Here is a 72,089-nt window from a genome sequence, read left to right as displayed (position 1 = left end):
ATTATGATTTATGTTTCGTGGTTTCTTGGTTATATTCTAATCATACTGTTTAATACTAATTATTAAAAATATTTAATGATTATTTAAAAGAAGAAACAATCAAGAATTGTAAAATAAATATTAGAAAATTATTGCATTCCTCTAATAGAATTAAAATAATAAATATCCTAGAAGTATTATGTTTTATAAGAAAAAATGCATGCCATATCTATTTAAGACAAGAAAATAGCTTATGCAATATAACGACATTTCTTACGAGTTCTAAAAGCATATTCTGTTATATTTTGTAATGACGTCTATGTTACGCTAATGTCAACGAGAGAGCTACAAATCCTTTCCTGCTAGTGACCCTGGAGCAGTGGCCATGTTCCTTGAGTCTTATTCCTTGAGATCAACGCTGGACATGTTGTTGAATGTCGTCTTCGGGATTACGCATCGAGGGCAGTGTCGTTGAACTTCAATACTCAGTAATGAAAGGGGGATCCTCGCAGTCAGGATTCGCCGCACTCTTTCAGACCGATGAATGCCGCGAGTCTTTGAACTTCATCGCCGACTGGCACAACGATTCGCCTCGGCGCATGCACGCGTCTCGATTTCCGCCGCGATCGGATGCAACAGCTTCAATACTTTTTCGCATCCTGAATGTTCACGACGAATGACGCGATTGAATGACGATTAGTTGACAACAAGGATCGTAAAACAGGATCGCAGAAAGATAATTTTTCAACGATTTTCATTACAAAGAATATTTCTCATATATTTGTTAGATATAATAGTGTACATTTTTTAATATTTTATTAGATTTTCATTTCAATGGAAATATTATATTATATTTTTAGTTACTAATTAGTAAATGTTAAATTTTTGAAATAGGAAATAACATGTGAGAGATATTCTTTCAATAATATCAAACTCCTGATATAAATCAAATATAATCTAATCATGAAACGATGGCTGTTGGGAATTGAATCCTTTTAATGATTGATTGTCGATAGCAAAATTCATTAAGAACAAGAATTTGTAGGATGTCTCGTGTTTTGTAGGCACGTAGACGAAGCACGAAAAAGAACACGATAGATTAATCTTGGATCCAGTTTCACACATACCTAAGTACAGTCGCACTTGTGTGTAGGCTCCAGTCGAGTTATAATATATATATGCGTATAGGAAAAACTTCCTGCATAAAGGATATTTCTTTTCTCTCTCTCTCTCTCTCTCTCTCTCTCTCTCTCTCTCACACATACGCGTGCGCGCGCACATAAAACTAATAAAGTTACTAGATAAACAAATCAACAAATGTAAGGTAAATGTCTCAGTAACCGGATATATCCGGACATTTAAAAAATATAATCATATAAATACACAGTTCTCCATTTTCCTGTGTGCTAAATTCTTATAAATATGTAAAAATAAAAAAATGCAGAAAAATCTGAATATCATTTTAAATGAACAAACTGTACTAATGATAATAAAGATAATATTATAAAATTCGTTGTAATTATTTTATCATTTTGTACTTTTTGCTTTAACTGTAAAATAAAGTTTCTTTACATTTTTTTCATGTGCATCATGAACAGTCTTTAAATTCAAGTAAATAAGCTGATTCAATCATATCGTAGTCAGGTCGAAATTTCTGGAAACTGAAAGAGAGAAAGAGAGAGAGAGAGAGAGAATTGAATAGAATACTGGATCATCCCTGTTTAACCCTCGCAGCTGGATATCCATTTTCCTTCTAAGCAAACTGGATTCCATTCGAAATTCTTCGACAACTCGTCTCGACAAACGTCCTTCCTTATTTCTTAGTATTCGCATAAATTACGAAACATAATATATTGTGAATATTGTAATAATTATATTATACAGAGTGAAATAAATATTACATAATTAAAAAGTTATACTAAAAATCATAAGAATCTTTAGTTTTATCAATGTTGTGTGATAACTGATACGTAAAGAGCATGATGTAAGTAAAGAGAAGTATATAATTTAATTAGTCTTTTAAAACTAATACTAAACTAATTGTAAGAAGAATATCTCTCTTATAATTTGATATCCTTAATTTGATATTTTCTCATATCTTGATTTATATAACTGTAATAATTAAACAAATAATATAGAAAATATATTGTAATAATATTGTAATGTATAGAATATATATATTGTAATTATACCTCAAACACAAAGCATTGATAGGTACATAAAATGCTTTTGCACAAACAATAATATTGATAAACAAGCTTTTTTTATTTGTTGATTTAATTATATTGTACTGCCACAACGTTTTCATCGATAACACATGTGTGCGGGAAGGAAAAATGTTCATTCTCAGAGAAAAATACTTCTCATGCGCATAATTTTGCGCGCGACGTACTAGGAATTATGCGCGTGTGAAGCGTCTCTTCGTGCACCCGTCGTGTCGCGAAGACGGCATGGCACTAACAAGTCGTGCTATAATCGTGGAATGCCGGTGGTGCACAATTGGCTTTTTGTGCGCGCTTAGATTCGGCGGGTGTATCATTTCATTAACCCATTAAACAATTACGCGCGCTTAGACTCGCGTCCATACGCGGTCGTGAATGCGTTCCTCTGTGTGTGTAATTGGATGTGAGTTACTTCGAGCTTCTTTTTCGTACATCATAAACACGTGATTCCGGAAGTCCGAGTCTATCTCACTCAGCAATTGTAATCGCGATTTGCATGTAATTGTTTCATTCAATGCATATTGATAAATAATCAATAATAATGAAATAGAGTTCAGATTTGTATCTATCGACTATAGATAATTTTTGCTCGACAGATTTTTCTGAATCTCAAAAATTGATTTTAAATTAAACTATAAGATTGACGAGGATGATACAAATCGCGTTAAACGTAATGTCTAACTAGTCTGAGTACTCTATCTTTCTAATTGTTATTTTGCATTAAAATAGAACTCTTGCGAAATAAAAGAAAATGATAGAGTAGGTAGTGACAACGCGAGACAATGTACGAAGTAAAATGTACTCAAAGCACGAGGTGAATGCATTGTCGCTCGACCCTGATTGCTTCTACTATTGCCGCTGCACCGGCAGAGATAGTTCAATTGCTGAACATTCAATGCATACTAAAGTTCCTTCACGATAAATCGCATTCACGATTATCTTCTACGATGTAATGCCTCATCAAATACATGCATATCTCATTGTCAGTGCAAATTTTAAGAAGAGAAATCATTTGTTGTCAGTATAGTTATATTGAACGACATCGCTTTTTTACCCATAAAATATGACTTTATACGTGTATAATTTACGAACATCTTTATATTTTACTCTAATTATTTTACTAAATCAATCACATACGCACAAATTTTCATAAAGCATTTTCATATCAAATTAGATGTCTAATATAAATCTAAAAACTAGACATTGTTTATTCGTGTAATCTATTAGTTTGAAACTTCAATTTCATAAGTATAAATTACTTTTTAAGCTAAAAGAGCTTTTGTATTAAACAAATGTCACGACACTTGACAGCTTTTAGACGCCATATCGAACTAAAAATCGTTTAATCGGTAAATAACAAACCACCTATAAGAATAAGAGCAAGGTAAAAAAAAAATATTCAGCATAAAATTAGATATTAGATAAAGCAATGTTTAAATCTTTTTCTATAATGTCATCGCGCAAGATCATTCGCGGACTGATGCGTCATCCGTCGCGATCGTCATCATCGACATCGGTTCAAGTGGTGTTGACCCGAGCTCGTTCCCTTGCATCCTTGCGACTCGTTATCGATTCGTGGGAAAATCATTACGATCTCATACCGATTTTTATCACAATTAATATAACAATGTCAAAAACAAAATTGTGATAGCTCACATAAATTTTTGTTCTAAATTAATGAATATGATAAATCGTACACACACTTCAAAATCTTACTATTGATTTTCACAGAATAAAGCTGCTATCTTATATATATCAAGTTCTGAATGTCAAATTGCTTCATTGAAAGCTAGTTAATCACACCCAATTATATAACAAATTATTAACGTGCAACTAATATACCTAACTCTTCCATATTATCTAGATACAACATTGTTTTGGTTAATTGAATAATAAATTATTAATTTTATTTGACTTATATAACGGCATTTTGCGCTCAATTTATTTTTTTAAAAATAATTTAATATCAAATATAAATATTCGCGTATTTAAAAACAAATGTGAGAGAAAAGAAATACCGTATATTATAAAAAAAATTACAATGAAATAAAAATGTCTTAAAACTCTTTCATTTCAATGTAATGTAATACTTTCATAATAACGTTCGAATTCTACACAACAGAGATTGGATAAAACTTCTGTTTACTTCATTTTTTAACTCTTAATAAGTATAATTTTTAAAAATTCATACAGTTCATTTTTGCTTTCAAGCTTTATGTATTCTGTATAAGATAACTGACAGGATAATCACACCTGTATATTTCTAAGACATGTTTGGGTTGTCCTGCGCTACGCAAGGCTGCGGAGTTCGATTCGAGCCACTGCTTTACGCTTGGCTGGTTACCGCTCCTCTATGTCTTTCCTCCGTGCAGTAAAGGCAGAGGAAAGGACAGACGTCACCTCAAGAACTCGGGGGAATGCGTTCTTGCTACCATCGCGGTCTGCTTTTTCAGTCAAGCGATACTTCGCCAAAGAATTCAATGAAGAATTACCGCATAATTTTCAACTCCGGTCGTCCAGCTTCCCTATTTGGCGATGCATTTTTATGAACTTTTATCATCTCGCCCTTACATCGAGACTCGACGTCGTAAGTATGAAGTTGTTGGAACGCTACACGCGTACCTACTTGAAAGAGCGGTAACGATGTTAGTTGAAGAAACTGAAGAGTTTGCCAATAATGGTTTTGTTCAAGGAACATTGAAAAATTCAATCGAAGCAAAATGTACGTGGAAAAATTTTGCCAATACGTTAATAAGCGTTCTTGTTCGACCTCGAAATTCATTATCATCTATTATGCTCAATACGTTAAGTACGGATTTCTGCTTTTATGATGATTCTCTCTTGAGAATAACAAATAATGAAAATAATGTATCTGTCAATGTTTAGTGTTCATAATGCTGTATACAGTATTTCAGCTTTATACCTATATACGACCATACATTGATTTGTAAATATAGAGGACAATAAAGATAAAATTAAATATTTCTTCTTTGTTATTTCAATAAAGTGCTATACGAAAAATAGATCCGAATCGCGCATATACACATACCGTTTAAGAAATACCATTTAAGAAAACTAGTAATAAAGTGAAACCAGAAGTAAGGCATTACTTGTGCAAGTGGAGCAACAATGCTATGTCATGCAAAGACGTGGGTTTTATTTCCACACTAGTCGCGTGCAAATAAGATTAGACAGCATTTTAGAATTTACTATACTAATCCATTATTTTCAACATATTTTTCTGTAATTTTAGTTATTTATGTTATTATACCTAATCAAAAAAGTTATATCTCTTATTTTATAAATAAAAAATTAAAAAATACCCAAATTTATTATATATAATACTTCCATAAGAGAGATTTATAAAATCAGTTTTTAACATATAATTACTTTTAATATACACGTATCTACAACGTTTGAATTGAATCACGTTTTTGTATCATTTTTGTGATTTTTAAATTATCAATAAAATTATTATTTTAATATACAACAAAATCAAAATTCAATTTTATCTAAAATAATTTATTAATATACTTGTAAAATTAGAGAAAAATACATCTTGTGAAAAAGATACAAATCTAAATATTACTTAAAACGTTGCAACTTTAAAACAACAAAAATGTTTTCCAATAAATAAATTCCTTGAAACTAGATTTCGAAGAAATATATATTATATATTTGTAAAGACTTGTGTCTCCATATCCCTTCCGCAACGATACTGCCGCTTTAACGAAAGTTCCAACTAACAGTGTCATACCATTGGCCTCATTCTTGTGGTGGCGCTTTGGATGAACCGAATTGATTAAGGCCTAATTAACCATTTAACAAGATATATTTACCTCATGGCAACTTGCTGTATGTGAGAGAAAGAAAGAGAGAGGAAAAGAGAAAGAAATCACAATCAGTAACGTCTTCATATTTTTGACACGAAAATAACTATACCATGTTCCTTTAGCTTTCTCTCTCTTTCTTTATGTCTCTTTCTTTAACAAAGAGGATTTACGGATTTATTATCTCGATTATTTATCAATAGTGGCTAGACATAAAAATAGCGTTTTCTATTACGACAATAAAGCACGTTACTGATCCCTTTATTTAATAGCTTCCTCATTATCAAGTATCGCTTTATTTTTTTATTCGTAGAAACAAAGGTGGAGGGGAATTTTATCCGAGCTTCGTTGGCGGTTCCTTCTGATTTGCTTATCGTAAGGACAGTTCACTTTCCTTATCACAGTGTTGAGATACGCAATTTCTTATCTACAGAACGATAATTCTACTAGTGGAAAATGCACAGGTGAAACGCACTGTGTTCCCTTTATTTTGCGTAATACATACATACGTAATAAAAAAAATTTCACAGTTGTTACAACATTAAATTTAAATTTAACAACATTTGTTAAAATAAATGTCTGTATTCGTGTATTAATAATTTTACTCGATTTTAAGAATTTTGAAGAAAGAGCAAAAATGAAATAATTTAATTTGTTATATATTATCGGCTCTTTGCCCCTTATTATTTGAATTGCATTTTATGTTAGGACGATTCTTTCTTTGCCACATTACGGTGTTCTCTTGTAAAAATCGCGAGCTTGGGAGCGCGACGGGCATTCAGTTAGTAGAATTAAGAATGAGTTGAGAAAGTATGATTAAAAGCAAAGTTTGCGTAATTAAAATGTTCGTATAGTTTATTGTGAGCAACGAGTGGATTTGCTAGGATAAATACATCCATTAATTGTAAGATCAAAGTAATATTAAGTTATTTAATTTAAATAAAATGTGTTTTTCTCTCGAATGTAATCCTAAGCTTATTGAACTCGTTTACTAAATACTAGATATCAGTAAATATTAAAATATTTAAAGTAAAATTCCGTAATCAATGAAAATTTATTCCGTAAACTTTATTATTAAGTATTTATAATATGAAGTTGCAGTTTTGTTCACAAATAAAATGTAAATATATTAATACATAAAAGATACCGAAGAGTATTCATTTATATCTTTCTGAAGATATCAGATCCTTTTCATATCTTCAACATATGAATAGATACTTTTCATATTTTTAAGTAATTAAATTAAATAAGATTGAATTATTTTCAATAAAATTTCTTTATGAAATTGTGTGAAAACTTTCTTCCGTGAGTATCGAGACAAAGGACGCAATTATACGTAGCGCGGTAATTATTACAGAAAATTTAAATTTCACACGTGGATCATTTTCATTACTGCTACGAAAACTTTCAATGATTCGAATTAAATATAATTTATAATTCGTTTATACAGTGGCGTTTCTAAACAAATCGCATTTTAATTCAAGATATCAATTTTCCTCAGAATATTGTCTATTCGCTTAAGTAATAAGATTTAACGTAACTTGAGAATACATCCTGATGTTTTACTTTTGAGAGATCAAGTCTGTTTTTTTATAGTTAAACGAGTGTACACTTTCTGTTCTTAAAGCGAACAAGTTGTATGTTTAAAATTTGTCGAGAGCGAGAAGGAGGACAGTTGTAATGCGATCTATAGGGTAGAAATAAAGAGAAAACTGTATCTCTTCTACGATAGCGACATTTTTAAAAGCGCACGTACCTCTTTCTTCTTGAGTGACATTCGCGGCGTCGACGTACACCACGAAGAGCACGTAAATCCAAAAGCAGTTGGCCAACTCCATCCTGCGTCCTCGCAATCCAAGGAGGTGGAGGAGACTCCGGACACCCTTACGACAACGAGCGACGCATATCCACTGCACCACCGTACACACGCCACTGTCAACCGCGCGGATTTTTCAAACTCGCATATTCTCGAACGTTGATCTCACATCTGCGACGCGGCGCGGCGATAGTTCCTCGCACTTCAGGACGTTACGAAGGACGACCGGCGTGCTTTGGTTCTCTCCTTTTCGCGGATGGAATAGACGCGATTCACGATCGAAACATTGCGATGATAAATCCTCGAATACTCCGGATACTCTGTAATTCCTCGCTGAGATACTCTTTTAATTACTCCGCAGCACGTGAGGCAACGTAACGATGACGCGCGCGGTTTGTTTTGAATGCGATTCAAATCGTTCTGGAGTACGATGGCAATCACTGAGCTCGAGGAAAAAAAAAACGTATACACTCGCGTTACCGATGAAAAATGACGGGGTGCACGTGAACGCGCGCCGAATACGACGCGTTAAATTTACGATAACACAAAAAGGTGCGAAGGTGCTACGCGGTCGGCCACCTTCGCGAGCGGTTTGCAGGGCGCGCGCGGACTTGCTACCAGCTCCCACGCCGGTCGCGCTAAGAATAAGTAAGATCAAACGAAGACCCGTGCGCCACTGTTGACTGCTCGGCGCAACGTTCCCGAAGATTCACGGAGCCGGCCGAAGATCGTCGAGTCGCGCCACGCCGCCGCCGCCGGTCGACACCGAGTTTCGTAAACGACGCATTATTGATACGGTACGCAATGAAATATCATTTATCTCGCAGTCATGAGTCGATAGGGAGATTCTTTCGCCACGGAGAAACGAAATCGAGTTTATGGCTATAGTAAGTACTTATGTAGATTTTAGAACGTGAGCGAAATTTTTTAGATGCATGCCGATTGAATGCAGGTGGATGATACATGTCTTGGAAGAATATATTTTTATTATACAAAAATTAAAATAGTGTAACGGCAAACGAGCCAAAATGAAAACAATAAAATTCAAGAGGAACTAAGACAATATATTAAATGAATAATAAACAAGTAAAACAAACACGTTTCGACACCGATCGGATCTCATTCTCAATGTTAATATAATTTAGATTTTAATAACGGAATTTTCTACAAAAGATTCTTATATGTTATATTATAAATTCGGATGCTTGAACAATAGAAGTCAATCATAATCGTAAAAATAGATTGTGTTGCGGTACTTGATATTATAAACATCTTATTGTTCAATTTGCAATTTGCTCCAGTTGAGACTCACAAATATTTCTTCTATTGACAAGATAATATTGTTTGCTACCCTCGACTGACAAATACATTTTACATAATGGACAACCTTAATTTTTACCTAACGATTATAATTGACTTCTATTGTTCAAGCATCCGAATTGATAATATAACATATAAGAATCTTTTGTAAAAAAATCCGTTGTTAAAATCTAAATTTTGTTAACATTATTGAGAATGATCCGATCGATGTCGAAACGTTTGTTTTACTTGTTTATTGTTCATTTAATATATTGTCTTTGTTTCTCTTGAATTTTATTGTTTTTATTTTGGCTCGTTTTTTATCTGTTACACTATTTTAATTTTTATATATTATTGTGGAGCCTTCTTTCAATATTATTAATATTTTTATTATTCTTAAATAAAAAACATCTGAAATCTATTTAGAATAAAATAATCAAGCATATCGATTTCGCGCCAAATATCATAGCGCCAGTATTATGCATTATAAAAGGTCGAGTAAAGATTTATTTTAAACGTAAGAATATACAAACTTAAATTTATATATTACTTTTGTGTCTCAATAAGTCAATCTTATTTAATTGGAGAGGGAAAAATAAGAAATAATCTAATTTTAATATTGTTTGGTTTTTATAGTGCATAAAATTGCGATAAATACATCAAGAATATTTTTGTTAGTATTATTATTATAGGTCGAGCAATTAATATTTAATTGTGGAATTATTATTTTAGCTTGTGATTGTGTGTTTCAAATCTGATAAACCGAATTGGCACGTCTATAGAACTGACAATTGTGTCTATATTGTATATTTGCATATGAATTTGACAAAAAATGGTATTCTTCTCTCTTATTTGTGTTTTCTCGACTTATTTCACTTAATATTATTTAAGATGTGTATTTGATATTAATATAAAAAGTCATAAAATTCTTGATACATTTTATTGTGCTATTAACTAAAATTTTTTAGTTTTATAATTAAAATATTAATTTTAATTAGAAATATTAATTTTATGTTCAGATTAAATTAGTGTTGTATTGTACGGCTTTAATACGTAGATATCAGTGCCCACTGCGGGATGTCTAACTGAATTTCCTATTAGACGTATACACGACGTAAATTCAAATTTAGAGGAAAATACTAAATTATTTACATATGGTAGATTTGAGACAAACACAGAAACCGTTCTATACGACTTGTCATCGAAATGTAAGTATAACAATCATAACCTGATAGTTATAGGCAACAATAACTTATAGATTATGCTTACGATATTCTGCATTTGGCTCAACTCACAACGAAAGAATGCATAAACTTCAAGCAATTAACTGATACAAACAGGTTATATGAACAGTTGATACGACATACTAGTGCTATTTGTTAAATTATGTTAAACTATACGAGTACCTACAAACAATCGTATATTAATAGATATATGTACACATCATAGGTACAGTCACTTTATAGAATAATTAAAAAATAATTAGAGAATTAAATAAAGAAGTAAATATGCAAGAAATTTTGATAAATGACACTAAAAGTCGATATTTAATAAAATATTATTTTGTAGCAAAAGATAATTTGTACTAAACGTTTTATCAGTATTTATTAAATAATTTTAATTCGGACAAATTTATTATTCAATTATATTGATTTTTTACATTTAACTTATATTAAATATATTAATTCTTTATTGATTATGTAAATATGACAAGCATTATTATTATTTTTATTGTTAAAATACACTACTCAACAAAATTAAAGGATCACTTGTTCCACCCTGCAAAAATAAGCAAACTTTGAGATAGAATAACTTCGTCAAAAATCATCGTATCGAGATGTTTAAAAAAGCATTTTAAAGCTTGAAATCTCTACTTTTCAAACCTGTACTTCAAAAAACGGTCTTACTGACATTTCGTGATGTTGCACAATCATAAATAAAAGTGTATCAAACCTAAAAATTTTTTACAAAATTTGCCAAGTTCCACGGAACCAAGTAAAAATTGTGCACAAATTTTACTTGGCTCCGTGGAACTTGACAAATTTTGTAAAAAATTTTTAGGTTTGATACACTTTTATTTATGATTGTGCAACATCACGAAATGTCAGTAAGACCGTTTTTTGAAGTACAGGTTTGAAAAGTAGAGATTTCAAGGTTTAAAATACTTTTTTAAACATCTCGATACGATGATTTTTGATGAAGTTATTCTATCTCAAAGTTTACCTATTTTTGTAGGGTGGAACAAGTGATCCTTTAATTTTGTTGAGTAGTGTATAATATTACGCTTATATTAATAACCTGTTATAAAGATATAAAAAGGTAAGAAGAAAAATTAGTATTTTAATTAAATGTTTTTCATCAATTAATAATGAAATTAAGTGACATAACAAAATAAACGACATCTTATATTGACATTTTATACAAGATTATATATAAGTTATTTTTAAATTGATGCGATATATAATACGTATACGCGACTGAAAGTTAAAAAGAATACACGGAAGATATTTTTCTACCAAAGAAGAGCGGATGTGCGTGTACGGTCCTGTCAATTCCACGAAGACGTTAGTCGTTTTATCGTTGCAAAAATTGTCGGGAAGACTGGTTTCTTGTCGCCAATGCATGCATGTACGCGGTGTGCACGTGTGATGCATACGTGTGATCGCTTACCTGAGAAGAAATCTGTGAAAGAGAGAGAAGAATAACAAACTGAGAACGAATTACATCGCGCTATATATACTACTATTCTTTCAAACTACGCGAAAGCGTACGTCTCATACAATTCTTCCCATTTTTTGAAACTTTTCTCTTTTACATATTTAAATGTCCCACAATCATCATACAATTCTGTAATACAATAGCATAGTTGAAGATTGAATTTGAATTGAATAACGAAATAAATTTGCGAGGTAACGAGATCACAAGTAATTTTAGAATCATGAAATTTAATTTTATTTTGAAATTTATATTACTATATTTTTTTAATATATACAATAGAATGTAATTTATTTTTAAAATAAACATGTTTTGATTCTAAAAATATACATAAGTTTGATTATTAGTTTAAATACATATATACGTATATACATTTACTTTACAACATACTGAATTTTGATCTGTGAAGGCAATTAATTACAATTTTTTGAAATGGCGATACTTACATTGCAGAATACGCGCATGCGTAAATTGTTGTCATATATATCATACAGTTATCTTGCTACAGTTGACGCGCCGAAAACGAGTAGGTCACGACACAATCCATTTCGTATGTTGTCGTGTCATTTTCTTTTCAATTACAATTAATATAAGAGAAGATTAAACGTTTTTGAATCACTTATTATAATTATTAATTATTATATACATCATATATATATATATACATAATTTAATTAGAAAATATTGTAGTATTAATTTTATACTTTAAATGTTTGTTGATTGCTTATCATAAATTCACTATTTCATCATAGTGATCTGCATGACCTATTTACTCTCAAAGCTTAGTAACAAAGCTAACAATTAGATTTATTGTATTGCATTATCACAGTATAATTGAAACCTAAGCCACATATGTTTCCAATAAATGTATCGCACTTTCTGTATCTACACTAAAGCATGCAATCAGGCAGCTGAATAAAGTCTTTCACACGTGTCTTATATCATCTTCCAGCATTATAACAATAAGATAACTGACAAACTGTCTTTGTTCAGAATTGCGCATTAACGATTAAAACAATATTGCTTTTGCATCGCTAATGCGTGTGCAATTTGATAAAAATGGTATATCCTGAGCGGTGTTGATGTATAGGCAAATTAAAACGTCATATTCTGAGAAGTTAGTGCCTTCTTCGCGGTAGAGCGAAAATGTTTTAATTAAGCCGGTTCCTTGATTCTTAATGAAGCGCCATCACATGCTCTGAGAATTAATAACAGTCTTCATAAAAATGCAGATGTCTTCATGTTGTTAATTTTTTTTATCCCTTTTCGAATCATCATTAATCTCCCTGTAGCAATGATTTCCAAGTAGAATCTCGGTGCCATGCCAAAATTAATATTTTGTCTTCAATATTTTTCTGCACATGGAACGCTAAATATGAGACTTATGATGGAAATTTTTACATATTAATATCATAGAAAATTCAAATAATTTGCTATAAATTTCCGCAGTATCTTGCATTTGAAAACTGAAAATTAAAATTTTTATAACAGATTATATTTTACGTTAAAAAATAAAATCTATAAAAGAAGAGAGGACGAAAAGTATTTGAAATCTTATAGTTTTATTTAATTTAGTTGACAATATTAATTATGTATCGTTTTTATGTATTAAAATACATAAGCAACTTTTTTCTGTGTTAATTTTCTTTAATATTAATATAAAATTATTTTAAAATATTTGTTTTAATATAATAATTAAAAAAAAAAAATCTAAAGTGAAAGATCAAAAGAAATATCGCACGAATAAAGTAAACATTGTTAAACACGTTATTTATATAATATGATCATATATGTAAGAAAATCTGTGAGTGTTCGAACACAATTTTAAAATTTAAAAAATTTATAATTTTTTAATTTTTTTTTTATACATTTTGTTATTAATATAAAATATTATGTTCAAAGAGATTGATTACAAGGAAAGAATTAAACGATTATTTATTGTTTTGTTTGTATTTATTTATTATAAATAACAAGATGCATATATATATTTGGTGCGCATGTGTCATTTAACTTGTATAATATATTTATATATATATATATATATGTATATATATCTATACATGTAATCAAGCTCCGGCTAAGTTTATTTCGCTTATTTCCTGTACTATATCTCATTTATATTAAGTGATTATAATATACCTCGCTACAATCTGTTCGTGATACCCTTTGGAAAATTTGAGAACGAACTTTGCACGTCGTACGGCAAAGGAAAATCGTGTTATCTTCTCACGAGGTAGAAGTGGATACTGAAAATCGATTTGCTTTCGATCACGCATACTGAATTCTTTTAAACCCTTCGAAACCAGCGGCCTTTACCGCATCTTCTTTCCAGTAACATTGATGCACCAATTAAAATGTAGATACAAATTTGACAGAATTTTTCATTGTTGAAAAATGTTCAAAAATTTACCATACTGATATGCGTCTCACAAATAACATGAGCGAATATTTTGATTAAAATTTATCAGTCGACGAATAATTTTATGATATATCTCGTGTTGCTTGACCGATATGTCTAATTACAAATTCAGCAATTCGTCGATGTATTAGTTCAATATATTCGTTGTCTTGAGCGTCCAAATAATTTATGCCAATATTGTCATGTCCATAAAGAAACTCGTATCTGGAAACGAAGGGATTAATGGCGGAGCATTGGTCTTAAAAACTATATTATATGTATATTCATATAACATTCGCGTTAGCAATGTTTAATGTGTGTGTTCCTCCAATTGTCTCATAACGTATTCCCACAATTCTAATTCTCTCCTATGCTCTCGACTATTGTTGCTTTAATTTGCGATAATCTAAACGCATGTGTAACTTATTTTACATATTTTTATAAACTTTCTTTTACACATAAAAAGGTTAAACCTTCTGTCCCACGAGATGTCCGCTATTTCGACTTTCTTCATTATTCTCATATATCTTTTCATCATTCCTACCTGCCGTGAAATCAGAGAAATCTATGAACCATTTAAATTAAATTCTTTTTAAAAGAGATTAAAATAACTGTACATGTGAAAACTGATTTTGTTAGACAGTATTCGAAAATGTGACCTGAGTGTTCTAGTATATCATTTCATTCATATTTTACGTCTAACAATTGATAAAGATACAATGGCATATTCGGGCGTTCGAGTGAAGTTTCTGAAAATTCGAACGCCGAGAATCGAGATCCGGAGGAAGAATAGGTTGCATATATTTGATTAATTTAGTTGCATTATGTGTATGTATGCCCGTACATATTGAACAATTAAGATTGATTTAAAGAAGATATACTTTTATATTATATATATATATATATATCTATATATCTATATATTTATTGTATAAACGTATCTCTTTTTTAAATCAATCAAATAAGTTATAAGGGCAACGCTTTGAGAGAAGATGGGCGAAAAAAGGGGAATTTCGAGGGACTTATTTGTGTGAATTAAATATGTAAAAAATTAAAGACGATTAAACTTTGAAAATCTATACATCTTATAGCAGGCACATCTTATCATATCACGCTAGAGCTTAGTAAAACCACACAGAAATATCGAAACTGACATTTGTTGTATTCCTTATTTCTCGTAACAACTAATTACGTATTTTTCTCTCGTTCTATATTCGTACGTATATGCATTCGTTCGCATGCGATTTTTTCTTCCTCATACAGGCAGTCTCTTTTGTTGTTAATTAAAGAAAGAATGCGAACGGTGCGTCAGCGCAATGAATTAATTCCTATCTTGTTTAAAGAGATAAAAATTGTAAATTATCAGACATCTTTCTTCAAGGACATAGGATAATTTATTCTGAAAATATCATAATTGTGGTATACAATACAATATTTTAAAGATTTTTACCATGCATTCAATAAAAAATTAATAAAACTAATTTTATATTTTATTATTATTAATGAATGACAGAGAATTTCACACACATAAAATTCTTTAAAATACAATGTTGTACCACGACTACCGTATTTTCAGAGTCAACTCTAAGAAAAAATTCTTTCCTTGTATAAAATAATATTATCTTCCACAAATAGACTATCACATATATAAAAAGAAGATATGTTTCTATCAGTAAAGTATTTAATGATTTTAAAATATTTTAATATGTTTTATATATGTATACTCGTATACTATGGCGATTATAGAATTTATATGGAATATGAAATCGGAGTTTATTTAAAATTATTTCATAAAAAGTTTTTACAATTTGTTAAAGATTCTTATTAGTTCTTTACAAAATTATTTAATTTTAATTTGGAAAAAACATTTCTTTCACTACGATGTACTTATCATATAGTTTTAAACTCTTACGCATGATGAGAACATCGTAACAAAGACATCCTTCTGTGCCATTTTACATTTTGTTATTATATTTTTAAAGTCTTATGCGTGATTTATTGTAATTTTCCGATATATATATATTACCTATTACAGCAATAACGTTTTTTTTTTAAATTAGTTTCTGTATGTGATCTCATATACATATGTTCCTTCATATATTACACGATGTCGAAGGAAATCTTTTTTATTTTTAATAAACGTATTATTATTGTATGTCATTTATTTATGAAGTCATAATTATAACTGTTGATATATTAACATATACTTACGTATATATAAAGTTGTATATCAAACTGTTGGACATTTAAATTTAAGTGATAATCTTAAAATATCTACAAGATATTTGTAAAATTAAAAAAATACCACTTTTTCATTAAAATAAATGTTAAATAATAATTACAAACATATTTTAGTACAAAAGAAATTAAAGAAATTTAAAAAAATTTGTTTTCGCGATAAAAAATGAACGATTCTTAAAAGACGCTTTGCACCATTCATTGAACCGTTTAAAAAGAGAAAATTAAAATTTATTATTTATATATGTATATCCAATAACGCAGCCATATAACATATTGTTCTCTCATTTATCCTTAATACTGTTCCTAACAACATTGCATGTCGAGCAAGTAGAATATCGTTAAAAGATCTGATATCTGTTAGTAGTAAATTCTATTTTTAAAGCTCTTAACTTTATAGTCATTTAGAATTAAACATTTATTACGAACGCGTGTGGTCGATTCAGCGCAAATCGCGATTAAAGTAAATGTGGTGCCGATGAAAAAGCTTTGGAAAGAAATCAACGATTAGTGCCGCGAAGGATCGTTGCCCGACGAAACCTTTCTAAATTATTGAATCGCGTCAATATTCGATTACGTAACGAAAAAATTGAGACTGGTAGAATTCGGCAGTTAACATTTAACAGACGACTGCCTCTGATATCGGATTCTCCGTGATGTGTATGGTCGCGGTAGGCCAGTCGATCTTCTTGCTGCAAACGTGATTCAGTCCTTCCAACGAAGCCAGTCTGTAATCGGCCATTTTTAACGGCGACAGCGGGGCCACTGTAAACGAAAATACCGGAAGGTAGTACCTTCGACTTCGCTTCGTTAATGTTACCTCGCCTGAAGAGGCTGTAACGCGCATGTTATTATGTTCGTTCGTTTGAATTTTGTTACGCAAACGCAAAAAATCACTGAACGAAGGATAAAATAAAAGAAAGCGCACATGCAAAGTAAAATTCAAAGGTGTTTTGTTAGTGGAATGTTGTGTGCGCATAGCGAGACGTTGTGGATTGGCAAGGACTGTTTACTATTCTATATTGCCCAAGTGCGAGATTTTGTTTTGTCTTTCAGTTGTTTTTTTAAACAATTTTACAAAAAAATGTTCAGGGTACGTATTATGAAATAAGTCGGAATAGATTTCGACTGGAATTATTCAACTATTCGAAATGCCATTCCGACTTGTTTCACGATAGATATCCAAACATGAATGTGTGTTGTTGCAAAATGAGTCAATTTTTTTTATTTATGTAAAATGTATACTTCAATTTGGATCACCTGTATCACAGTGTAGCGCAACAGGTCGGTTTCTGTTAATATCGCAAGATAGTACCTTGCTATTGATTACACAGAACTATAGAACAGAAGAACTCAATCGGTAAAACCAATTTATCACAAAATATTTCACCGGGCATGATATAATTGATAATATTCATTGTCTGTCATAACATTTTGTTCTTCTAAAATTCTTTATACAATACATATAGTCGCACTTTTGTCATTATAAAATTTATGAATGTTCGTAAAATAAAATAAGTATAGAAGGAATGTTATAGATGTCAAATAAGTATAGGAATAAAATAACGTCTACACTGATATATGTGGAAACGTTTGATACGAGATCAATTAGAAATGTTCGTCGTTTCTTGTTATCATCAACGTAGACAAGATCAATACGGTATTAGGACAATTATTAAGATAATTAGTTAAAGCAAATTTATTTCGAGAATCTTTGGAGTCCAGGATGGTCCAAGATATATAATTTTTTGTTAGTACCTTTCATACCTCCGAAAAAATTTGAATTCCGACTTACATAATATATAGACGTGGCCTAATTGACCAACTGCGCGCTCGACTCTCCTTGCGGCCTTCAATTCCTAATTACAATTACCTTCGGGTGTTGTCGGCTTCACGGGCTTCCGCGGGGATCTCACCACTAAAACGTATAAAAAACGAACATTTCTTAAAAATCATGAACGGGACATTGTTATATGGCGCACTGAATTCGCAACTGCTATCTTTAAAGCATTTTTCGTGCGAAACATTGATAGGCCAATTGTTTTTAATAATTACGAGTGGAATATAGCAAAATAATAGTGCAATAATTGATTTATTCAAAGTATTGCTGCAATACTATGGTTGTAATATGCAAAGGTTAATTTAGGCTGCTTTACTTATGGGAGACATAGTTGACACAAACGTTATTGTATCTTTCTTATAATTCAACAAATAAGAAAGACAATAAAAAATAATAAAACGAAGCTTGTGTCAACTGTCACTAAAAGAAAAGCAATCTTAATATATCTATTGCCTTTTGACTCAGGTTTAATGAATCGATATATATATCAAATGAAGTTGATAATTTTAGTTACCAACTCGTAAATAATTCAACTGAATAATAATGTAATATTATACATTATTTTAAAATAAGAATAACTATGAAGTTTGAGTTTAAATTTAAATCGTTTTTAGACAATAGGCACACAAATAGAATGCTTAGTAGTTTTAATTCTATAATACACTACATATATATATATATATATATCTTATATTACAAGCATATTGTCTCCAACGCAGATTGTAGCATTTGGAATTATCGGAAAAAAAAAAACAGCAAATAAGCCGAAACTAATTACGCTACTGTTCAGCTGAAACTTGTAATATATACGTACCACTCGATCAATCCGAGACGCGTGGGAAATAAAGGCGCAAGTCGATGAACATGTATATTACTTTTTTTCTTATTTTGTCTCATTTTTCTTTCTCTCTAATATAGCTCAAAATATTAGTATGTTGGCAAAATTCATAGACGAATTCAATGCAATCTGTTTTAAAGTCACTTTTTATTTATCAGTCGAGCCAGTGGCTTTTTAACGATCATAGAGGTACATGTTCGAATATACGTATTTGAACCTCGGTGTAATCAGGTAGCTTTCACTATTAATTAACACAGAGGTAAAGCAGTTTATTTGTCTGGTTTATCCTAGTACATTTAATTAGCATTGTCATGATAATTGAAGACACACATTATTACAATAACCTATCCCTGTTACACCCGAATTCAATTACGTTTAAGTATTTTGCGCCACTTGTACAACATGGAAATATGTATTTGTATAATAACGACAATTGCAACAACAGTTAACGACTATGATAGAAATAACAGATTCTTGATTCTTAGCAATTTGACTGTCATTCGCAGTTATTTGTTATATAAATTATTATAATTCCATAGTAATTAGTAAATAAATAGGATCAAACTAAAGAAATTCCTGCTACAGAAGTCATTATGAAATTATATTGTACATATAATTAAGTCTTAAAATACATATTCTATTTTGTATCGATTTGTGAGAAAGCATAGTGTTTTGTGATTAGTTTCTGTAAATAGGAAGCTAAACATAAATAAAATAATAAATCAGGTTTAATTAAAAGGAGGTTTAATTAAAATTAATTTAATTATTAAATTATATGTAAATATATGTTTCTATTATATTTTCATAAATATATGTAAGCACAATGGATTTTTAGCAGAAAAGTACACTCAATGAAATATGAAATATGTGTGCAAAATATTGTTTAAAACAGAAAGTTTAATATTTCAAAATTCTAAAACCTTAACTTATGAGAGAAGTTACTTTATACAGTGTCTCGATTTAATATATATTTACTTAGAGTAAACATGCTATTACACGAATTAATTTTTTCTAATATTTTCAAACGACTTGAGTAATTTGTAAGCATGATTTCATCGTTTAAATGTGATAATAAAATAAAAAATCATGATACTTTTATATACCATATATAATGAGCAATTAACATTCGACGTAGTCTACTTGTATAATATCTATCATCAAAAGAAGTATAGTATCGACTAAGGACACATTCATTCGAAGTATATTTATGTATGTAAAGTATTTTTTGCAATAGGCCAAACTTTTAATTAATTGTAACAAGATATAGAGCAGTCGGTAAAATAAACTTAATGCTATAAATGACCACAATCAAAATTTCTCGCTTTTTTATTTCGACACCTAGTCGTGCGAAAAATGATGTGATCACTTGCAAAGCCTTTGGAATTTTTTCTTTTTCTTGCGCATAATTATTTACAATCACCTGATGAACAGATTAGCTGCAATTTTTTCTTGTGCTCCTTATTAGATGCATGTTACTAATTACGAAAAAATAGATTTTCTACGATTGTTTCTAGCAAAGCATCTTATGTACGTCATTATGACATAATTATTTTAGATAATTGGCAGTAATCACTGACATTGTACACTTCCGCTTGCAAGTGATCACGAGATATTTTCTTATGAAATTCGACGACGCGTGCGCGTTTACTTATTACCAGTAAATATTAATGAAAATTGTTGATTGCGTAATATGGTGATTAATTTCTCAAACGTGGTTCACGAAACGCTCACTTACCGTATCCTTCGCCTTGAAGAAATAATCGGAATGCCTCGCTTACTTTACCCGGTTGTTCTTCCAATACCATACCGCAATCCGATATCTAGAAAAGCCAACGTAACTGATCATTTCTTGAAACATATTTCGAAATAAAGTTTACTTTGGCACATGAAAATCTCGCTTACTATTAAATTCTAAAATGTATAGTCATAATTCCATATTATATTAATATTTATATTTAATGAGAGAGAGATATTTATCTTATTGGACGATTGATATCTCTCATTGTCACATACATTATATTAAGTATTTATTGTACAAACAACTATATATAAACATTCGAAGAGACGTTTAGAAACGTTTTCCAATTGAATCTATAATGCCACGGATAATCCGGAACAAACACAATTAAATATAATTTAATTTCCTAAAAAGTACGTTTAAAATTTCGCCTTTTATTTTTAAAGAAAAATAATTATTTATTCATATTTTTATTAAACTTTTTCTTTTCTGACTATATTATAATATACACTTTATAAGAGATATAAGATATATCATATTAATTATTTCAGTATTACAAAAAACTTACTTTCATCCAAGAACTGTTTGTCGGATCTAAACGTCCATTTAACGTAACGGTATCATCAACATGAGGACTTAAAGCACCTGTGATATTCATCACCGGCACACTAAGCGTCAACCCTTCCTTCTTGCGCGTTGGGTCCAGTTCCCTTGTTATGTTCAAATCCGTGCGACGAACATAACTGTCGATAAATAATGCGAGATTCGTTGGATTTACACGACGCTCAAAATAGTTCTTGTATACTTGAACCAGATCGTGATTTCGTTCTTCGGTTCCCTGCATAAAATTATATCAGTTTAATTTTAATATATATGATACACACCAAGTGCTACATGTTACAGATTAATTTCAAAATTATTTGATATCTTCGAATTTATCTAGTTACTTATAAAATTAAATAATCATTAAACATTTAGTAGAATATGATTCTTTAAATTTTAAAATAGTTTTTTTTTCTAAACAGCAGTTAATAATATTTATTACCAATAGTTATCCTTCTCTAATTATAGTAATAAAATTTAGTTCATTTCTTGAAAAGAAGAATTTCTTTATATATAATACTACTTATATTATATCAATTACTAGTATTATCACTTTTTACTGTTATATGCATCATTTATTTACCTCTGGTAATATAAATTTCACTTTTATAAGATAATTTTGTTTTTATGAAATAAATAACACCGTGTCTCTCATAAATTTGTCATGAAAATATTGTACATATAAATATGTATTCAAAACGTAAAGTTTGTTATGTTGATAAAAAAACATATGCAAGTTGCACGCGACTTTGTTATAAAAAATTATCTATATTTTTATCATAGTTATTATAATATTATATAATACAAAGAAGGGCTACGTGCTTAATTAAAATTAATTAACGAATTCGTTAAATTTAATGACGTCAGTAAATTTAACGAATTCGTTAGACTCATAGCCTTTCTTTGTATTATTATTCATTTTTATTGAGTCTTATTATTTATGTTTATTTAAAAAAAATTCTTTTTGAGTCGTTTTTGAGATGTTTTAACGTTTTTTTATGAAGTTGAAGTCACTTTGGTGAATTTGACTTCACTTTTAATGATTAATAGAGTAATGTCATAATAACAACTTGAAAAACATGTTCTTTTAGTTGTGTTGCTTTTATAGTAAAAAAGTAATATGTTGAAAATATAATATGTATATTATAAAAAAGATTATTTTTTTACGTATAATATGATATGTTTTAAAATAAAGCGCATTTTATTTCTTGTGCACATTAATATCAATATCATGAATTTTCCATATTATAATTTAATGATTTTTTCGTCAAAAATTATGAAAATTTTTTATAAAAAATTATCCAAGCTGGATAAAAACATTTTTTTACTACGTACATAAGTTACGAACATTTTCTTTAAATCGATATTTTTTATTACTTTTATACTTATTTCTTCAAAGGTTAGAGGTCGTTTTTGAACGCAATAATCTTTATGTTGTATAACAAAGCAAACCGTCAGTGTAATCCCTAGTTTCCATGGAGATGTTCTAATGAACCTTTGAAAGCTTAAACTTCATCGTCGATAATTCATCTTGCGTTCGCGCATGAGCGCTAACTTGGTTGACATTATTTTGCGCCTCATGTAAGCCCGTAGTTTATTAGCTTCATAGAGCATACCTAATCTTGTTCGGAATACGATTACCTCCCATAAAAGACGTTAGAGGACAGATAGGAGGTGTTTGCATTATCAGAATAATTAAATAATTTAATTATTTTTTATTTTAAATAAAGGAAAGAATGTATTTCAAATAATTATGTATTGATTAAAGCTTATTTTACAATTTAATTCATTACATTTATGTACATTTTTACAAAATAATAATATATTATATTAATTATATCAAAAATGACATAATTTTATTTATGTTTTTCAGTCTCTTACTTTATATGCTATATCTTTTTTATTAATATTATATTCCAAAACTTATACTTATACTTTTAAACTTATACTTTTTTCAAAACTTATACTGTGACACTGAAGAGTTAATGTAATGCAAATTTTTTATTGTGATATACGTATAAGAATATATATTTAATAGATAAAATTATAATATAAGTTCCAATATATAAAATCATATTTATATTTTTATGATTCTGTATCTACATGTATGGAACTATTGCATAAATTGAAGTTATGAATATAAGTATAAATATTTAATGATAATGCATTAAATTTTCTCTAACAAATTGTAATTAATTTATTTAAAAAATGTTTACTCCCTTTGTTAATTTTTTCTTCATTATAATAACAATGTGATATCTTTCAAAATCATATCTTTACATTTAAAACTATTGTCTAATATATGCAGAATTATATATCTCATTTACAAAAATTTAAAACGTTGTGTACTTACTCTGCCAAAATGATGCCACATCAAATAGTCAAGAACACCCTGCGTCATACCCTGCGATCTCAAGTGGCGTACATTCAACTTTTGATAACCCCACTCGATCCATCCTGCCTGCGTGGACACGCAGTTTATCAGGCACAGTGCATTTACTTTTTCCGGATGGGCGAGCGCAAATCGTGCCAGTATATTGGCACCAGCCCCGACTCCGAAACCAATTACAGATTTTATGCCAAAGTGGCCAAGAACGAAGAGCAGCTGTTCCGCCAACTCTTCCATGGACGGATAAGTAAAACTGAAACATATTATCAATTAGTTATTATCGTTTTATGAGATAAATGAATATTATATGACTATAAACGATAAGAGAATCGAAAACTGATATGCTATTTAATATTTATCAAAGATTATACGGTTTTTAGTGAATTTGGCACGCGAACAAAACCAATGTGATAGAACTTTTGCATGCAAATCTGCATTACAGTTTAATTATTCTTTAACTTAATATTTAATTATGAAAAAGGGAGAGAGAGAAGAGAGAGTAATACTGAAGATCTTCATAATTAATTGTAATAAGAAGATATTTTTCCATAAAGAAGCTATGCATTTCGCGGATTATCTCCAGGTTTAGATCCATTGTTAGAATGTTAATGTTTTGTTTGGAATGTTAAGTTTACTTTATCAGGTTAGGGCAGCTTGAGTGTAAGATTGCTCGTCGTCCTAATGAAGTAAACTGCATTATTTACGAAACATTAGTATTCTAATGTTTTGCAAACATCACAGTTTGCTAATGGATGCAGATACAAATATAATCTGCGAAACGCTTAACTTCTTCATATAAAATTCAGCGCAAGCATCAAAATTATTAAGATAATTTGTTAATTAACATTACGAAATAATTAAATACTTATTTACTGTAATTAACATCTTAATTAAAAACCTTTATAATAAACTAATGTAAAACTTAATTTTATTTCTAAATGTGGCTTTATAATTTTATTTTATATATTAATACACTTAATATTTTTATTTAATTGTATAATAACATGTAATAATAATATTATTAAAAAATTTATTTGTAGAAATATACATTTTTTAATTTACCGATTGTATCTTTACATAAAACGATAGATTAGACAGAGAAAGGGAAGAATTATGTAATAATCGATAAGTTTGCATCCTTACAAATGCATAAGTAGCAATATTACAATAAGCGTTCATGTAGCGAATATATGTAAGAATACGGCTTTTATTAAATCGCAAAATTTTGTAGATTTATAAATAAGCTATCACTATAGAATATATTGAATAGAAATTGTGAGTAAGAAGTTAATTAGGTAGCTAATTTATGCTAATTGACTTGATATATTGAGAAATTAAACCTACACACACATACACACACATATATATATATATATATATATATATGATATATATAAAAATGATTAAAGCTCAGAAATATTTATTTAACACGTTAACTACTAATTAATTTGTTCTTTCACAAACTTTAGTATGATAAACAGAACAAATACTTTAACAAATCGCGATATAGTCAAAAATGCCAATGCTTTATTTTAAAAACTTAATTAATAACTATATTTTTCTTTTATTCATTATTTATAAAATCGACTTACTCTTCGGGTAGTGTCGGTGAGCCTTCCTCTTGTCCGGGTGCGTTTATATGGTATACGCAAAAGTTTTCGAGTAGAACACGCATATCGATGTAATTAAAGAACGCCTGGAAGCTCGAGATGTCTATAAAAATAATTTGTATTAATAAAAACTATACTATAACATACATTTTATATCTTTTATAAGAATAGAAGTAATTATTATAATTAAAAGTTTTCATAACACGAGTAAATATTATAGGATTAAAACATTGTATAGTTTTTTATTTAAAACGTTTTATATATATATATATATAATACTCACAGTTAAGGCCTAAATCGTGATAAGTAAGGATAGCTGGTTTCGCTCGATTTCCTTGCACTGCTACCAGCAAACTTCCCTTGTCGGTCTCCACCCTTTCTTCCCGTACAGAGCTGTCATCTCTGGAGAGATATCGCAATGCCGGAAATTGCAACTGAATGTTTTTTAGCTCGATGTCATCCATGCTATCGGAAGGCATCGTGCTGCGCATGAAAATATGACAGTTAATTATTGACATTGCGACCTAAAAAGTAGAGGTTCTCTATTAAATCATTAAATTGTAATAATAATTTCAATAAACGTATAAAACAATAGATACTAAGACTCGAATTTTACAAAATACAAAAGTGTATTTTTCTTCGAACATCATATTTATGAGATGTTCATCGGTGGAACAATTATAAACAAAAGTAATTATTTTTCTAAGATTTATTTTCTTCAAGTGTGTAAAGAATGGTTATAATATATTTTTTTAATAATATAAGTGTCTAAATTTTTTCAAACAATAACTTCATCAAACTCTAACTATTTTCATACATCTTCAAAGCTATCGTTTAATTTTAACGAAACTTATGATATAATATGTACTTGTATTTATATTTTATGATATAAATCTTGTAAGATGCAGACATACGATTTATAACATACATTCAAATTATTGTCTAGAATATATTTTCACTGTTCTTTCCAAGAACAGATCTTACACACATACACACAATATACGATATTATTTATTTATGAGTCCATTGTTGTAGAAAAAGATAATAGGAATAAAATAAAACATATAAGCAGTATTTTTTCGTTAATTCCTAACGTAAGTCATTGAATATCTTGACTAATATGCTTTTAATTTTGTCGATAAAAGGATGTAAGGATAGATATATCATTTTGTTCTAGTACCAACAATTATTGTTCATTTTTCATTTTACTTTGACTGCTTGATTGCTGCTACTTAAATGACGTCGATTGTAATTCTTGAAAATAATGGCGCAGTTATCTCGCAGAGCACCATGCAAGAGTTTTCTCATGCAATACTCAAAATCGTCTGTTAGTCTAGATGTTGAGCGATTTTTTTTATCGTATCGATTTTTATATGCCACGCCCAGTAAGTAAGATTAAAGTAAGGTTAAAAAGACTTTACAAAAATGTTTTTAGTTATTATTTTATCAATACATATATGTCACATAATTTGATCATGTTATAGATATAAATTATCATAGTAATCGAGTTTGTCAAATTCAAATTAATTATTATTTCTGATTCGGCAGCTCCAAAAATTAGAGGAAGCGTTTTAATTTGGTTGGCAAGCTAATTAAAAAGTAATCTTTGTTCAGAGGATTTATAAAAGCGAGTTGAAATTATCTTACTATACATACAATGTATTTTTAAATTAGTGGTAACAGTAGATTTTGAAATAATGAATTTTATAATACAGAATTCATATCATTAACGTTCATTAAATTATACACTACGTGCTTGAATTATTATCTTGACAAATATTTCAGTTTACAACTATTATATAATAGTAGTTAGTAAATAATAATTATCAGCTAATCAGCACCGTGATATTGAGATTTAGTTCAAACAATTTGCCTAAAAAAGTTGCTTTATCTCGTGTATATGTATCATATTATGTAAATATATTTATACACATAACTTTTAAATATTATAATATTTGATGAAGCGTATAATAAAAAAACAATAATTGTTTAAGTTAATATCTTTTCAAAATAATTCAAGAATATGGAAATGTTATACTGTTTTTATTGTAATCTCGATTGTAATATACGTCATTTTATCATTTGATAAAAGGAGTACATTAATAATGCAAATATTTTATAATATAACTTAATAATACAATTTATATATCATACGTATAAGTTGTGATAATGTATTAATAATTAATAGAATATAAATTATATGTAGCTTGTGGATGTCAGATAAAGTTCGTACGAATTTCGCTCGTAAATGCTCAGGATTAGTTCGGGATAAGCAATATTCCTGTATTATTCTAAACATACAATAGCGGTAACCACTTTAATCGTCCGCGGAGTTACATTGACGTCCAATTAGTCGTGAATCGCTTAATGCTCGAAAGACCTACTTCGGTCCCAGAGGATTCATGGCGTCAACCCAATTTCGGTACGAATGTAAAATGTCAGGAACCTCGTTTGACCTTTTCACATGATCATGCGCACGTACGTAAGTTAGGAAGATAGGTAATTTTTTTTGGAGAAACGTCATTGAAAATATTGCCGTGCGATTTCACAAGGGACGCACTCTTTTGTTTTCTTGATGTTTTCAGACTATTAATCGAAATTCCTTCGTTCTATTTAATTAAAGCGTAGCGTGATATATTACATGATTTACCCGGAGTAGAAGATACGTTTTTACGCGTCACTTTTCCACGTGCCGACCTGAACACGCGCCACCCGCCATAACATTCGCACGTGTTATTAAATTCCTTATTTAATCGCTGCCTATGAGATAGATTAAACGCGCGTTTTCGCACACAGTTACATTTAAACTGATGCCGTAATTAAATTATTTTCTGAATCATTATTGCATTACGGCAATTTATCATTATAACATCATGATTATAAAGGAACAGTAGAATAATTAAAGAAATATTTTAAAAGAATGTTGATTATATATGTACTATATTAACAAATAAAACAGAAGAAAAACAGAATTTTCTTTTATTCATTATATTATGTCTCAATAATATATAACGTTAAACAAAAAGTTATATAAATATATATATATATGTGTGTGTGTGTGTGTAAGTAAATTAACAAATAGATATATTTTTATAATATTTCATATAACTTTTTGTTTAACATTATTATGTTACTAAGCAATATAATGAATGATAAGAAATTTTTCTTCTATTTTCTGTTCTAGTTTTCAATAAGTATGAAGTGTAAAATAACAGTAAAAGGATATTTATTTCCACGAATAGTTACCAAGAGTAAAAGAAGGCTTTAACGGATTTACGACGCGTTTCGCAGACGGCGTCGCAATGACTGGCGTTGGTGATCGATAAAAGCGAACGTGTCATCACGAATGTACCATGAAATCGATTGAAAAGCTTTTCGGAGTTTTCTATTGACAGTGACTTCGATTTGAATTGACTTCCAATTATTAGAATGATAAACGATATTGTGGTAGTTTCCAAGCCGATTGTGCTTCAAAACAATGCGCTCAATGCGTAATATATAGACGAATATATACGACACCTAGCAAACGAACATCGAACGAATAACAAACGCAGAAGTTTGTGTTGTTATTTATTACATAAAAGTTGCACAAGTTTAATTACTATCAAATCTGATCGAATGCTAGTATTCCGTACAATCAAGAAAAAGAATGAACTTCTCACAAATACAAACACAAATGTCTGATATTCGCGTTCGATGTTCATTCGCTAGATGTATACGCGGATTGACATTTCAGGATAATCGAAGTATAAAATGAAAATATATAGAAAGTCTATTATTATTGAATCAATAATAAAAATTAAATGTTTCTATATAAACCTGTAGTTATTTTTATTTCAGATAGCCTGAAAAGGTTGAACAAATATATATTCATATGGCCAATCTTCGATCCTTTTTTTTTTAGCATTGATGGTTTGTATTTTTATACTCATCAATTAAATCCTTTAATTTATAACGTCGAACATTGCAAAGAAATTTTGTTTTTTCATTTACAAAGTTAATTATATCCACTTTCGTATTTTTTGAAGCCTGGATTAAATCGATTGAAAATCAGAAAGCTATCTCATAAATAAAACTAAATTGTTGTACTTGATCGTCTAGCAATACTTTATTAAATGTAAGAGATAGATAAGTCATAAAAAATATAAACATTAAAAGAAAAAGTAAAAAATAAAATTACAATTGAAAATATAATAAAATAGGTATATATTGTTATATATATTTTCAATTGTATAATTTTATCAGGTTAAAGCTATTGACAGATATATAAAATAAATAACGCGAATAAATAGAGAACCTTTTATACGATCTTATTGTTAGTGCTTGATAATACTTTTTCAGATGAATTATTTACCAATTCTTCAAACTGCGCCGACAAAAAGACTATAATTTACAATATTTACATAAAAGATACATTTAAGTTTTAAGAAATACGAGTCGACTTTCTTCAAAATTGAGTTTTGAATGTTACAAAAAGTGAAAAGCATATAGCGTCATTAACAAAATTTGTAATATTTTAGACCTGTAAATACAATATTATAAATAAATTTTTAGTTGAGAGAGAAATATGATATTTCTCCCCCCTCTCCGTAGTTATTTCGGAACAAAACATTTTTGGCACGACATTTAATCGCTAAAAATTATAGAGTTTAAGATTCTTGAAACAAAAAGTATTTTATGTATACATATGAAAGGTAAAATATTTGCTGTTACATTTTTATTATAAGAGCTAATTATTATTAAAATGTGTAAACCTTTTGAATTTTTTAATGCTGTGTTTAACAATATTTATTACAAATTTTGTGATATAAAAGTAAATAACGTTTTTTCTACATTTTGTTTTACTTAACTTCTTTAAATAATGTTTTCTTAAATATCATATAAATAAAGCTTTACAATTTTTTATTATTAAATAATGTTTATTTAAGTTATAAATATATATATATTTTAATGTATTTTTAATGTATTTATTATTAAATATATATATATTTTTTAAATATATTATTTATTTACCTCAAATAAAAGTTAAAAAAGGAATAGTTGGTTTTTCGTTGCATGGTAAATCAGAGTTCTTATCTACGAGAAAATATTGCTGTTTCTTTCAAAAGCATTGATATTTCGCTCTTTGTTTATAAAATCAAGAATTCTATTTTTTTTCTTTCCATATTGCTTTTTCTCTCGACTAACGTTGCAATACAAATTATGTTTGTGTTTATGAGCTACTTCGCTTTATATGATATAAAGTTTATCACATTCTTTTATCATACCTATGAGAGTATTCTACAATTTTATTATTCTTTACTGACAAAAAGATACATTATCACATTTCCACTTATGTAATAAGTGCACTTCTACAATTAATAAAATTATATTTTTTAATATTTTTCCTGTATTATAACGAGTTATTTGTTTTTTTAAAATTCTATTCACGCGAAAGATGTTTAAGAAATTTTTAATATACCAATGGCGTTTCATTTACTCCTAAATTTATGAATAATTTAAGCGCAAAAATGTAATGTGTGTTGAAAAAAAAACTTTAATAGAATATCGATAAATATTAAATCAAATTATTAAAATATTTACTGGTGAGAGAAGGAATTTTTTGATATTCTACATAGATATTGAAGTTTATAATAACGCTTGATTAATTAATAAAAACACTTTTTCCTCTCGGTGAAATACAAACACAGGAAACTTTAGTTTTTCATTTCTAACAAATCCTCCTGAGTAATTATATTTCATGTTCTATAATAATAATGCATAAAGAGTAAAATAACAATAATAATACTTATATAACGAGTTATCACACCGACATAGAGATTCGCCATTAATGGTATCAGATGCCGTTTGAATTTCCAAGTACAGTTAATTTGCGTGCACGAGAGGTTTCCCGTATCTCCGGCACGTCACTCAAATGCTTCCGGCCAAAGCTAAGTCCGACCTTGTTCTTCTTCCTATATCTCTATCGTATTAATAAAGCATTATGCCTTGTGTATAATAATGTACATAATTAATATTATTAATAGTAGTGTATGGAGTTAGAACCTTTTAATAAAAATTTATTTCATATATAGCCTACTAACAATTACATGAATGTATCAAATAATACCACCTGCGTTTATAAAAAATAACTTATGTTATTATAGTTTACTATAGATATTAATATATTGGTTGTGATGGTAATTGATCGAGTACGAATTGTGTTGAACAAAATATATATATATATATATACATACTAATATTTGCCATAATAATTTTTATCATTATATATTTTAAAATAAAAAAATTAATTTAAAGAAATACGAAGATCCCATTTTTTATGAAATAAGTTAAATTTTCGAAAAGTATTATGCACTATCATGTATAAAATACATATCTATTTACAATGTATAATTAAATTTAATTAAATCATGTATAAATTTTACAAAAAACACTACTTGAGTTTCATTATTTTTTGACATGAATTTTATTGAATTAAAATTAAAAATTTAATTTTTATTAGAAAAGTAAAAGTTGTAAAATTGAATGACAGAAATAGCGCCTCCTCGAACGCAGCAATTATATATACATATATTTGCTATAGAAATTTCAGTAGTATTAATAATCTATAGGAAAAATATCATACTTTATAAAGTTATGCTTTTGTCATAGAAAATCGAACTAACAAAAGTAGATATGTCAAACTGAGAAGTTGTATTATATATCTATAGAATTTGCAGGACAAAGGACTGGTTGATCTTGGTTTAAACTGAAATCATACTTTCAAGTTTCTAGGAATATCTCACGTTGAATGGTTGAATATTCGACTGGCTCGTTGAAAGCATTCATCCAAATGGAAAAAAGAATAGTGAAATATCTCTGCAAGTTGGATTTTCTTCTTACGTTTTACGACTTTAAAATATAAAAAAATCCGTTATATTTATACCGTAAATTAATCACGAAATATTAAAACAGGCGTAAAATGCAAATTTGATCGAAGAACATACAATAAAGCTGCTGGCTAAATGAAATTGAATATAAATTTTAAAGGGAAATAAAAATTGATATAAAACAATATATTTAATTGGATTCTTTTTTATTTTATTATAATTTTAAATTATTAGTTTTTTATTACTTTTTCTTTACCTTTCATTTTGCTTCCTTCTGTATGATATAATGATAGGTTAATTTTCTTATTATTGAAAGAGTGACTGCATTTGGACCTTCACGTGTAAGCTTTATTCTATTTTTATAACTTTTTATACGAAAGGAAGATAAAATAAAGCTTATCGCGTGTGATCGCACAAACCGAACATAACTAGTAAGTCTGTTTTTTATCGATAAATTCTCTAAACTACACGCAGTACGCCGATGTAATAAGTTGATGAAACGAAACAAATATGGTTTATTTCACTTTGGCTCATTGCATTGTGTTCTTCAATAAAGAGTTTTTCGATAAAAAATTAAGCCTAGTGTGTTATTTCACGTTTGAATTATTTCTGTAACTTGTTATCAAGATTACGTTTAAAAAATGTGTGTGACTAATTTATTTAGTTTTTAATATTATAGGAATGTTTTGCAAATTGTAAATATTTTTTATATTCATTAAAAGTTTGTTTATTGTCTGATATTTTTTCAAACAGATAGGAAAATTTTACAACAATTTTTGTTTAATTAAAATAAGCTTTTAGAATTATTTAATTAATTTAAAATTATACATAATAATTGTTTGGAAAAGTTGAAAATAAATCTCGAATTAAGAAAAAAATAAATAACGTAAATACGATATTATTAAAAATGACGAATCAACAATCTATAATCAAATAACGTCATGAAACAGCATTAGATATATCACTATTTGATATCCTGCTACTCTTTTTATCGATCGATTTACCGAAGTACGCATAGATTTTTCTGATTGTGTGCAATTGCCTGTTGTAAGACGAAGCCTCACGATAAAGATCAACTTACTGTATTCCACTATACCGATTTGTTGTGAGCCAAGGCAAGCAAATAAATCTCTATTTACCGCAAACACAAGCATGATGCAGAACACGCTGTAAACAGCGAGCCGTACCCAAGCACCGACTATTTCAGCTAGACAGACGTCTAGCAAAAAGTGAAATAACTATAATTAATAACATTCTTACGTTTAATTATTACTCTTTGCAATCTACAACAGTATTTATACAATTAATTCTCAAATTCACTTTTACATGTTAATGCTTTAACTGAATTATATTAATTGATTCATTCCATGCATCAATTGTAGTGAAAAATTTGATCTATTTACCTTTGATCTTCAGTCTCGTATATCGATGTAAATATGAATATAATATATATGTATATTAAAATAATTTGTGTACTAAAAAAGATTAAAATAGAAAATTAAAACTTACAAAACACACGAATGTATTGATATGCCATCTTTATTAAAAAGTAAAGCTCTCTTAAATTTGGTACCAAAGAATCGAGGTGAAACTGGCGTAACGCCAAAAATTATGTTGAGTAAATTTCTAGCGAAAGTAGAGCAAACACTGACATATACGACGTATGCGGTTATATCACAAGGAATTGTTACATTTCGACCTTCTGTCAGAATAATTTATTATTAAGTAATTAATAATATACAAATGTTGAATCGATACAAGGAAATTAATTTTCAGTAAGAAAAGTGAAATAACGTTTAAAAATGTGACAATTAACAAAGGCTTTCTAAATTGACAAAGAATTTTTTTCATTAACTCAGATTGTACCGATCGATATTTGTCGACTTTCTTTATGACGTAAAAAAGCAGTGACCTATTAAAAAGAAATTTACACGCTTCATCTTATGTCTATATTAATGTTTAAGATGAAGCTTATTGATGTCTAAGATGAAGTAAAATTGGTTTGTGCAAGAGAAAAAGAATTGTGTAAAATGTGTTATATTTAATTACAAGCAGATCTTTTTCAATTTTTCATAAATGCATAGATATGTATTTTCTTTTAAAAGTCGACTGGAAAGTTATATTTTAAAAACTTCAAATGGGATAGAGCTATATATTGGTCAGAGCTATATATATCAGATTTTTTGCAGATAATTGTTTTAATTATAATAAATAAGTCTAATTAATCTTTCTTTGATTTGTTAAATTTATAATAAAATTGAATTTATATCATAAAGTATTATTTATAACACTGTTCAATACTATTTATTACAAAAAATAGTACATTTTTAAAAATAAAATTTACGTACACGCGTACATATTGTATTCGAAAATATTTAAACAGACCGTGTCAGTGCAAAAGGTATTCTCGCTTCTGTTTTTCTAGTAATGTCTTGTTTGCGCATTCAAGATTAAAATAGATGAGACACGTAAACCTTTAAGAATGATTGTTTTTGAAGCGACATGCATACATGGCTCACTGAACGATACGGCGTTCGTACAATGATCTTAATAGTTCTTAATTAATCCTAATTTTGGCATCAATTACTTTGTTATGAGGACCTGTCGAGAGAAGCATATGGCTTCGTCCTTTCTCCCAAAATATAGAACATCTTTGCTCGAAGACTAATATGAAAGAGGAGAAGTGATGGAGTAGAATTACGTCGTTAACCTCAGAGCTTCTAAGCTGGCTATTACGTGGAACGTTACGTGCTACTAAACTTCCTTCAATTTGTTCATTTAATACATTGACACATTTTCAAATAAGACTTTCCTATAATTTCAAAAATGTTAGCATTAATCATCGTTATCATTTGCGTTATACCTGTAATAGTTAGCATTATAATTGATTTATACATGATATTAAACAATAGTTGACACTTAATGCGTTTGAAATTAAACGCATATTAAAATAAATTCGAAGAAAAAATACATGACATTTGAACAAACAAGGATAGCAATATTTATTTGAGTTTTTGTCATTTAATATTTCTATTTGTATCTCTCAATTCTTTTTTAAAAACATCTTTATTATTGTATATTTATATACACTGAAAAAAGAAACTGCAATTATCATAATGGAACCACAATTCACAGTCATTTATATAATTTTTTGATGGAATTATAAGTATAATTATTATTATACCAATATTATAGTATACAGTAACAATTATATAATAATGGAGTTTTTAACCGTGATTATTTTACTTTGCAATTGTAGTCGTAAACATATTTTTCTTTCAGTATAAGTTTCAATATAAATATTTAAATATCAGTTGTGAATATCTTTGATACATGCTTTAAACGATAAAAACTATTGAAGAAACGCTTGATTATATATGTCGATATGTAGAAATGTAATTAGCGATAATGGAATGGCGTTAGCCAAGACTCACATTTAATATCTCATCGAGTTCCGTGATTGGCCAACTCCGCCTATGTTAATTACTTTAAAGTAATTATACGACGGCAGTGTCACGTGTAACGTGTTATTGACTGTTTTGTATTTTGTTTTATTTTTATTATCCGATAGATTGTTAAAAATTATAAATTTGCTATCTAATATATTATATTTTAAGACTGAAACGATTATTATTATTATTAAAAGCGATAACTCCATTAGCTTTTTTAATAAGAATATAAATGAGCAGGAACTAGAGCATAAAAATTTAGTTAACATAAACTTGTAAAGTAACAACTTCTTGTCGAGTTATATAAAAATTTGTTGACACAGAACAAGTACATAATTCATAATTTGAGGAAACATTGTCAAAATTTGATAATTCTGCACATATATAGAGCAAAATTTGATCTCAACTTTGCATTTACATTCAAATCAGGAAGCTATCAAGAGTGACACGATTTTGTAAGAATCATGAAGTTCGATTAAATAGCTTAAACATTGAAAGTTTAGAAACTTCCGTTAAACTGCCTTAAATAATTAAACTTCATTGCTGTTCAATATAGGTCACCGCTCTAAATAGCAGCTGGATGTCATATTAAATCACGCTGTTAAACCGATATCGTATAATAGAAGAACAATATATGGCTACTACGTCGCACATCATATTGCGACTTTGCTTCTTGCCAGCTTAGGATAATGCATTCGTGTCGTTTCTTCTATGTAACGTCCAGTTCAATCTTCATGGTAAAATGTAAAAGTCATCTCCAATTGTTGTGCTTTTACAATTGCTTATATATATGTATAGTTCAATCAGTTGGAAATCTCATATGTATGTTCGCTGATGTATGATGACCTTTACAAATTATTACGCAGTTGTGCTACTAAAAGGCGCGTACATAACGCTTTTAATAATACAATTATGAGTTATGACGTGGTCAGCGCTGCGCACATTGAGATCAATGTCAATTATTCATGACAGCTGAAAAACCCTCACAAATATGATATTCACCATTTCATCGCAATATTGAGCCATCATAATATTTCAAAACACATATTGTATACAATTACGTTCTAAATCATCTTTTGAATAATCACGAAACGTCAGATTACGTATATATTTATTTTGGATATTGCAAGAAGTAAATGAATATGTTTAGGTCAGTTTCTATATTAGAGCCTTTATCATGTTTTCATCATATCTTTTTTTAAATTATGTTATAATTTAAAAATATTTGTCACATTAAACGGTATGTTAATATAATAATGATTTTGTACCCTTTTACTTCTCCTACTTGTTTCGTGTTAAATAAGTCAAATTTTGTGCAACTAGAATAAAACTCAGAGTAGGTAAATATGAACAAAGTAATATAAAAGTGTCGCTTATATTCTTGTTGCGTCGGCATGTTAATGTAATCTATCTACTATCCTGTCAGCCCTACTACGCAACTATGTATCTACGCATCAGCATAAATTGCAGCTACGGTTGCGATTAAGAGGGATTTGAATAATAATACTAATAAAACGCGACAGTCTTTTAGCTCTTCTCTCTTACCAAAACTTACCCCAATAGAGCAGATTCCTCAGCAGTGGCTGCTGTCGGCATCCTGTTTCTCTCCCTAAAACAAAATGGCGGCGAATAATCACACACGCCTAGCCCTAGCGGCAAATCACGCCTCTAATCCCGTTATAACACATAGATGTTTTACGAAGTAAAAAAGCTGTTAACAATAAACGAACAGTAATGTTATATTTGCGGCAAGTTGCTTTGACCAATATTCTATTTTGGTCGTTAAGACCAGCTTCTCTTTGTTCTACAACGATATAATTTCCGGTATTTAACACATTGCCAATTTGAATGTAAAATTACCACTTAAAATTATCATTTACCACGGGCAATTAAACCAGGCCGGGTAACTTCAAGCTCGAATGTGTATTTGAATAAAAATGAAAAACTTTTAGAAGAAGTCGGACTAAACTTCAGGTTAAAGGATATCATTTTAATTAAGTCAAAATTAATGACCACAATTAATAAATAATATTTTTTCTTAATATGACATTTTAATATTTGATACAAAATTTTTTAACTAAAATATTCCAATACATGTGTTATGTGTATCGATCTATAAGTTATTTTAATAATTGTTTTATACTTTTTATTCTTATAAGATGATACATTTAAAGATGTAATTATATGTATATCAGGTAACTAATATCTTATATCTTTATATTTAAGCTGCTTATAAAAATATTTTATTGAAAATATATATAAATTAAATTGTTATTCAGACAGATAAAACTATATTATATGACAGTATAATTTAAGTAAGCTTAAAGTTTGAAGTTTCAAAATTCTATTGTAAAGATGATAATATCAATTTATAATTATTGAATTTTTAAATTAGCTCAAATAATCACAAACTTTCACATTATAGTCATTTGACAACAAGAGAGAAGCCGGTTCTACAACACACGCGCTTCCGTTGTGCGCCGCGAAGCGATACGAACGGTCACAACTCGAGCGTTGCAAGGACAAAGGAAGACGGCCACTCGCGTGCATGTAACAGAAAGAGTGATAACAACAGTACAACGATAAACCAAGCGATGATGATTACAGTGATTGCATTTACACGTAGATAAAAGGATGCGAGAAGCTGGTGCTGCCGATGCATGCGTGCAAAGCTCAAAGCGTGAGGGAAATGAACGATTTCTTCAGGTGCTATAGACGTGACTTACCTTCGGTTCTTTTGTTTTTTTACACGAGTTGATTAACAGCACCATTAATGTCCGATCTTGATGTTTGTCCGCGTACTTACTAATCTACTAATTTAAAAGTGCAAGAACGAGGTGTTGGTTTGTCCAACTTGCATACATCAAATAAATATATGTACATTTAAGTAAAATATTTTACATAGTCAACATCTCTAGTTTTTAATTTCTTTACATCGATTCAACTAAGATTTTATTGTAAACATCTTTAAATCTTTTAAGCGGTCCTTATTAATAAATTTTAAGGTGTATAAAATGTATATTTGAGATGTGCATTGTTTGCATAATCGTTGACTTTAGAAAAAATAAATCGTTTCTTATAATACAAGTCGTTAAAGCTGTCGGGCAATGTATAGCATGCACGTAAAAATTATAGAAGTTCTTCTGTTATATCCCAAATTACACTATAGTTAATTTAGCTTTCAAAGATGTTTAGTTTTGACAGATGTGCACTGAATACCTTTTAGACATTATCAAAGCAAAAGATCAATGTTAATAATATTAAAGATAGATTGCAAGCGTTGTTATAGCTGCATGACATTGACGAATAGTATTTTCTGCTATTAGTGCAAGAATATTTTTTGCGATAATTTTTCAACGCGGTTGATGCTCTTATTGCTAAAGGCGATTATTTTATTATGAATCCATAGTGCTTTTATAAAAGTTTATTAAAAAATAAACACGTTACTTTATTAAATATAACTGCACGAACGTCCAAATACCATAGAGAATATATAATCATATTAAAAAATAAAATTTGAAAAATATATAGAAATAAAAGGATAACATTATTATAAAGGTACATTTTTGAAATATATGTTATTTTTACGTGTAAGATTATATGTCTCGAAATATTACAATGGTGAAAATAGAAGTAGGAAATCATCTTGAAGTAAAACTATAAGTCCTATTCCAGAAGGTTAATGTTCTGGAATAATGGAAATAATATGACCTTATTTTTCACGTGAGTAACGATTCGAACAAGCTATATTTTTACACATTTATAGAAGATATATACCATTGTAAAATAGTAAAATCGTAATTTGATATTAATTTCTATTTATGAAATTTTAAGAATTTGTTAATAATATCCGTTTATTTTCATTAGAATACCTACTACATATATTCTACTTTTCATTACATAGACATAGAGTATATGTAGTATATAAAATATTATTTTTAAATTATTTGAGTAACACATCCACATGTGTTACTCAATAATTCAAGTAATTATTTTTAGCACATTTCTTTAGTATTTGGTTTAATCTATTATAATAAAAATATTTTTAGCTCGCCATGCAACCAAAGTTATAAAACTACGTCAATAAAGCTACAATCGATTTTATGAAATTTGTTCGTTATAATAGCTAACAATAAAAGCACTGTAAACCCATGCTTCGATGTCTTCGACCTCGAAATGCTCGTTGTCCACAAACTCTTTAACGACTCTGCACTAACTGTTAAGTTACTCATTGTATCAGCTTTGTCTTTGAGCTTAGTATAGCAATGTTTGTTGTACATTAGCGTGAGCTAGATAAATCTTCTTTATAATGTTTAAAATAATTTTTGAGCATATTATGATGTGTTTTTTAATTCATAAAATTACGATATCAATTCTTATTGGACCGCGAGAAATTCAAATTCATAAAATTACAATATCTTTTTCACGAATAAGAACCTAGTAGAAGTAGATTAACTATAAAATGTGTATAATGTTAGTGTAGGAAATGCAATTGTTTAATAAAAATTAACATAATGAAATTTTACGCAATTTACATTTTATATAATTTTTTTTTAATAGAATAATATTAAATAAAGAAATACTGATTATATATAACTTTTTAATTGTTTAATGGAAAGTTGCTTAATAATAATTAGTACGTTTTTAGTCCTAAATGTTTATTTTTTTTTCATTTATGAATAACATCTGATTTGTTTCTCTCGTAATATTTAATACAATCTATTAAACTTTATGACATGATTATTAATTATAGTAAAAATTATATTTTATCAAACTAATTATAATATAATACAATTTAATAGTTTAAGTAAATATTGTATGGTCAATTCATAAAACAGCTTTTATTTCAAAAAGTATAGAGGAACTGGATGATATTATACACATGTATATACATATAAGAGTCGTAGTGAATTATCAATACTTAAAAGAATGACTTGAATCGTTTAGAGGTCGAAGAACAGTAAAACGATGTATCCGCGACTGTACCTCTATCTGTCGGTCCCGTACCCGGAAAATGTCTTTTAAAGCATTACCTTGGAACGATCGAAGCACTTTCGCGACGATCCTCGATTAGCGGATCCTTTTTTCGCATCTCAGTCTTCGGTGAAGTGAAGCTAAAAGCCTTCTTCATGGATTCGAGAACGCTCTGGCTGGTAGTCTGTGTCTGGTCCACGATGGTTGTGGTTTTGTAAACGTCTTCGCCCAGGTCGCCTAAGGACCTGTACGAAGCGCCAGTACCTGCCGGCATGGCGTAACCTTTCTTCCTGTTTCGTTCGCAATACTGTCTCTCACTTGACACCTAATAAACCGACGCGCTGGTTGGGGATGATGGTTTTCACTGTCCAGGTAGCTGCCTTCTCGGCGAAGACTCGCCTTGAAGGCGCCAAGAGCTGAGATGTTGCTGCTGCTGCTGATGATGATAGCGTGCCCGAAGCCGATATTACCAATATCGCACGTCAACAAGGCAAACGAACGGCAAAAAAACAAATGAAAGAAAAAACAAAGGTAAGGAAATCCTATGACAGCAATCGTAGCGTAATTCGAGGCATCGGTGATAGTTTAATCGTAAATTATATTGATTTCCACAAAAAAGAAATATTAAGCACCAACAACCGTATCAGTTAATATTGATTAAAAAATTTTTATTAATTAAATACAATATAAGAAATTTTATTAATTATAAGAGTTAACCAATTTCAGTGTAGTTAATAATTATCTTCAACAAGTAAAAAGTATACAGTATTTGTACTACTGCTGCTAATCTCATGAAATTAATTACTTCTGGATTTTGTTGTGTAAAGTATTTATTTTCTCTTTTATTGAAACAGAATAAATTAAATGCGAGCATAATACTTCAACAATATATTTTAATTAATTGTTACATTAACAATTGCGAACTACGATAAACTTTTGTTAACTATTGAAGCAGATAATTACAAAATTTATATTATACAGTATTTTAAAAAAAGCTTTCCAACGTCACTATCGTTTGTATCGCTATTTTTATTGTTTTTCACTGCAAGCCAGTTAAATTTTCCTAGTTTGTTTTTGTCTTTCTTTCTCCCTTTGTCTCTTATTTATTTCATATGTTATTTTATACTTTACTAGCTTTTATTTTATATAATTATTTTTATGAAAATGTTCTAAACATAGGTATTTTACAGTAATTAGATGTAAAACGTGAAAAAAAGAGTTAATTATTTATTGTAAAAGTAATACTACATAAAAATGAGAAAAGAAGAAGAGAGAGTGAGAGAGAGAGAGAGAGAGAGAGAAAGAGACAGAAGAAAAAAGTTATATTAAATGGAATATTTTTTAGTACAGCAAATTTGCAAAATATATAAACTCTTTTCATCACATATTTACTACAGTCTCTAGTGTAAAAGAGTTTTATTGAGCTCCAATTTAAATTCGAAATCCGGATGTGTAAGTGTAGAGGAAAGATATAAACGTATTTCTCTACATCCTGCTGTTAGTTTGGGTATCTGGAGATATAAAATTGCATTTTATTTACGAATGCGCATACAAAAGCTCAAACAATTCTGTCATTCTCATCAAATAAACGTGCAAGCTATTATTGTTTCAATTTTTTTCGGATTTTATATTTTGTCAAATCAAATATTTGCCAAATTAATGTAGATTTAATCTGAATTTTATTATCACACATGTTATGATACACATGCGATAATAAAGAAATGTATGTATTAACTCATAAATGATGGATACGCAATTTTTAAAAAGGTTTTAGTATCCATATAATAAAACATATTTTTAATATTAGCCGTAGATAAAGAATAAAAATTGATAAATTTGTCTAGAAAAATTTTCTTTATTTAAAAAAAATCTTTTTTACACTACTGTTACTATTTATGATTTAATATTTTAAAAATACATTTGTGAGACCATTCATCCAATTATATTGAAAAAAAAAAACAGATCAGTTAAAACATAATTACAACAGACAAAAATTTGATAACGCAACTTGTGTTGTAGCTGATATTATTTCAGTATTTCGATGTTCTATATTTTTGCAGAGTTTGCTAAATCAACTCATGCAGATTTAATCTCCATTTTAGTATCGTACATGTTTTAATATACATGCAATAATAAATAAATTAACATTTTAATTAATAAATGTGACAGAAATGCAAATTTTAAAAAAGTTTTAGCATCCATGTATTAAAGAAGTTTATATTTTTTAAATACTAGTTATAAAAGAGAAAAAACTTGTTAATTTATTTAGAAAAAATTTCTTATTGAAGAAAAACATTTTTATCTAATTGCTGCTGCTTAATAATTTAACAAGAAAATATTTATAAAATTATACTTCAAGTTATGTGTGTTAATTGAAAAAATAGATCAGTTAAGAAATAATCAAAACACAAGAAATTAGTAGCGTGACTTTTATTTTTTAATTAGCTAAATCAAATAGTACGATTTAGGTTGAAAATGTTATTAAACCGATGCCTCGTTTTCGCTAAAATGTGAGGAATAAAGTAAGATACGTGTCATGGAATGATTGTCGACATGCACAAAATCCATCGAATTTGTCTGTCGAAAGAATCATGCATGGCGACATGCCAATTGTGATGTACTTATTTATGCATGTTTGTGAAATACTGTTGATAAATAGAAAACGTGCGAACAAGAAACAGTAATTAGTGTTTTCTAATCAACTATTCTTTATTAGCAAATCAAGCGTGCGACATAATTAACGAATAAAGTAAAAAAAGTTAGCACTATAATTTAGGGGGTTTATTCTAAATTATATAATATTAATTGATCTTATTTTGCGCACGAAGCTTTAATACGAAATGTGACGTAAATTTATGGCAGAAATAGATATAATGTATGCAAGAAAAATTTGTGTAATAAACAAATCGGTATGAATTGATTTGCGATTAATGTTACTTCGTCAATCCATCGATCAAAAAAAATACGCACTTTCTATACTATTCTTTAATAATGTTTTATAATTTATATCAACGTTATCGAGGATAACTGATGAGCATATCCAATTTATTGTACGCGCAGATTTTTAAATACAGGTGCAGCCGTTCCATGATATGATACACTTGTTTGACGAATTACAAATAATCAATTAAATAATGTTTATATACTTGAAAGCTTTGTTTAATCAAAAATTATATATATATATATATTAGGCCGTAAATCAGTCGTCATAGATTGTTATAAAATTGAAGCTGTATTGAAGCTTATTTTATTTTTTTAAATAGGAAACTAACTTCTTTAAGCAGTAAGAAGAATATGAACACTATAGCCGGTTTAAAATCGTGCATGCTACTTTCCCTGTCAATTAAGATTTCCGTCGGTCAAGAAAATTTATATCGAGATGCAACGAGATTATGTTATGATCATTATTACTGAGTGTCAAGAATGACAACTGCGCATTAAAATAAAGCACAAGAAGAACCTTCGAGTATAAAAAATGACATAGTTTTACAATAAAACATCGCAAAGAAGTTATTTTTTAGGAATAATTAGGTATTGGATAACTATAATTGTTAAAGTAAAAGATTCATTTAAATTTAAAAATATGACATTTAACTGCATCAATGATTATTCGAATTGATGAAACTGATCATCAATTTCAAATCTTTTATGGCATGAATTAAAATAATTCACGAGAGGTATAAAAAAAAAGACAAAAGGTAAAAGGTGACTGCTATAAATATTCCGCGAGAAATATGAAAGATAGGTAAGGAGGAGGTTCTTCTATTTCAAGTTATCCCACTCCAAGGCAAACGCATGTCATTTTGGAGCCAAGCTTTTCAAATATCGACGATGCTAAGTTCAGCTGGATCAGTTACGGGTTTGGCTCGCTTACGTCTTAGCGCCTTGCGCTGGCAGACAGGAAATCGATCTCGCCAGAACTTTTTCGGGCGAAATATGTTCGCATATCGGGTGATCACGCGGTGATCACCAATTCGCAGATAGAGTTCTGCGCGCGTGTTGTAAGCGAGTCCCCGGAGAGTCGCGTATTGATTTTTCGCATGGATACTCGCGTGTAACGTCGGGGTTAACCCCGTTTCTCGACATCTAATTTTTCGAGGCTAGCCGTCTTGACGTCCACTGAATTATGCGACTGATTTACGACATTTATGGTCTTTAATAGCTGCTTTACGGTTGACAGATCATATCAGTTTATTTTCAGAATCAAATGCAGATTTTCAAGTGTATCATTGATCCACTATTAATGACTGATCGAGCGATTAGGGGTTGCAATTGTCAAGATTATGTATATTATTATCAATCGTTTAAAATAAGACGTCTTTATATTAATACCAGCTATGAATAAAAGATCTTATTATATTTAAAAATACATGTTACGTAGTAATATAGGAATATCAATGTGAGTTGAATTATTTTTTATATAATTATAGTAAAATGTTAAATTGAGTGTTACATATATAATCATATATATATATATATATGTTCATATATTACATAATAAGTGTATATATATATAATATTTTTGAGTTTAACATTTTACATATCTCATATTGGCTTTGTTTATCAGTTCTGTCTCTAACGGATTTCGAATTATTACAATACCTGTGGTAAATAAATTAATAATGAAAAATGAATTAATAATGAAAATTCATTTAGAGTATAAATTTGTTCATATTTCAGTTTCTTTGGGTGAATTTGTTAAATCTCTTGTTGTAAACGTTTATATTAATTGATAAAATAATAATTGAATAATATACAGTCATAGCTGGTTTTAACGTACTGCTCTGAAAATAAAGATTATATTCTCGATTTGATGAGAAATCTTATCGCCACTGACAGTTTACTCTTGAATTCTGAGATTATTTTTTCCGTTCTACAACGCATATAGCGTTGATCCTGCATGCTTCAAGTATCATGGAAGCAGCTGCAAGCCGTTACGTTTGCGATTAGGGTGCGGGTAAGATAATCGTTAGATATCTTACTTGGACGCCGGTAGGAATTGAAACACGATGGTTTTATTTGCTTTTCTTTTAAAGAAGGAAAAGATTTTTTGCAAATTTTTCTTAATAAAAGTTATCTGAGTCTTTTCGAAAAATCAACATAAAAAGTTACTAATTCTTTTTTATCAAACTTGGAGCTTTACAAAATAGATTAAATAGAATGTTACAAGTCGCAAATTATTTAAAAATAATTAGAAGTTATTAGTTAATATTTTACAGTTATTAGATTCTACATTTAATACCAAGAATAATTGTCCTGTGAAAGTTATCGTTATGTAAGTATATTCTATACAGACATTTAGTTCCTACATAAATATAAGAAATCTAGGAGCAGATGTTTTGCCTGCGTGCATTTTTCGTTCACTTGTATAATACTTCTTGCAAGTTCATTTAAGGTAGTTTTTAATTTGTAGAAATACAAGGAGAGAGAAAAAGTCAATGAAAAATAAAGTAATAGGGTCAAGTCTACAATAAGTTGCAGTACGTAACAGCAAGCGAGCGAGTGTGTTCAATCGAGAGTTAACAACTGTCACTGGCTATTTTATTTTTGCGACGTCTTTCTTGGGAACGATCGATTGTCCAGTCTAACCCCGTTTCTCGCCCCAATGAAACCGATTCGTCTAGAAGGCGACGCTACAGCGAGATCTTTTGCGCGATGTCGTACACGCGCGATCGATCTAGCGTGCCAGGTTCGACCTTCGCAGCGCCGCATGACACAACGTCACCGACCGCGGTTCGCCGCTGCAACCTCCGTTGACGACGACGATGACGAGGTCCGCGTGCCAAACGCGAGATACGCGAGATGCGCGCGCGTGCAAGCAAACTAACACCAACACGATTTCACGAGCGCGCACATCGAACATACTCCATTCGAATCATACGGACGTAGTACTGATCGATAGGTCGAAGCGGTCGTGAAATTCCCGAAGGGATGGCAGACAAAGGGCAGTAGAGGGTGTAGACAGGTGAAGGGGACAGCTGATCTGGAACTCACCTCTTCCTGCGTGAGTTCCGCTGCGGGGTCCGCGTATTGAAGAAGAGTTGCAGCTTTCGCGCGGTCTTTAAACGTTTACGGTGAAAACCCTAATGGGTTCGTTTGCCTCTCGATCGCGATAAGGTCACCTTGTTTTTAAAGGGAACGCGCGTAATTGGGAGCAATCGCGCGCCCTATACGATTTGATAGCCGATCGCTTGCTCGATACACGTCCTTCGATGTGACGTTACGAGACGTGCGAAGACGGAGCACCGTGACAAGACTGTCGTTAAAGAGCACACGGTGTTCCTAACGACGTCGTACGATTACTAAATGCCTGAGTACACGGCCCCTTCAACTACAGACTGGTTAATGGGAATGCGCGTTGCTCCATGCGCGGTAAACTCCAGATCGAACCGGTTATGGACAGACTGCCGACATCTGGTCATGGAAAGGCACACTTGGCCTGTCACTCGTATTCAGAATTCCCGTTGCGCATGCGGAAACTGATAAATGACCTTGAAGCTCAGTCGGTCGATTATCAAACGAACATCGTAAGGCTTTCCTCTGAAGAAGGGAAGAGCGACCTGCAGTCCCTCAGTTCTATCGACATAGCAGAAAACCATGATATCTAATGTTGGCATACAATCAGTGTCAGTGCACGCTTATGCCAAGAGATGGAATTTGCATTATAATATTTCTGTAATAATGCTCTTGTTGGGACATTTTGCATCTTCCAACGGGGAATTGCGTTCTTATAAAGGATATTAGATACAAGCGATGATTTATGCAAGATTTATCTTCTGTTCCTGCATTGAAGATTGCATTAGAACTGAACTGAACTAGTGCTATCCAGAACTGACGAGTGTAGCGTGTGTGTGTAGATAAGAAATAAAAAAAACGTTCTATTGCAAAATAACCCATATTATTGTTTACATGAAAATATTAGATTTCTATGATGAAGATGAAAATATATTAATTCCATTATTAAGAATATTCTCAATTGAAGATAATGATAATATAAAATATTTTTGTATATAGGTAAAATATTTTATATGTAGATAGAACTGTGTGAGGGACTGGTTGCTCTTCCCTTCTTCAGGATATACTGTCCTTTACATATTTTTGTCATTCTATTACATGCAAACTCTCATATCATTTATACAAGATCTGTGATTGAACTAGTGTATATTAGTGCTTGCACTACTTGCACAGCGCAGACAGTTCGATGAACTCATGCACTGAGTTCTGTTGCACTGGAACAAAAACAATGTTGCTGATGCTACTTTGAAAACAGAAAACGCTTCAGTGTACACTTTTTAAATTAGTGCAACCAGTGTATAGGAACAGAAAATAAACCTAATTACAATTTATCTATTATTTATACTGATATATATGAATATGTATGTATACAGTGACGTAATTACAGAAGGGGATTGCAGCACCGAGCCCAAGGGTCGTTGAAGTCTTTAAAATTTAGTTTTATTTTTAGTTACATTGCTCAATATCATTTGCTTTGATATTCTATAAGTCGGTTCCAGTAGATCTCTATATCGAAATAAAATAACTAACACAAAAGTATTAAAACGCTTATTTGAGCAACTTTTTAATTGTGAGGTTTTCTCAAAATATAATATCCGATTTTTACGGTCAACGCTAAAATTTTCAACGCAGAAATTACTTGATAAAACTTAAGGCAAAAAAGATATTATCAATCATTATTTATAAATACTTATATTATATATACGTATATAAGTCAATGAAATTATATACGTACGTAAAATTAATTGCATATATATAAATCATATAATTATATAATTTTCAACTAGAATTTTGTATCAAATATTTTGCAAGATTTTTCTAGTTAAATATTGTTTAATTATACAAATTTATACATTTTTTAAATATATGTTAACAAATCGCATTTATAAAAAAATTTAAGTTTTAATCTAATTGTAAAATAATAAGCAAGAAAATAATATTGTAGGTATATATCATATAATATACTTATCTCTACGAAGATAGATTTGTATTAATATATATTAATATACATTAATTGTATTAATATACATTCTAATTTAATATGTGTGTAATGTCAAATACTATATTTCTAGAAATTTAATTAATTCTTAAACAATCAATTTTGTACTGTCGCTTATCTTCCTCTAAATTTTTTGACTAGCTCTTGTTCTTCAATTGGCCCGCAAGAACCGAAGAGCTGTCTAAGCGACTGTCTCTCGTAATCGAGCAGAGCTGAGTAGCAAAAGAATGGAACAACGAATCGGAAGTACTCTCGAGAGGATTTAAGAGACGCTACGTTTTATGGAATTCACTCGGAGGTGAGCGAGAAAGATTAAATGCGAGGCGGAGAAAGCTGTGATGAGATCTCTACGGATGGGATCGGTGCTCCAGAATTGCGGAACGTGCTCTGGGAAGAGCGGGGATTTAAAATCGCGAATCTCTCTATTATTTCCGTCTCTCTTGATGACACCGCGGTATAAACGAGAAAGTCTTCTACGTCCATCTCAACGGCTAGATAATCCATTTTGAATTACTATGATGAATCCACCTTGTTTATATTCGATTAAAAGAATTTTAAGAGTCAATTAACAGTAGGGCAGATCGGAGCCAGTTGTCAAAGTTTTAGAATAATGATTTTTAGAAAAAAGTAGATGTAAAATTCTGAAACACTATATATGTTGACATCTACATCCTTTAGAGATATTAAAAAAATATTTAATACTATTTTGAATTCATTATCGTATACAAATAAGTTATTTTATTTTAATTAAAGTTGCGAAAATATGTATGACAATTAGACCCGTATTCATGGTAGATTGCCACACGTTCCAGAATTGGCAGTAATATATTCTTTATGAATATAAGATATACAAATATACACTTTTTATTTTAATGTCAATTCTATATTTTAGAAAATAATAATAATTATAGAGTATTGATATAAGTAAAATAGTTATTTTAATAATAAAATACGTAATTTTTGCTTTCGTATTACAGTTTCTACGAAAAATGAAACACATATGCCTCTATAATATATTATATTCGTTAATACATTTTCTGAAAACAAACGAGCTGGTCTAAAGAGATGACTATCACTTATGATTCTGGATTTTAAACAACTATCTCACATGATCGTTAGTAAAAGATATTGTATTCATAAACTTTATATGACAAAACAATGATTAATTGACTGCAGCAAAAATTTTCTAAACTTTTTTATATAATTAATTTTCTACAATTTAAAGGATGTCACAATTGATAATGCTAAAAGTTTATCAGAAAACAAACAACAGGAAACAAGAATAATTTACTCACTATATAACTTTATTTTCTTAAAAATTAATTCTAAATAATATATACACAATGCTTTTAGTGCAATGCCTCTTTTATACAAAATATTAATATTATATCAGTAATCTACAGTCAAAAAGAGATTTTTATATCATGTATTGATTGAGTTATAAGCATTTTGACAACTAACTCTACGACAATTGGCTTTAATTTCCATTATCGATCGAGCAAGATAATTTAAAGAATAGTAGATACATTGAATTATATTTTATATATTATAAAAAATTATTTTTTATTAAGAGTACTGATACGTATTGATTTTTGTCACAAATGCATAAGTCACATATAATATATTAAATTGTTCGAGAAGAAATACTACCAATATACGGATAGAAAGAAGGTGCAAAATATTGAGAAAAACTTGACGCATTTTTTCACATCCATTTATTACCAATGCAATGCACCGAACTCGAACGCCCACCCCAAAATACTTCTCGTCCTCCTCTTTTTATACACAACCTTTAAACGTTACTACTAAACTTCTGGATCTTCTCTCCATGGGGTGTGATATGTATTTCGGCGAGTACATTTATCACAAAAATGTATATTTATGTATACTTCCGTTAGCCCGTCGCTCGGTTATACATACCTACATATATTGTTACCGCACGTTACCCCCGCAGATTCTCGTCGGACTTAGCGCCGCCCCATATACCATATATGTATACGTTCGCAAAAGGTGCTTTATAATGCGCGCGGAACGTAGTGGACATATTTTCCCCGTCTATGTCCTCTTGGTATGTTATATTCCTTCGTGACAGAAGAAACCGGTCCTTTGTAGAAAAAAAGAAACTGGGGGTAAAGGGGCGGTATTTAGTCTGTCAACCGACATGACGAATCGCCGAGAGGAGAGCCGGCTTTCGAGCTACATATACGGAATATACCGTTATGTGTCGTTATAATATTTAGACGCAAACAAAAAAGCGTTTTGTCTTTCATATTTGAAATAAAATTGCATTCTCTTTTCATGTTTGAAATAAATTGCATTTTTTGCAATTTTCCTGCTAATGCTATATAAATTTAATTTTTATTAAGATAATAAAGGCAAGATTAAAATAAGGAGAAATATAGGAAAGTTGCTGAATGCAGAAAACAAGTACATTTTTTAATAAAATTTTTATTCAATAATTTGTATACATAAAATCAAACGTTGGAAATTGTGTGTAGCTTAATATTTTAGGTATCGATTATTAGTAATCAAGCACACAAAATAAAATTGTTTTGTTTAATCTGGAGATTTTTACCCATAGTATATATATGTATTTATCCGAGCAAATAAGCTCACAAATGATAACCATCGCGCAATTTATTATTGAAAGACTGTATGGATTTATTGTATTGGTTTCTATTACAAATAAGTAATACCTTGTCGAACACTTCGTCGCAGACTGACTTATAATTGAGGAATCTCAAATAGATATGCGCCTGCGCAATAATTCACATTAATAACGACCACGTCGATCATTAGAATCAATGGTCGCAGACTCAACTGTTGCGGAGCGGATCCGTGAGCGCTCACTGCTATTGGTTTATTCTTTTAGATCATCCAATAGTAGCGGGCGTTCACAGATCCGCTGTGCAATAGTTGAATCTACTGAATGAGACCATTATGATAACGTTATTGTAGCTAGAAAAGATTTAAATAAGAACAATCAGTATTATTAACAGTCATTATGACGTTACTTTGACATTATAAGAATGTCATTTTGACGTCAAAATTTATTTCATATTTCTGTCACTGAATGGTTTTTACTTTATTACAATAATTATTAACATAATGTATAATAATAAATATTAATAAGGTACGATTTAAGTGACCGATACACATTCAGCAAATCTATATTTTAGATGAAATACAATTAGACCGAAAATACAATAAGCTTACAATAAAAATATTTACATAATATATCGCGATCGTAAGGCAATATCTCTAGTCGCCATTATAGACCATTCATGGGATTTTCACCCCAGAGAAACAGGTGCAACCGGTCTGGGATACAACGTGCAACGTGTTACGATGCTTTTCCCCATGGGCGCGCTTCGATAAATTCGCCCACAGGATCTTCCTTACGGGACACGAGAGGTATGCTGGTATACTGAAGTTCGTTTAAAGGGAAACGAAATTTTCGTTAAAAATATATTGTTGCGAGAAATGTTATATTCTCAAAGATATAATATAATTATGATTTCATAGGATATATGGAATATTTAATTAATAATATTGGAATATGAATTAATAATTACAATTATTTTAATTAAACAAGTATTTGTTATATGTGTTTAACGATATCTTCAATTTTTAACAAATGTTGTAAGCATTTTTGCTTTATTATTTTCACAATCATTTCAGATAATGAGATTACAGAGAATATTGTTCTTCTTTATGCATATTGCATCAGGATATTGGACAATTTGATATTACAATTTAACTTTATACATAATATATAACATTATAAAATTTAACGTTGTTATGATATATTTCAAAACACAGTTCCATAACGTTTTTGTGGAACAGCCATTAAGCACAAATAGATAAACTATATATGAAGTATATTGTATCACTCTAAATAATGCACTACAGATATTACTTCATACATATTTTTAAGCTTATCTGCTATATATAATATTGATATTATTTCAATCTTCAATATTTATTTCCATCATGCATTATGGAATTGCACAAATGTTTTTCTTGACAATTTGGATATTTATCTTAAGCTGATACGATATTTTTTTGAATAAAGAAATATTTTGTCAAGAGAAACATTGCGAAAAATATAAAAATTTAAATAGTTGCGGCAAAACGTTGCAGCATCTAACTGTACTATCGGTCACGGTGTCGTTTTACTGCGAACTTCCGTGGAAATTTAATATTAATACGCAATTTCGTTCTCTGTTTTTTTATCTCTTGTAGATACGGGCGCATAGACGCTCACACCAACATATATGTACACACACGTGTCTTTTAAGATCTAATATTTATATAGGTATAACAGGGAGATACAAATGACGATAACGTGCTCCTTTCTCGCCTTCTTAAAGTGTGCAAGATATATAGTATGCTTGAAATTTTCCCAAGTTCTTATGATTTATATTTATATTATACCAACTATAGCTTTTTCCTAGTATGTAGCTTTATCAATGGATGATTGGTTAGAATTAATATATGGTTTTTAATATTTTTTAAAAACATATTTTATATAGATTCTTTTTTAGTACTAGAGTTTTAGTAGTTCTATATGCGATCGAAATTATATGTACATACATTCATTCTCTTATTTTTTGCAAATATAAAATTTTGTAAATAAATACCATGTTTTTTTTAAAACAAAATCAATTTTTTGAATTTATTTTTGTTAGAGATCACTCCTGTTTTCTTTGATCCATTGTACAGTATCAGTACATTTTTATAAATAATATTTCAAATAATAAATATTTTATAACTTTGAGTTTTAGAATTAATTATAAATAACACTTTAATAAATGTGTAATAATTAAATTTTAAATAGCACTTTTTTGTCAATGCCATAGGGTTAAACATAATTTGTAATACTGAAGTTTCTTCAAACAAAATTACGAAAATTTGAATTTATTAATATTATGTAGTATGCCATTATACGCAGTTACATGCAATGCCAGGAGGTAATCTTTTACTCTAAAAAATCGCTAAAGTAATTTGTTTAGAATATTCCCATAGATGGGTGCTTATATGTCATAGCTCTTGGAATAATGTATGAGTGCATTGAATTATCTTCAACCATACTACTACTACATTACGTTAAAAATTCATAAATGATAATATATTCCGTATTTTGTGCATTACATGGAAGGAAAAAGAAATTAACAGAAAATTATCTGTATCAATGAAATGTGTTTATTATTTATTATATAGCAATTTGTTTATGTAGATGGTTAGCTTATAATAATAAGACATGCGTGTGCATGCGCGAGATTATTCTTACTATTTTATTTCATTAATGTGTTTCTGCAAAATACATTTTTAGATTATTAATTTTTAACCTAATGTTACTTTCAAATTATTATTTAAATAAAGAAATTTGTGAAGAATATCACTACGTCGACTTACCAACAGAGGTCTATAGTTACTCGTGTCAATTCTCGCAAGTGCCGAATTACATGATTATCTGTTTATATGTATAGAACTTCTTTCTAACATCTCTCCCAGGCGTCTAAGGTAGGCTCCCACTACATTATCTTACTGATGAGTCTAGTAGTGGGAAGCCGGGACGAAACGCCAACTCGTGATATTCTTCACAATTTTTATTTTTCATAGATTTTAATTTATTTCTACTTTAATATTAAAATTTAAGAATTTAATATGTCTTTCAACATATTATTAAGATCCAATTTTAGATGCTATAAGCATCAAAAATTGTGATATTACTACGGTAGTTGATTAGATTTGCGTTTTAAGTTCGACGGATGTTTGGCGCGCAACGGGAGGGAACTATACTTACGTAGTATGTAATATTCACTCTTTAACATATCGTATATATTATCGCATTAATAACAGCGAATAGCTCTCATTAGCCGTACTATTCTTGTTATTTTAACCTAATTTTTTAATGTCAAACTCATTTGTAATAATGCATGTATATATTATATATATAATACTTCATCTTTGACATATAATGAATAAGATAGTAATTGCTATATCGAGAAAATATTGTAAATTTGCGAATAAAATATAGACTCTGAGCTTTAACGTCTATCAGTATTAAATTTTTATTAAACTTTAAAAACTTTTAAATTTTCGTTTTTAGAGATTTAGCATGACAGTTAAATTATAATTAAATATATTATATTCGTTATTATTAGATTTTCTTTTATTTCCTGATAAATATTGTACTGTGAAATACGAAGATATGGGATAAGAAGTGAAATTGAATTGATCACGTTGCTTTCGTATCATTCTATTAATTTCTAAATAATTTTAATTGAATCTTTTAATTAAATAATCATATAATATCAATATTTTTTCATTATATGGTTATGAGAGAACATTATTTTAAATTTGACATTTAATTAAAAGAGATAGTTTTCTGGTGTTTGGTGCATTTAATAAATAAAATTAATTTAATAGATACATACATTTTAAATAAATAGCTAGAAAACTTAGGTACACATAATTTTTGTGTAATCTTTCAATTGAATACGCCCGTGTATTGAAAATATTAACGAACGGTTGCGTGTGGGCAGTTGCTTCGTAGAACATAATACATTTTACGTGCAGCATTTTGTAAATCTTCAGTGGGCACGCCTTGTGGCTGTTTCTTGTGATTTGTTTGACAAGTAAAATACACCTACACAATAAGATATTTGTTTCATCAGCGCGCACATTTGAGCGGAAAAAGTCTCGTGCGAGCGACTATGAGAGCTGTGTATTGTGAGCACTGTGTGTCTGCTACATGATAGATACAAATGGATAGATAAATGTCGCTTACACGGCTTCTTTTCTTTCATGTTACCTACGGCTTCGCGTAATCATTTTGTGTTTTTAATCATTGGATCATAAAAATTTCCAACTTTTTATTTAATAAAATTTTATAAAATTCTTAATATATAGCGCATATTAAATGTGGTATATTTTTACGTATTATAGTTTTAGAAATTGTTGATTATGAATTTCATAACACACACACACACACATACAACTTAATATTACAGTTATAAATTTTTAAATAGTATTTTAAATACTAAAAAATTTTACACAATTTATAACAAAATATGATGTGCATGTTTGGCATTTAATAGAATGTACAATTTACACTATAAAGCTTTTATTCATCCTTTAATTATTACATGCAAATATTTAATTCTTTTCAGATCAAAATTTAAATATTTGATTAGTTATTTAAAAATAGTTAAGCGCAATATTAAAGTCTAATTTTTATAATTTATTCCACTCAATATATATTAAAACTTATAAAAAATGTTATTAAATCTTTTTTGTAAATTTTAATATATTGAATGGAGCAAATTAAATAATGTTTGTTGTATAATTTCAATAAAATGCAAAATTTAATTTAATTTTTTGGTTGTAAAATAATATAAATTTACACAATCCAAAAAGTAAAACTAGAAAAAGTAATTATTATTTTTTTAAATTAAATTTGAAATATAAAGAAAGGTTTAATACTTATTTATACATTTTACGTTTATCATTTTATTATTAACATATATTTATTTTGACTGTTTCAATAAATTGGCTAGGATATGTGGCTTTGACACTCGTCTTCCTAGTATACTATAGGTCATTGCGTACATTTGGTTACCGCATTATCACTACGCGATGACACTACAGCGAACAAGTAGCGCGGTGAGAGATATTATAAATATGTATAATCGTTTTCCTTGAGATTCAATTGCGTCTCTCAAATAGCAGAAGAATTTTAAATCCGATTATTCTCTAAGCAATTATTACAGTTTGTGTTATATATAATTGAATACTTAATTAACTTCCACAATAATAACCTATCATGATGATATTCATTGAATCAGATATTTCACGCGCGCGCTATTTATTTATTTAAAATAAATATTGACACGATAGAAAATGGCAGTTATAAATTATATACTTCATTGTGATATTTATGGCTGTGTAATATTTTTTAAACATTAATTACGCTTGAGTTGGAACATATTTTGCACCGAACTTTAAATTTTTATAAATTAAAATGTATATGTATATATAATTTGATTATTATTTTTAAATTGAGAGCGCAAAGTAATATTGGAATCATTGGATTGAATGATTTAAGTAATGAAAATTTGTGATATATACAGCATTTATTAAAAATGTACGTGATTCACGGAATTTATATATAAATATCAATGCTAAATTTTGATTGTGTATTTTTGGACAGTCCATTGCATTTTGATTAACCATTAACTCGACTTTATTAATTGCATCGTATCACATGATATCAGAGTGAAGTTTTCGATGCTATTTTCCAATTTATTTATCATTAAACAGAATTTTGCGGATGTAGAATTTCGATCGACTTTGGTTTGAGGGACATCACGATGTGTTTAATTAGTAATTACTGTCGTAATTAACCCCACGTTTTAATATTTATATATCGCATATCATAAATATGACATTTATGTACATTGATAATTTGTTAAAACCTTTTACCATCCGAAGTTTGTTCATTACGTTAATTTGCGTAACACGAATGTCGAGCGAATTGTAGATTCACGCGATCGTTTTTTAGTTTTTTCGCTTTCTGTAGCTGTGTTCAGCATCAGCAGAAGTTAGCGCTACATTAGCGCATCAGACTGCACTTTCAACTGCGTTTTAAAATTTTATTGAACTCTCCTAAAATTATAATAAGTATAGTGTGCTGCGAAACAAAATTATGAAATATAAAAATAGCCTTTTCAACTAATTCTGACAAATATAAAAAATACTACGTATATATTTTTTTTATCATAATTACGATCATTGTATTTACTTTTTTGACAATTATTTTCAAATTGAACTGTAATCAGAGTATCATTCTAATATGTACCGTTTTGATAACATAACTCAAACCGTCAAACAGTAAATGTAGAGATTTTTTAATTTTTTGATAAATGCTTACAAATTTGCGACATGTTTATTAATTGGCATTTTTTATAGCAAACTGAAAATACGTTATCCATCATAAACAGCATTAGCGAATTTTCAATTATTTTAATCTTACAGTTGCAAAACTGCTTTTTAATCTGAACGCAACCAATAATAGGATACACGTTGCATACGATTAATATCAAGTGTGTCGTGTTAAATACTGTGATTTTTATATTTTAATGATTACTACGCAGTTAATTATGAGAACAAGATGAATGAAAAAACAAAGGTGCTAAAATGAAAATTCTCAGAGAGAATAACTGCGTATCAATTATGTGGTGTGAGTAATTTGTTATCAAATTTTATTTACTTGTGGTTTCAATCATTGATAATTATTTTATGTATGCAATAATTATTTCTTGAAATATTAATTATCTTGACCATAATTGTAACTCGGATGTTTATATTTTATAACTTAATATAATTTACATTGTAACGGAGTTATGAAAATCAATAACGGATGATAGATCAATACGATTGTAGGCGCAATTATAGCAAATATTTTATGCGATCCTATTAAATAATTTTCGCCAATTATTTCAAAATGATTATAATCTTAATATTTTTATACCTATTTTAAATTCTAAAAACATTCTAATTAATTTTTGGATTAGACTCAATTTTTTAAATTTAATAACAACTGATAAGTTGTTGAACTCATTAAAAGTTTTATATATTAATAAATAATCACTTGTTAAGTTTGATTTTAATCTTTCTATAATACAAAAATGGATAATGTAATAAAAATGTTTAAAATAAAAGTAATAATAAATAAAAATGTTTAATTTATATAAATATTTTGAAGTGTGTTTGTAAGAAATGATATAATTATATTAATAAATATTTTTACTTTTTAAATAAAATCACAGCATATAGTATATACACGAGTAACTAAAATCATAAAATAACATACTAATGTTAGTTATTTTTGGCATTGTAATATTTTTAAATAATCATTGTGGGTAAAATAGTAAACATTACGTATGGGGAAGATATTTGTACATGCAACTTACATATTTAATGAACATTTTGTTAACGTGATTGTATCGAATTAGTTAATATTGCAGGTTACCTGTATAAATAAATCTCATCATACAAAATTCACTAATTTCTTTTATTATTTTTGCAGTGTGTTAAATATTATAATACCAAAATAATATAAAAATTTATTACATATTTAAATAAATATTTTTAAATAAATTTATTTTAAATACAAAATCGTTACTTTCATCATTGGAAATATTTTTTTATTTGTAAGAAGATATATTTTTATGCATTGTTAATTTAATCTGGAACTGTCGTTATCCTATCCACTACTAAAGGTCATTTTATTCGTAAAGGTGAGATGTGACAAAGTTAATACTTCTTTAAATTTAAAAAATTCTAATTTATTTAATAATTTTTTAATTTTTAAAAGTGATAAGAAAGGCTTTAATAAATCTGAAAAAAATTGATCATTATTATTTATGTCATCACATAAAGTAGAAAAAATCTACAAATTATAAAAATTATCATCTTACGCTCCTTTTCCTTCATTTCTTTATTGTTGTGGGAATTTTATATATTCAAAATGGTTTTAAGTATAATAGAATCTGGAGTATTGAAAAATAATTTTTTTAATCTTATATTTTGTTTAACATTATTTCTAAAAATACTATAATTTTTATATTCCATTTTTTCCTACTTATACTATTTTGCCTAAAAATAGAATAACAAATTAATTAATTATATTATTAAAAGATATCGCGTTAGCATCGTAAATCAATAAGTTTCCTAATTTGATTGGTATTTCCTGTACGTGATATTTTAACTTCTTCTAAATTATTTAAATAAGTCTCTTCTATGTTCGATTACTTATAAATGATTCTAAAAATATTTTAGGCGTAATGCATTGCAACGACTCATATCTACAATATTTTTTATAAATATTTCCATTGTATTTAGATTGAAATAATATTATTAAACATTTTATTTTTATAACAAAGTCAAATAAAACTGGGACATCTTGCTTGAAGCGATATTGTTTTTCTAAAGCACAGATTTAACATTCTACAGTTATAATTCATCAAATTTGTATCATTATCATTTGAGTTATTCGTTTTTTTCTCAAAATCGATGAATTTGTTCATGAGATGTCATTACTTATGCTTCTCTGCATGGTAGAGCAAGGCAAACCAGCGCTGAGATGGAATTACGATGGCTTTTAAAAGGACGTGCATTCGCATAAATAATTTATTGAGTACGATTCTCTCTCTTGCTAGACTTCACGCTAACCGCGACGGTGGCGTCATGCGCGTAGCAAATCCTTCTCAGACGAAGTTCGGAATTTGTACGCACAATTATGCAAATATATCGGTATTCTCGGTCCGAGGCTCGCCTACGTATTAGGTAACGAACCTGCCTAAACCTTCGCGAAAGCTTTGCATTTCCACGAAAGGGACTGTTGTTATAACGACCGACTCGATTTTGAGCCAGTTTGACAAATCGAGCGTTTACCGCGTTTTAAGAGTAAATAAATAATATATAGCTGCTGCAGTGTTTCATGAGAAAAAAAAAATCCTATTTCTAGATTACGTAAAATATCGTTAAATTAACCATCAATCGAATAAAAAGAAACGATTATACTTCTCTAGTATAGTTAGAGTTGTTTGTAGCGCAACGCAAAGCTACGAACTTATAACGGTTTCACTCGAGCTTCCAGTTCACGGTAAATATTTAATGGCGAAACCGATGGGATTTGCTGATCAATGTAAACCCTCTTTCGCTCGTCCAGCTTCTGAGGCAAGAGCCACGGTGGCATCTTTTGCTCCCTTTGCTATTTCGCGGGGGTAGTGGCGAGCGAGTTCAGGAAAGCGAGTTCACCTACCAATTTATTTTCGTTCAAATGGAAAGAACCTCGCCAAGGGTCGTCGAAGGTTTTTCGAGGTTGAAAACGAGGTACGGAGGTTTATATATTATAGTTCGCGAAGAAAGCTGCTACCTTCTTGACTTCTTTTGATATTTCGACTCACTTAGCTTCTATTCAAATTTATTGCTGGTTTTGATGGAAATATCCTCGATGTTACTCTAATTCGATAAACGGTGAAATCGTGTTTCATAATACTAAATTTTAAAAAACTTGATAAAGTATTACATCGAGGAGCAAAAATAGATTACTGAAGTAGGTACAATTTAATTTGAAGATAAACATGAAACTGATGATGGAATTTATAAATAGATTATTTGTATATAATAATAGAAAGATAAGATAATTATTCTGAGTTTTTAAAATAATTGAAAATAAGAAAGAGTTTATGGAAGACTGTATAAATCTTTAATTGGCTTCTCGTATTATTAATGTATTTCTAATATAATAATAGTACCTAATATTTTTTAAATATAATTCGTTTTTTATATTTCACAATATTATATTTATATAATTATAACAATATGAATATTAATTTCTTCACGCGCGCGCGCGCGTTTGTGTCCAAGCGGATTGCGAAAAACGCTCTCAGGCGTGCATTGTTGGCAAAGTATCTATAAAATCACTTGGTCGCGGAATGCGTTCGACGCGATGATCAAAAATGCCGGGACGATCAAGGATATATATTTTCTGAGGGGACTAGGCGTTATATCTTTCGTCTGGACCACACGTGCTGAAAGAATATATTGAGCGCCGCCGCCGTCGCAGTCGCGGTTCGTATAACTGCAGTCGCCTCTTGACTCTGCATCCGTGCTGCATCTCTGCGCAGACACTGATCCGAACAAATGGCACGCGCGTGCATGCGTTGAGGAATACCGAGCGAGGAATTCTCTGCGAAGATGCACGTGAACAACGTCCAGAACGAGACTCGGGTACCGACACGTTTTTATTCCTTTTCGGGCATGCCGTTTCATTAGAGACGAGTCGTGCAACATGTTTTCATTTTGCACGAGTTGGTCGGCTTTCTGTATTATTTCAATTGTTTTAGTATCTTTGTTCACTACGTCGATTTCAGTTGCTCTATTTGGTGGAAACACCCCGCAAATAAAACTTAAGAATTTTTATTTAATCTTATCTCTTAAATCTTAAATATGTATTATTTATTAACAACACACAAGGAAATTATTATTTTTAATAATATACCTTTAAATATCAATGTTATCTAACAACTGTAAACGTTGAGATAGTGAGCATAATTGCACTCTTTTGCTTAAATAATGAACAAGAGGTGTAATTTAGACTTGTAAATTTGAAACTCAAATAGTAAAGCGTGTATTACATATTTAAAATTACAAATAATGAGCTATCTTATATTTTCAAACAAAAATAAACTTGTTACATATAATCACAAGGTTATGTCCTGAGTTTCTTTTTACTCAAATTGGCTATGCTTTTTTCTTGTTTTATAATTTTAAAATCTTTAATATGCAAAATATATAGAAATTATAAGTTTAAAAACACACACACACACACTGTTTTGAAATTTATAAATTAATATCTCTTTTGTTACTTATATAGTACTACATATGGTATATTATATTTGGATCTATAGTATGTTATGATATATAATATTGTATAATCAATTTGCAAATTCTCCACACATTGGAATATATCAAGAATGCAATGAAATTTGGAAGTTGTATAATACAACAAGCCATACTTTTCCGTTGTAAAAATCATTATAACAAAATTAACATTTCTTTCTAATTACATAATTCAATTCAGATATATGTATACATTTACAGATGTGTGTATACATTCGTAATACTGCATATTAGAAATTATGTACTATCGTATTTATCGCGTGATTAGTTAATTTGTTGGTCGAGCAGAATGACAGTTTAGTATCAAATTATTCAATATTTCCGGACAATTAAATCCTTTAATCGGTGAATTGCTATAAAATGATACGGATTGACGGTTAATCCGAATAACGCTTTTGTCAATCTATCAAAAATCGTACTGTATTTGCGATAAGTGAGAAAAATGTTAATAATTACTTTTGTCCAAAGTATTATGAAAAAAATATATAAATATTAATTTAGCAATTGAAAAATTTGATAAAATAATTAGTTGTTAGTAATTCGTTCATTAAATGTCATTATTTAGTTTTTTGACAACTAAAAAATGCTATATGATTTCACGCAAACGAATAAAATTTTATTAAATTAAAACCTTTTTAATTAAATTAAATTGAAATGGTGGGTATATATAATAAATTTCGTATCCCCAATTTACATACTCGTATATCCTCTAGAGAAAATTACTTGAATAATTTATTTTGTACGATTAACATGTTTTAATGTAAATTATATTTTTATTTGTTTAATTAGGAAATTTTTGAAGTTTCCATGTTAATCTTTTTCGCTTTTATTTCTGTTTTCTGAAGTAAAAATATTATCAGTGAAGAGCAATAACACCAAATATTTATTTGTAGATGTCTTAATGTACAACTTAATTTCAAACTCTCGGGCAAACTACGTTATATTTTGATAGATCGTTAGTATAGATTTATCAACATTTATTAGCATTTAAAATAGCTTAAAATAATATATAACTTTAAGTTTAGAATAATCTTGGGGATGCTAATTTATTTATGTAATTTATTGATATACCTGTGACATGTTGTATTGGTAGCAATCACTATCGAGGGCTGCCAAACAAAAATTCCTCCATCTTCACATTTCATCTCGGTGTCGTAATAAATCGCAATCTCACTTTTTTTGTTGGTCGAACTCGGAAAGGCAGAAGTGATAGACATAGAAATACCATCCCCAGGTAAGTGATAATCCTCTTGCGAGCACCAAATCTTTGGTCTAGCATATTCCGATATCCTCTTCATCATCCTTCTTTTCATTTTATCCGTTTCACTTTCTTACGTTTTTTCCTTCCCGCGTTTTCTTTTCCACGCTTTTACAAATGTTTCGAGTTAAAAAACAAAATTGCACCGTCGATCCGCGTTTAAAATCGCATTGGTGATCGATAGCTCACCTATATGCTTTGTCACATCCAAGTAACCGATACAGACTGTGGCCACGATTGAATGCTCACCTTTTATATAGACTCGCCAACTAAACACATTGCTCGGTTAGTAAATGGCACAATTACATTAGTGATGAGAGGGCCTGCCGGTAGCGGTGTAATAATTTCGTTACGCCAAGTTGAGCAGACAAATAAGCGGTACCCTCCCTTTGTCATTATCGGCCCACCTTGAAACGAGTTAGAAAAGAGTGACAGGATACCCGGCGGAAAAACAGAAGAAGTGTAGAAAGAGGAAGTTTCCAGGAAACGCGCGTTATCCAAGCTTTTGTGATGCACTAAGCCCGATTCACGACAGGTGCAAAGGGAAATTCTCAGTTCAAGGAAAAACCCCCTCCCACGTTGCACCCTGGTAAAGCGAACTGCGATCACGGATTGCTGGTGAAAGGAAAATCGCGAGGACACTCTTCTACTTCTTTTAGTTCTCGATATTTACTACTAGTAGCGCGTGGTACGCGCAAATAAAATTGCCTGAAGGTTTTGCTTATCCGTCGCGCGTGAGGTAATACCATAAATAAATAGTTGCAAATGATTAGCTTTTAATAGTCATGGAGTTTTACTGCTTAATATTTTAAATTTTATTTAAAACCTTGAAAATTGTTTTTCATAAGTAGACAATTTTGTAATTTTTATTACTTTATATATTGCATAAATAATAATAAATTATACAAAATATAATGTTTAATCTGGATATTTGACTATAGTATATTTTTATGTATTATGACTTTTCTAAATCGAATTCGATGCTCCGCGTTACAATTTTTTTTTATTGATGGAAAATGGATAGTATGATATTCTAATGTATTTTGAAGCTATTTATGGCCTAGTTTTTAATATGCAAGTTGAGATAAATAAGAGAATATAAGTTTAAAATAAAACACAAGCTTATAAAGTTAATATGTTGATAGGTTAAAAATATTGAAGAATTAAATTATTTTTTATCGATAAAAAAATTATATGCATTTCGGAAACATTTTCGAAATATCAGATTCGATTTTAGAGTGTCGAAATACATCACAATACCATGATCTAATTTCTGAATAAAATTTTTTTTATGTGCCTGTATTATTGTAATATTTTCTTTTCATAAAGATTACATTTCGTGCTTGACAATATTTATATTTCCACATTTTATTTCGCGCATATGAAATAGAAGATGATAATTTTTTTATACACTTTTCAGATTTTTTATTGTAGAAAATATAAAAATCTATAAAAGTTTTTTGTATATAAAAATAGTATATATATTACATAATTCTTTCTTCGCGAGCACATCATCGAAGAGAGTCAAATCTGCATGACAAGTTTGTGCCTTGCTTTTCTTATTCACTGCTCTTATCCAACTTCAAGATAAGCCTTCTCCGAGTTTACTTTTCGTACTACGACTTCGTAAACTGTTCCTTCGAGAATCCATCGCAGTGGCATTATCGGTAGCGTTATTCTCCCTCGGCACGAACGCACGGCTTTGGCTTTTTCTCCATGTTGAATTCAAAGGAAGACGCCTAACAGAAGCAGAAATATGAACACCCATGCGCTTCAGTTTCGATGTTATACGCGTGGGAATTGCAAATTCTAGCGGGCGGAATAGACGAGACGCGTTTCTGCAAGAGCGTGGCCGAACGCATCAAAGTAACCAATTGAAATGCTCGCTGCGTTTCCTCACGATCCTTACGACGCTTCTCTCGTGCCACACGCAAAGATATGGTAGTCAGGGCGAGCATAAAGTACGCGACGATATATGCCGCGAGGTGGGTGCGAATTTATGCCCTTATTCCAGCGATGCTATACCAACTCGTCTCGAACCACTGCGAGTGGTTCTACCAGCGAAAATGCTGGCGAGAATTCATCGTTAAACGTCGGATACTAGTAGAAACTTTATGGCATACCATACATAAACGCAATTGTTAAATTGGTAATAGCAATATTGAAAGTGTGCAACTCTGTTTTTCCATGTTTGAAATTTTGACTTATCTGTAAATTTGTAAATGTGTGGATAGACTAAATCACCTAAAAGACCAGAATTATTAATAAATAATTTGTTTGACTTTTGTCTATATTTATGTAAAATTTATATATGTGTATAAGTTACATTTTATGAATTATATTAATTATGTTAATATCTCTGATTATCTATATAATATCAATTCAAAATTAAGAAATAAAAATTAAGACATGATTTATTATGTTGTGCATTATTTATCATGAACATGTAAATTAATGTTGTTGTATAAAACAATTTAATTTGTATAAAAGAAAAATAAATAAAAAAAGAGGGAAATAATCACACAAGGTAGTTTGATATTCGAAGCTATTCTATTTTAATGAAACCAAACGATTTATCATCGTCAATTTTCATTTAAATCTCTGACCACACTTGTAATTTACGACTGCAGCTGCGAAATGTCACAGATAGGTGCCACAAATAAATAAATCACTGGTCAACCGCGGATGAATTGAAAACTGTGACATGTGGTAGCAGCGCAGATTATGGATATTCCTATTGCTAGCATTAACAAGAGTATTAAAAAAAATGTTATAATATGTTAACTATGCACTCAATATTTTTAGGTAATATTTAATACTTGATTATTACCATAATTACTGATTAAGAAGAAAATATTTGAAATATATGCTTATAATGAAAGAATTTATGAAGAAAAGATAAAAATATATTATAATTAAAAATAATAATTTGATAATGTTGCATCTAAACAACTTTAAAAACTATATGAAGGCATTGGTGTTGTTATATAAGCAACATTACAGTAAAATATATGTCACAGGTAATAGGTCAAGCTGTTGTAAAAATTATACAATTGATTTTATTTGTTCAATTTCTGCAGAGCATTTTATAATTTGCTAAAATAAAATCAATTGTTTCTCGAACGCGTTCGGTTACCTCGAATATATAAAGTAAACACAGAGCACATAGAGATGCACGAGCTGTGCCAGCACGTACAAGTTAACTCCTGCGAACCCAGGTCGACCTGGGTACGTATCTAATTATGTGTATCCCTTCGCGTAAATATGCGAGTGTTTGTGTAGACAAACGTGGTACTCGAGTTAACGCGACGCGAAGCGAGCAGGGTAGCGGTGTGTTGGAAATTCATGAGCTTTCAAGAGAACCTGGGGATAGGAAACAGCAAGAGCGCGTGCACACAGGAAAGAAGAGGGATATAGAGAGAACTCAGAACGAATGGAAGGAGAGGGAATGAGGGTTTATATAAAGTTCTGTAGTTCTACACTTCTAGAGGAAACATCGTGAAGAAACGCAAGGTACACACACCTATTAGATTTTCTATCCTAAATATCTTCTGTATGATAGAGGCGTGTATGCATTGTCTTAGATTAATTAAGTTAAGGAAATGCGAATGCGAGAGAGAGAGAGAGAGAGAGAGATTCAGATAAAAAAGATAGAGAAGTAAATAATTGAAGAAAGTGTCTATTTTACATTATATTTTATTTTGTATTTTTTAACATTTTTTAGATTTGACGAAAGGTAGAGAGTGTTACAAAATCATAACAGAAAGACATTGCTTCGATATATGAGATTTACAGGCGATTTTGAAAGATATTTCTCTGCTTTCAGTTATAACGTACTTCTACAATGCGTAGAATTATTCTTAAAAATTTAATTCGCGGCGCTTCAGGGACGTGATGAGAAATTCAGGAGGGTTGAGCTGCTGCGGTTGAACTAAATCTCTCTGACGGTTCTGAAAGTCATCCTCTGTGTAAGATTATATATAGATTGTTTTCATTCATATGCTGTGTTGCTATATTAATTGTTACATAACATAATTAAATTTATAACTAATTATAACTTATTTAATACTGACAATACATAGTTCCTAAAACTTAATATTAATAAATACATTATTTTTTGTTTTATTTTTAAATACGTATCTTAAAATTTAAGAAAGTAGTAAAGAAGATAAAAATAAAAAATATCTTTACCTATATACAAATATAAAATAAAAATTGAACTTTTTTAATGTTATTTTATCTTAATAATTTTTGAAAAGTTTATTATATAATATTTTTATATTGTAAGACTACAATAATTATTTTATATTTATAGAGATATAGTGAGTTGAATATTTATAATATGTTTTCTACTTTTTAAAATTAAATCTATAATACAATATTATAAATATTTCTTGTTAGTAAAGCGTATGCTCGATTTCTCAGTTATTGAGACATTAGATATTTTTAAAGCGTTTTCTGAAGGCTGATTATGCTGAATATTATCCTTGCTTAAGTAAGTATTTGTGTAGTTATTATTCATCAACTGAGCTACATGCAATTGCCGACGTTAAACACGATTTAGCACTCAAGCCTTGACTGGCTGTAAGCTGTATTAAAACGACTAAAGTTTACTTATAAAACATAATAGATTGACGAAATTTACAAGAGAAAATTCGAAAATCCCTTTCCTATAATTTTTCTAAATTTTAGATAAACATATTCAGTTACAAATTGAAAGCTTTATATGAAAAATGAAACTAAAATATTCTTACAATTTATCATAGTTACTTGATTTTATAGACATTTAGATTTATTATCAATAAAACATTTTTTTTTAATAAATTACTTTTTATAAATTGACTCTAATTGTCCTTTATCCTCGTTTAATTATTATTATTTTTATATAAAGAGTCCTTTAATTTTTCAATTTAATAAATTACAATTTATTTTTAGTAATATTTTATATATAGGTAAATATAACATTTACAAACTTTTAAAATTTTCATTTTAAGATACATACTTATCAAAATTAATGAATTTTGATTATATATTTTGAAATTTTATATATTCATATATATAGGGATAGGAAAGTTATGTACTTTGCAAAAGTGATTAATTACAGTTACAATTTTTATTCTAAAAAGTAACTAATTACCGTTACAAGTTACTGACTTTAAAAAGCAATTCGTTACAATTATAGTTACTGAAAAAGTAACTTTAAATTACTTTTAAGTTACTTTTGAGTTACTTTTTTTTATCGGAATTTTCACTAGTAGCACGTTAGTAATATTAACATTAATTTTATAGAAAATAAATAATAAATCTAAATAATTTAATAATAATACACAAAAGAAAAATTCAAGGGTTAAGAGTCAAGGCTCTTGAATTGTCCGTTTGTGTTTTGTACTTACACAGCCTTATTATTATTTATTATTTTTAATAATAATAAATATTTTAAAAAGACTATAAATAATTTATTGCAAAAAATATTATATATCTTAGCCAGAGATCAAATCTGAATCTTCTTATACTCTTTCAAGAAGTCTTAATCAATTCGATCACTAAAGCTGCGACAATATTTGTCGAAACTAGTATATGTAAGGAAACGTATTGTTAAATGCACATTTATTTAGTCGAGTGGTTGACACGATTATAATTATAATCTAAATTTTACTATGATATAATAACGAAATACACACTCGATGTAAATATGTAATACCACAGTAGAATTTGATTTTAATCGAGGCTGTACATTATATTCGTTTTCAGATATTGCTAATAATTAGAGTAGATGGTTGAGTCGAATTGTCTCCATTACGACGGTGGATTTCTCAGGGACGTTAATTACCACGAAGTTACATTTCCCATTTCCGACATTCTCTTACGTCCAATTATATTAAGGTATCACGATTCCATCCGACAGCCGTTGCAGTTGTTAATAATACTGCTTGTTATGATGATTTTTGTAAGTTTTGTGACGATTCTTTATGATCCGTAGGAAAGTTTTGATTAGTTAGAAAGGTTTATGATTTTTATTTGGCTTTTCAAGCATGCATTTTAGAATTGCATACGTATTTAAAGTAAACAAGTAAAAGAAAAAAATTAAAAAATAATTAAAAATACATATAGTAGCTCTAAATGGTCTAAATTATCTTGTATTATAATAGAGATATATAAGAAGGATTTAATAATATGTATAAGCAACTTTAAGATAAAACCGATCAAGAACAATTAGAATGCTAAATTTTTTGCGGGATTTTTTGTATTTAGTGACGTATGCACAACTTCGACTATAAAATTTTTAGACATTCTTTAGCGGATCTATTAGGTACACGTTTATTCTGCGCGATTGGCGTAGGAAATTCATTCGTGGTCGCGAGTGATGAATACCTCGCAGTATAAGGTCAAGTACCGGCGGCTTAACACGAATCAATGTAGCAGTATCATAAATACCGATCCCTTTACGTACGCGGTGTGGCTGCGAAATGTAAAAGGTGGGTGGTTGGGTCTATCGCGCACCGCTACCGGTCCATGGGGTACACTTCTTAGCTTCCGCTATCATCCCTCGGAGCTTCTACCGCTACCGGCGCGCACCAACGACGGGAAGTCTTTATGGCGGTCATGCGATCACCGCATTTTACGAGTACGTGGCCTTTACTAGCCACCACGTAACTATGTAAGCACGCATTTCTAACTACCATTGCCTTGTATGTACAATACACTGTACTAATAGCAGCGTAAATGCACTTACGCAATACGAATCTATTTATTATTGATCGTATTCTTCTGACTGTTTTAATTTTATGCTACTATTATACGACACATTAAAGTGATATACTAGGATAGTTAACATTTAATTCCAATTTAAATTTACATTGTCTAAAGATATCTTCAAGATTGACGGTTAGAACGTGATTAAATGTGTTCAAGTTAATTTTATCTCTTAATTGCTGAATTCATAAAATTATCTTCTCTCTTAAAATATTTGTATCTTTATAAAAAAAGAAATTAATGGATCTATTTTTTAAATTGTAACTCTAAAATATTTTTTCCTATAAAAATTTCTGCGCGATAAATACATGTATACATTACATGCAATCAATATCATGTATTATATATACGCGTCACAATAAAAATGTATAAACAGCGAGTCGTAGAATTTGGAGAAAAATATGAAAAATGTTAAAATGTTGTAATAAACATTTCTGTATACGAATGCCTTTAGTTAATTCACTGTAAGATATAATATAGTAATACCACGGTTAACAGCAGCAGCATAAATTTGAACGTGACTATTCTCAAATACAGAACGCACGTAGTATAGATGAAGAAGAAAAATGAGAAAGATGTGCAATGCACAAGACGGACGAAAATCTTTATTTATTACTTATATATTTGTTTGGTACATGCGAGTTATTCATACAAATGTAAGCAATACAGTAAGAATTTATTCATTTGTTTGTCTTGATAATCAATACAGTGTGTTTAGCATGTTTGTTATAGCCAAGGTAAATATAAGCGCAAAGACATCGTGAAAAATTCTTATAGATTCTTGGATAAATTTTGGTTATTTAATTTTTTTAAAGGAGAATTAAGTGGTATGTGTGTATGTACGTTGTTTTAATATAAAATATCTTTTTTTTTTTATAAATAGTGTATTCAAAAAATTTTAAACCTAGATATTTAGTCGACATCTTTATAAAGGATACTATCATTTGACTTAAATCGAAATGTATCGTCAAATGTTTTTACTCGGCAGCGCGTAATCTTTGGGCTTTATATATACGGTAAAAATAGAAAATTACGACAAGAAGGGACAGTAAGAAAACACTGTGGAAGCTGCCGGTTGAAATCACAACCAAGCGTGAAAAAGTCCGTTGCTAAATCGTTTACTGTGTTTACGGCGGAAAATCCACGGGTGGTTAAAAGATTGAGGCCAAACAATCTCGTTGGTACTTAATAGGTGAAATTACATTTTCTTGTGCGGTCTACTAGATCTAACAACGATTTCTTTTTCTCTGTCTTTTCCTTTCTTTCTATAAACCCTGAAGCGACTGTTCGCTTACAATCTTGATCAAGAAGATTAAGCTTCTTAAGGCTTGAGAGCTCGTAAAATCGTTTGTTTTACCAACTAAACACATATAATTTTGATAATGCATTTCCATATATATTTCTTTTACAGATTTGATAATCCTTTTCTAGATTTAAAGTATAGTTACGTGTTTTATATATAATAACAGAAAAAAAATATTAATACATGTTTGTGAAGTAAAGAATGAAAAGGATTTACGTCAAGAATGAAAAAAATTATTTGAATTAAGATTTTTTAACCATTTTTAGTTCTGTTCATAATTGCGTTTCAGGACTAAAAAAGGTTTTGGTTCGCGGTTTTGCAGAATTGAATGTGTATATAAATTTACAAAATATTAAGCATTAAGATTTGCTTTGACTGAAATTATAATTATTTCTCTTAATTGATATGTTTAAAATAATTATTACTCTCTCTACAGATTACTATCACACAATTTCCCTTGCAAGGCAATCATGCGAAC

General features: G+C 29.4%; 1 protein-coding gene across 4 annotated transcripts; it reads right to left on the bottom strand.

Annotated features, from left to right (window-relative positions):
* Positions 1 to 16,657: 16,657 nt before the first annotated feature.
* Positions 16,658 to 47,095, bottom strand: MESK2 (misexpression suppressor of KSR 2). 4 transcript variants are annotated; one of them, XM_018548821.1, is made up of 10 exons: positions 46,802 to 47,095; positions 40,867 to 41,243; positions 37,389 to 37,442; positions 25,799 to 25,998; positions 25,498 to 25,618; positions 23,870 to 24,158; positions 21,482 to 21,751; positions 20,911 to 20,995; positions 18,371 to 18,415; positions 16,658 to 17,262 (listed from the first exon to the last, which is right to left on the bottom strand). In XM_018548821.1, exons 2-10 carry the CDS (start codon positions 41,079 to 41,081, stop codon positions 17,117 to 17,119), a joined length of 1,425 nt encoding a protein of 474 aa, XP_018404323.1. In that variant the 5' UTR covers positions 41,082 to 41,243; positions 46,802 to 47,095; the 3' UTR covers positions 16,658 to 17,116. The 4 variants fall into 4 exon arrangements, 3 of the variants coding, with proteins under 3 accessions (XP_018404323.1, XP_018404331.1, XP_018404342.1); XM_018548829.1 differs by having other exon boundaries at positions 40,867 to 41,240; XR_001940918.1 differs by having other exon boundaries at positions 17,186 to 17,262; positions 18,293 to 18,415.
* Positions 47,096 to 72,089: the final 24,994 nt, after the last annotated feature.

The sequence above is a fragment of the Cyphomyrmex costatus genome, unplaced genomic scaffold, assembly GCF_001594065.2.
Source record: "Cyphomyrmex costatus isolate MS0001 unplaced genomic scaffold, Ccosl1.0 scaffold123, whole genome shotgun sequence".
NCBI classification, from domain to species: Eukaryota; Metazoa; Arthropoda; class Insecta; order Hymenoptera; family Formicidae; genus Cyphomyrmex; species Cyphomyrmex costatus.
This window is presented reverse-complemented; position numbering and strand designations above follow the sequence as displayed.

Bases quoted from the DNA above. Each gene is read 5' to 3' on its own strand.
- MESK2 (XM_018548821.1), bottom strand. From the start codon at position 41,081: ATGCCGGCAGGTACTGGCGCTTCGTACAGGTCCTTAGGCGACCTGGGC. The intron at 25,619-25,798 runs GTGAGTATTATA...TTATTTTTATAG, and splicing joins TCACGATTTAGGCCTTAACT to ACATCTCGAGCTTCCAGGCG. The intron at 24,159-25,497 runs GTAAGTCGATTT...AATATGTTTCAG, and splicing joins TCACCGACACTACCCGAAGA to TTTTACTTATCCGTCCATGG.